This window comes from Bos mutus, chromosome 21 (assembly GCF_027580195.1).
Source record: "Bos mutus isolate GX-2022 chromosome 21, NWIPB_WYAK_1.1, whole genome shotgun sequence".
NCBI classification, from domain to species: Eukaryota; Metazoa; Chordata; class Mammalia; order Artiodactyla; family Bovidae; genus Bos; species Bos mutus.
The window spans coordinates 25196466-25268076 of record NC_091637.1 but is presented as its reverse complement, the minus strand read 5'-3'; the positions used below and the strand labels follow the sequence as shown (position 1 = coordinate 25268076).

The following is a 71611-nucleotide window of genomic DNA, read 5'->3' as shown; positions in this document are numbered from 1 at the left end:
GCAGCACGCCAGGGTTTCTTGTCTTTCACTATCTCCTGGAGTTTGCTCAAACTCATGTCCATTGAGTCAGTGATGCTATCTAACCATCTCATCCTCTGTCATCACCTTCTCCTCCTGCCTTCAATCTTTCCCAGCATCAGGGTCTTTTCAAATGAGTCAACTCTTCGCATCAGGTGCCCAAAGTACTGGAGCTTCAGCTTCAGGATCAGTCCTTCCAATGAATATTCAGGGTTGATTTCCTTTAGGATTAACTGGTTTAACTCCTGCATTGGCAAGCAGATTCTTTACCATCTGAGTCACCAGGGAACCCCTTCTCTGGATATTCAGTTCAGTTCAGTTCAGTCGCTCAATCGTGTCCGACTCTTTGAGACCCCATGAATTGCAGCATGCCAGGCCTCCCTGTCCATTACCAACTCCCGGAGTTCACTCAGACTCAGGTCCATCAAGTCAGTGATGCCATCCAGCCATCTCATCCTCTGTCATCCCCTTCTCCTCCTGCCCCCAATCCCTCCCAGCATCAGAGTCTTTTCCAATGAGTCAACTCTTTGCATGAGGTGGCCAAAGTACTGGAGTTTCAGCTTTAGCATCATTCCTTCCAAAGAAATCCCAGGGCTGATCTCCTTCAGAATGGACTGGTTGGATTTCCTTGCAGTCCAAGGGACTCTCAAGAGTCTTCTCCAACACCACAGTTCAAAAGCATCTATTCTTCGGTGCTCAGCCTTCTTCACAGTCCAACTCTCACATCCATACATGACCACAGGAAAAACCATAGCCTTGACTAGACGGACCTTTGTTGGCAAAGTAATGTCTCTGCTTTTGAATATGCTATCTAGGTTGGTCATAACTTTCCTTCCACGGAGTAAGCGTCTTTTAATTTCATGGCTGCAATCACCATCTGCAGTGATTTTGGAGCCCAAAAAATAAAGTCTGACACTGTTTACACTGTTTCCCCATCTATTTGCCATGAAGTGATGAGACCAGATGGCATGATCTTCATTTTCTGAATGTTGAGCTTTAAGCCAACTTTTTCACTCTCCACTTTCACTTTCATCAAGAGGCTTTTTAGTTCCTCTTCACTTTCTGCCATAAGGGTGGTGTCATCTGCATATCTGAGGTTATTGATATTTCTCCCAGCAGTCTTGATTCCAGCTTGTGCTTCTTCCAGTCCAGTGTTTCTCATGATGTACTCTGCATAGAAGTTAAATAAGCAGGGTGACAATATATAGCCTTGATGTACTCCTTTTCCTATTTGGAACCAGTCTGTTGTTCCATGTCCAGTTCTAATGGTTGCTTCCTGACCTGCATACAGATTTCTCAGGAGGCAGGTCAGGTGGTCTGGTATTCCCATCTCTTTCAGAATTTTCCACAGTTTATTGTGATCCACACAGTCAAAGGCTTTGGCACAGTCAAAACCTAGGCAAAGGCTTCTGTTCCTCGACTGCAGTCCCACTTGGAAACACGAGGTGGCGATCTACGGAGGCCAGTGGAGGTAGGTCTGGACTAGGAGCTTGCCTAATCCAGCAACAAAGGAGCCCTGATGATCCGGAACAAAACTGACACTTCATGTGTTTGTCATGATGAATAGAGCTAACAAATGTTTACATATCTTCATTTATGTGTGTATGTGAATGTAAGAAAAACTTACAGGCAGCATTTTATCTATGTATTTTGGATTCAGACCATGCCGGTGTCACTCCTTGCTCTGATGCTTCTAGCTGTGTGACCTGTCAGGTTCTAGCGGTCAGATTCCGTCCCAGTGGAATAGAGTTGATACTTCTATGAGCTTTGAATGAAATGAGGTTTTCAAGGTTTCTGGCATCCTTTCTGGCACATGCTGGGTGTTCAAAAAATATTCGTTTTCCTTTTAAGCATTTTTGTATCACCATCTATGCCTCCTTGACACTCACCGCTTTCTATTTTCTTTTCTTTTCTTTTTTTTAGTTCTACCAGTTTATTGCTACCAACCTATTTCCCTCCACCCTCATGCACACATGCTCAGTTATGTAATCCTGTAAACTACAGCCCTCCAGGCTCCTCTGTCCATGGACTTTTCCAAGCAAGAATACTGGAGTGGGTTGCCATTTCCTTCTCCATCTATTTTCTTTTTTAATAGCTTCTATATCTGTCTTGGGCTCCCCAGGTGGCTCATTGGTAAAGAATCCGCCTGCTAAACAGGAGACAGTGGGTTCAATCCCTGGGCCAGAAAGATCCCCAGGAGAAGGAAATGGCAACACACTCCAGTATTCTTGCCTGGGAAATCCCATGGACAGAGGAGCCTGGTGGGCTACAGTCCACAGGGTCATAAAGAGTCATATACATCTTAGCCACTCAACAAGAACATCATCTGTCTTGTTGCTACTTATTCTAATATGGGAACTCCTTGAGGGCAGGGCTTGTCTGATCTTTCTCTAACTTCAGTACGCAGCTCAGAACCAGGTACATAGTGGATATTTGGTAAATATTCCATGAAATGATATTAAGTAAACACAGCACTCTTTTCCCCTCCCTCTCCTCATAATCCTCCTCTGGCACCAGTGTCCTCTTCCTGGGCCAGAAAAAAACCTATGTTATTCAGGTCTAGGTTCATGGCTATTTTTTTGCATTAAACACACATAGGGGAAAATCTGGTAAAATCTGAACTGATACTTATGCTGCCAGCAACCCTGGAGGCTTGTTTGGCTGCAGGCACCATCTGCAGCCTGCCTGCAATCCCGTGATTGGAAAGACCGCCCTCCTGGGCTGTGCAGAGGTGCACAACTCCTCAAGGTAGATGCAAACTCACCTGTTGTGGGCAGGAGCCAGTAGGTGGCCCTTACAACCCTGGCTTGCTTGCTGGGCAGGGAGCGCACAGAGCCAGAGAGGGCGGGTGGGCTGGGGTTGCCCTCCTTCTGTTTAGGGTTCTGTTTTTTTTCTTTTTTAAATATTTATTTGACTGTATCAGGTCTTAGTTGTAGCCCATGGGATCAAGTCCTGGGGTTCTGTTTTAGTTTCAGTAATCCTGCCAGCAGGTGGCTCAGTGGTAAAGAACCCGCCTGCCAATATGGAGGAGACTCAGATTCAATCCCTGGGTCGGGAAGATCCCCAAGAGGAGGAAATGACAACCCACTCCAGTATTCTTGCCTGGGAAATAGCAGGGACAGAAGAGCCCAGTGGGCTACAGTCCAAGGGGTTGCAAAGAGTTGGACATGACTTAGTGACTAGTAACAGCAATCCTGAAAACCCTTTTTTCCCCCTAGGGAAGAGGTTCAGGCATCTCCCTGGGAGCCCTTTCCTGGGCTGGGGAGAGCAGCACGTGCCCTTGGGTTTGCCAGTCCAGCCAGGTTTGCAATGGGGAGTGACCTCAAGTCCTCTCAGGCTGAGGGAAGAGCTGAGCAGCTCACCCCAAACTGCAACCAGTTCACCAGTGAGCAGCTCCCCTGGGAGACTTCCTTAAATCCTCTAACTTGGCTGACCCTGGATTTGAGTTTTCCCCGGTTTGTGACTTTTTTCTTTAGAAATGTGATAGTTCATCTCTTGAGAAATGGGAAGTGGGAATTGAAGATTCTGGAAAGTCCCCAGGCTTTTCTAACGCTGGAGCAGCATAGCAGCTGAAGTTGTCTGTCTCAGGGATGGAGATGCGGATGCCAAGGGTGACAGAGAGAGGGGCTTTCCTTTGGAAGGTACCTGTTATTAGGGTGGTTACTTCTCGAGGGTGCCAGAAAATAAAGGTCATAGAGACACTTGAATTCAATGGAACTTTTATTAAAAAAAAAAAAACAGACAAAAAAACATTTTTTAGCATAGAAATTTTAAAACTTTGTATTTATTTTTGTGCTGGGTCTTCATTGCTGCATGCGAGCTTTGTCTGGTTTGAGTGAGAGGGGCCACTCTCTGGAGGTGATACACAGGTTTCTTGTCTTGGTGACTTTTCTTGTTGCAGAGCACGGGCACTAGGCGCACAGGCTTCCGTAGTTGCAGCACATGAGCTCAGTAGTTTCAGCTCCCAGGCTCTAGAGGACAGGCTCAATATTTGTGGTGCATGGGTTTAGTTCCTCCAAGGCATGGGGGATCTGCCTGGATCAGGGACTGAACCCATGTCTCCTGCACTGGTAGGCAGATTCTTCACCACTGAGCCACACGAGAAACCCTAGCATAGAAAAATGGTGTTAATAACATACACAAGGTAAAGAGAATAGAGAACTCCCAAGTGCTCCTTAACCAGCTTCACATATTTCCAGCCTTTTGCCTAGCTTGTTTCATCTCTCTCCCGACTTCTCCCTGCCCCCACCTTTTTGTTAGAGTAGCCACTACTTGACTTATTTTAGGAGGCTAATAAGGCCTTATAAGGATTTAAGATAAGGATTGAAGAATTTGTGGAGGTAGAAGGAAATCTGAAAACGTTCTGGTCCAACATTCTTACGTTGTTGTTTAGTTGTTCAGTTGTGTCCTACTCTTTGCGACCCCATGGACTATAGCCCACTAGCCTCCTCTGTCCATGGGGATTCTCCAGGCAAGAATACTGGAGTAGGTTGCCATTCCTTCTCCAGGGGATCTTCCTGACCCAGGGATCGAATCCATGTCTCCTGCCTTAGCAGGTGGTTCTTTACCACTGAGCCACCAGGGAAGCCTTCTTAGGTTTCAGGTGCAAAAACTGAGGCCCAATAAGGAAAATGGGCCAAGAAACCAGGCCTGGGCACTCCCAGTGCATGGATTCTTCTGGTTCCAGGCAATGAAAGGCCACTGAGCCCTGCAGCAAAATCTACTGTGAAGGAGGGAAAATGTTAGGAGCACTCAAATCCCAGAGTCCTGAGAGCACAAAGAAGCAGCTTACACTGACATGGAGCTGCTGGTTATGGAATGTGGTTATAGAGTTTGATCCCCACAACATCTATAACGGTAGGTGTTATCATTCTAGGGGCTTCCCAGGTGGCACTAGTGGTAAAGAATCCACCTGCCAATGCAGGAGACTCAGGAGACTTGGGTTTGACTCCTGAGTCAAGAAGATCCCTTGCAGAAGGGAATGGCTACCCACTCCAGTATTCTTGCCTAGAGAATCCCATGGTCAGAGGGGTTCACGGGGTCACAGTTAATGGGGTTATAAAGAGTCGGACACGACTGAGCACACAGTGTGTATATATGTCAGTGCTAATCTCCCAATTCATCCTGCCCTCCCCTTCCTCCCCTGTGTCCACTAAGCCATAGAAGCTTCTGGAAGGTAAAGGGGTTTAAGTGAGTGGCAGAGCCAGGACTAGCACCCAGATCTGAGAACATCTTTTCCGGCCCCAGGGCCATTCTCTCATCTGGGCTGTGTCCCTGCTGGAAGGTGGGGGTGGGGCTTTACTGCTGGATCCCTGCTCTCTGAACTCTAAGAGCCTTGGGCCTCCAAGGACTAATTATAGCCTTTCCTTGAAGAAGAAAACCCACAGAGTCAGTGGCTTTGTCAGGGGAGGGAATCTGTTCTCCTTTGAGAGATCTGCTCATGGCTGATGCCACAGTGACTTCTGACTAAGGCCAGGGTGCAGGGGGTTCCCCCTCAAGCAAGAGAGCATCTTCCTGCTTCCTGGTGCAGCGGAGCAAAAGAACATCCCAGAAACCTTTGGTATGAAGGAACACAGCCTTTTTCTGGAGTGAGTCTTCTCCCTCACTGCCCACTGGGAGGTATCCTTAAAGGCAGGGGAGGGGCTAAGGCCCTGTGCTCCCAATGCAGGGGGCCTGGATTCCATCCCTGGTCAGGGCAATCCAGATCCCGCATGCCACAACTAAAGACTGACCGCATGCTGCTGCAATAAGGATAGATGATCCTGCATGCAGCAATCAAGACCCGGTGCAACCAAAAAAAAAAAAAAAAAATAATGGAGGTCATGAGACCACCGTTCCACACTGGAAAGGGAGAAACACTGGACCTGACACTCACAAATGCATCTAGCTCATGGCAGCCACTGTTCACCTCCCTCGATGATGAACTGTGTTTCTTAGGACACTTTAATCTGGACCATTTTTTCAGGAAACTTCTTAACAGAGACAAAGCCTACTCTTCTGCTGGCACTGTGTTGGGGAAATACATTTGTTTGAAGCCCTTCCATGAAACAACTCTAACTTTGACAAGAAAAAGAATTTATTGGGCTTCCCTGGTGGTCCAATGGTAAAGAATCCACCTTGCAACACAGAGGACACCAGGTTAATCCCTGGTCCAGGAACATCCCACATGCCTTGGGGCTAAGCCTGTGAGCCACAATTACTGAGCCCATGTACCTCAACCACTAAGCCTGCATGTTCTAAAGCCTGTGCTCCGCAACAAGAGAAGCCACCGCATTGAGAAGCCCACATACCCCACCCAACTAGAGAGTAGCCCCCTCTCGCTGCTACTAGGGAAAGCCTGCATGTAGCAACAAAGACCCAGAGCAGCCAACAATAATTTTTTTTAAAAAAAGAATTTATAGGAAGCACCCTGAGATGTCTCAGATACCTGAACAGGGACGGAACAAATGACACAGAGGATTGGAAGGCCACGGGGACCCTCTCACCATCTGTCAGCCCCCCTCCTTTCTGCACATGGACTTCATTCATTTTTACCAACTTCCTTCCCAAAGCAGGAAGTATGGCCACATCCAAGCCTTCTCTGGGAAGTCCTTACTTTCTCCTTCAGGCTGAACTTTCACGTCTCAGAGTCTCAAGGCACTTATTCTGCATTTGAATTTTTCAGTGGTTTTATGTGAGATCCCTTTACACCTGTGTTAATGAAACAAACTCCTTGCATACCCATCCCCAGCTCCAGGGCAGGGCCAGTGCATGGTGGGCGCTTTGTAAAATTTGTTGAGCAATTAGCCTAGTGAGTGGCTATGGGCTGTTTGTCCTTTGCTCTTTGGGGGAATCTGAGTTCTGGCCTTTCCAACAGAGACTTGCCCTTAAGGGGCCCAGTTTCACTTGCTCTCACCAAGCACACTTCCTGCATTTGCTTTTTGTCTTACGGCCATTCCATTTAGGGAGTGGAAAGTCCGAGGCCCTCTACCCAGATCACTTGAAGGTCCTATTCAAATAGGCTTCTGTCTTGTACTTCCCCTGAAATGACATTTGGGGAAAGAAAAGATAATTTTACTTTTGCTTTGCCAAGTAAAACTTCACAGACATAGTAATACAGCTTCAGCCCCTCGTGGCTCAGATGGTAAAGATTCTGCCTGCCATGCAGGAGACCTGGGTTCTATCTCTGGATCAGGAAGATCCCCTGGAGAAGGGAATGGCAATCATTCCAGTATTCTTGCCTGGAGAATCTCATGGACAGAGGAGCCTGGTGGGCTAGAGTCCATGTTGTCGCAGAGTTGGCACAACTGATCAACTGATTTTTCTAAAAAAAGAAAGTCCAAGTCCTTCTGCCTACATCACTTGAAGGTCTTATTCAAATAGGCTTTTCTCTTATACTTCTCCCAAGGTGACATTTGAGGAAAGAAAAGATAATTTTACTTTCAGTTTGCCAAGTAAAACTTCACAGACATAGTAACAAAGCTTCAGCCCCAGGATCACTCTGATTGTGAAGCGGGCAATTGGTCGAATATTCGGTGTTACTGGCAATGATGATAGTAGAATCCAGTCCATGTGTGTCTTGCATGTCAAAGATAAATAGCTCTCTTCCTTGGGGAGCCACCAGCCAAGGGCACCAGCCAGCAGCACGGCTTCAGTATAAGATGTACCAGGAGATGTGCACGGGCACAGGGTCCCATGGGAACACATGCTGAGATTTCTCCTGGCTCAGGTGAGTGGGAAAGGCTTATTTTCACTGGATGTGGAAGATGGAGGAGGTTTGAAGACACGTGCATGAAAGAAAAAAGCCACTGCCACTGGAGACAGCTGGAAGAACAAGTTCCTAGAGACAAGAGAACACATCACAGAGTCAGGTCAGGGGGCAGAACTGGGGTGAGAGGAGGTCAAATCAGAGCACCAAGACCCTTCCAGGATTTGGGCTCCTCTTCATAGTCAACACGAAGCCCTTCATTTGGTGAGCAGAATGAGCAATGGGTGTTCCAGTGAGATTCAGAGAGGGTAAGGGAAAATGGGTCTGGGCACGCACCTGTGCACACAGGTGTGCAAAAGGGATGTATCACAAATCAACACATCAGGACATGTTGCACTCAGACATTCTACCTTATGTGCAACCATCTATAATTTTAACCTCTGCTGGGACTTTCCTGGTGGTCCAATAGTTAAGATTCTGCACTTTCACTGCACAGGACATGTGGACTGTTTGATCCCTGGTTGTTGTTCAGTTGCTGAGTCCTGTCCAATTCTTTGTGACCCCATGGAATGCAGCACATCAAGCTCCCCTTTCCTTCAACTATGTCCCAGAGTTTGCTCAAACTCACCTCCATTGAGTCGGTGATGCCATCCAACCATCTCATCCTCTGTTGTTCCCTTCTTCTCCCACCCTCAATCTTACCCAGCATCAGGGTCTTTTTCAATGAGTCGACTCTTTGCATCAGGTGGCCAAAGTATAGGGGCTTCAGCTTCAGCATCAGTCCTTCCAATGAATATTCAGTGTGGAGGAACTAAGATCCCACATGCCATGCTGCTGCTGCTGCTGCTGCTGCTAAGTCGCTTCAGTCGTGTCTGACTCTGTGTGACCCCATAGACGGCAGCCCACCAAAATAGACCAAAAAAAAAAAAAAAAATCAACCTCTCTTTGGCTTTTCCCTCTCCTCTTTTCACCTCTATCTCCTTTGTAGCCTCTACAATGTTAGTCAAAAACCCACCCCCACAAGCCGCATTTATGACACCTGCTGTCTTCCCTCTCTGCCTCTCAGCTTCCTTGGTTCACAATGGTTGTTCTCTTCAGGGCCCACTTTCAGCCTTGTCTCCAAATTCAACAGGGGAACTGGGGGAAGTCCCACCTGCTTATTTTGCTCATAGCATTTCCTGGATATTGATCTCCCGGCTAGGAACCAAGCTTCCGCTGGGAGCCCTGTCATACTGAGCAACTCGTTTTTCCTGACACAGAGTGCGGACAAGCTTCCATTGTGCTTTCTGATGATCAAGGCTTGGCCCCACCAGACCCAGGGAGATGATGCGGGGGTGGGGGGCACGCAGGTGACTTCTATTCCCCCCTCCCTTTTGTGTTACGACAGCATTCCCACTGAAGACCATTGTTCTCTGCTTGGTGTGAAAAAAGGAAGAGGCGTGGAAAAAGGAAGTTGTCATGATAAGCTCAGAGGACCTGAAGAGCGAGCCAGGCTGGGAGTTTCCCCGGGCCACCTCCTTTGAAGCAGCTGAAAGCGCAGCAAGTTTCCTCCCAACGTCTGCATTTGGAGAAAAGAGAGTGTGACCTCAGCAGCCCCTCCCTGAAGTCACGCACATGGGCCCCCCGTCCCGGAGTTTGGGTTCCTCTGGCCACTCGTCAGCCAGGGTGGCTTCAGGGTTCTCCCCTCAGATTCCCCATCAAAACTCCACCACTGTCAGTCATTGCTCTCTCCTTCTGGGTCATAGCAGGAGGTAGGCTCATGACCTAATAAGATCTCTGAGGTCAGGAGGGAGATGAAATGAAATGAAATATTCAGGCAGTTGTGCTTCAGGCCACTTAGAACACCTCTGTCTTCGGAGGGTCTACTTTTCAGAGGATTCTCAGACCTCTAGTAACTTGATGGTTATAGAGGTGAGCAAGGTGACTTTGAAGGACCTCCTGGATCACTCAAAGATTTGAACTGCCTCCCTGCTTTCCCAGTCCAAAGGATGGCAGGAGGGTATTGTTGTTGTTCAGTCACTAAGTCGTGTAGGAGAGTGACATTGGTTAAATTGTACGTGATTGTGCCTATAAGTGACCTTGCATGTGAGTTGCATGCTGTGGCAATTTTAAAACATGGCTACCGATTCTTGACACTCTTCTTATCAATAAAAATATCTATGTTTCCTTTCCTTGAATTTGAGCAGTCATGTAATAACTTGTACAACTAGATTAGTATAGAAATGATACTGTGTGAGTTCTTTTCGGGGTTTTTTTTTTTTTTTGGCTGTACAGCATGTAGGATCTTAGTTTTCTGACCAGGGATTTGAACCTGTGCCTCTTGCAGTGGAAGCAAGGATTCTTTTTTTTTTTTTAATGATACAGATTTATTATCTCATTGTTTCCGTGGGTCATGTCTGGGCACTGACTAGTCGGGTCCTCAGTTCAGGATTTGATCAGGTGGAAATCAAGGTGTCAGTCGGTGGGGCTACCAATGGACCCATCTGAGGCTTGGGTGTCCTCTGCCAAACTCCCTGGTTGTTACCAGCATTCAGCTTCTTACGGCTGTAGACTGAGTCCTCAACTCCTGGAGGCTACCCACTGTTCCCTGCCCTGCGGTCCTCTCCATAACAGTTTGTTTGAGACCAACCCTAGGGAACTCCCTGACGGTGTAATGGTTAGGATTCCACACTTTTTTCACTGCCATGGGCCTGAGTTCAGTCTCTGGTTGGGGAACTAAGATCCTGTGAGTTGAGAAGTATGGCCAAGATATAAAAAACCAATCCAGGAGTGTTTCTGATCCTTCGATCTCTTCTTCAGACTCTTTTAAAGGGCTCACCTGATTGAGTCAGACCCACTCAGGATGATTTCTCTTGATTAACTTAAGTCAACTGGTGACACAAGAAGCTCACCTCTGTGATGATCGAGATGGATGGGATGGGGGCAGGTGGGAGGGAGATCCAAGAGGAGGGAATATAGGTACATGTAAAGCTGATTCACTTCACTGTACAGCAGAAACTAAGGCAACATTGTAAAGCAATTACATGCCAATTAAAAAAATCTAAAAAATAAATAAAGTTAACTGGTTAGGGGCTTTATTATATCTGCAGAATCTCTCTGCCTTTGTCCTTTGTGTACCCTGATCCAAGAGAGTCACAGTCCATCATGCTCACAGGTGTAGACCATTTTCAAGGGCAAAGGAGGCCATTAAACAGAGCATGTGTATAATGGGGACAAGAATCATGGGGACCACCTGAGAATTTTGCCTACCATACACGGTGTGCTGTCTTTTGCACAGCTGTTGAGTTGCCAACATTTTGATGTTGGGCATTTCATAAAAACTTCAGTTTCTGGCTTCTTTGGGAAAACTGGCAGATCTGCCTACCTGAGGTCCAGGTAGGGCGAGTTTGGCTGGGTTAGGGCCACTGCAGTCTCCACCCAGCTCACATCACTTCTCTCATCCATTTTTTTTTTTTTTTAGTTTTATTTATTTTCTTGGCTGTATCTTACATCATGCAGGATCTTAGTTCCCCGTGTGTGCATGTTAAGTCGCTTCAGTTGTATCTGACTCTATGCGACCCCATGGATTGTAGTCCACCTGGTTCTTATGTCCATGGGATTCTCCAGGCAAGAATATTGAAGCAGGTTGCCATTTCCTTCTCCAGGAGATCTTCCTGACCCAGGGATTGAACCTGCATCTCTTACGTCTCCTGTGTTGGCAGCCGGGTTCTTTACCACTAGCGCCACCTGGGAAGCCCCCTTAGTTCCCCAACCAGGAATCAAACCTGTGCCCCCTGCAGTGGAAGCATGGAGTCTTAATCACTGAACTGCCGAGGAAGTCCCTCCCTCACCCTTTGGGTTGAGAGCACTTACAGGCCAAGGCAGCTGGGTTTGAAACCCAGCTATGTGCATTCTTGAGCAGTTGCCTCCTGTGCTGGAGAGTCATTGAGGCGATTAGCTCAAATAAGCTGCCTCACTCCTCATCCTCCCCAGGTGCTGAAGACGCGGCTGACCCTGCGGCGGACCGGCCAGTACAAGGGGCTGCCGGACTGCGCCAGGCAGATCCTGGAGCAGGAGGGCACCCGCGCCCTTTACCGTGGGTACCTCCCCAACATGCTTGGCATCATCCCGTATGCCTGCACCGACCTGGCTATGAGGTGGGGGTCTCACAGAGGGGTTGGCAGGGGCGGTGTGAACCCAGGCCCGTGGAGAGCTTCCTCCTGGCCTTCTTCTCTCCTAGATGCTCAAGTGTCTCTGGCTGAAATCAGGCAGGGACATGAAGGACCCTAGTGGCTTGGTCAGTCTGTCGTCTGTGACACTGTCCACCACCCTGGGCAGAAATGGAGGGGAAGATCCAGTGTCTCCTGGCCCCAAAGGGCCTTCCAGGCTCGGGACCAAGGGCAGACTTGTCAAGAGAAGCAGACTGGTTGCCTGGGTCAGAAGATTCCTGGTGCCTCCTCCCCAGTGGAGTCTGGACTCCAGTTTGGTTTGCTGCGACTTGTCCTTGGGCCTCTTAGTCTTGAACAGGAATTGGAAGCCTGGAAGATGCCTGGGTCCAGAAGATAAACTGAGGGCCTAGATCAGAGCTTAGAGCTCAGATCCAGGGACCTTATGTGAAGCTGGTGTAGGGTGTCGAGTTAAGAGTCTAGGATCCCTTGGTCCTGGGAGGAAATCTAGACCCTTGAGTTGGTAGGAGAGCTGGTTCCATTTCTGGAAGAGAAGTAAGGACTCTAGATCCCCGGCCGGCCTCCGGGGACTCTAACCCAGACGTCAGGCTTGAATTCCTGCAGCCGGTGGCCAATGCCCATGTCGGCTGCCATTCAATCTGGTTCCGGCTAATCCCCTCCAAAGCAAGGATTCTTAACCACTGGACCACCAGAGAAGTTCTGATACTCTGTGAATTCTAACCTGGGTTATAAAAAGCTATTCAACTCCTATGTTGGTCACTGGAATGCTTGCTCTTGGCACCTTTAGCCACCACATGAGAAGTATGACCAATCTGAGATTGCCATGCTGGACAGACCACACAGAAAAATTCTGTGACTACGTGAAGAGAGATGCCCAGCCAACCCCAGCTGTTCCAGCTGCCACTGTTTGAAACACTCCAGCTAAACCCCAGACAACATGGAGGAGAGACCAGTCATCCATCTGAGCCCTGCCCAAGGTTCATTTCATGAGCAAAATGCATGATTATTGTTTGAAGCCACTGAATTTGGGGAACTCCCTAGAAAGCAATAGATAACATATGTATACAGATGTGGCAATTTATATAAACACCACAGATAGACACGGAGGTGTAGTTCCTGTGTGTGTGTGTGTGTGTGTTTAGTTGCTCAGTCGTGTCTGACTCTTTGTGACCCTATGGACTGTAGCCCACCAGGCTCCTCTGTCCATGGGATTTTCCAGGTAAGAATACTGATGTGGTTGCCATTCCCTCCTCCAGGGGATCTTCCCGAGCCAGGGATGCAACTACTTCTCCTGCATTGCAGGCAGATAATTCACTGTCTGGGACACCAGGGAAGCCCTGGAGCCTGGTGAATGCAAACCCAGGTCATAGTGGCATTAACAAAGGATACGTCCTTCTGTCTCTATACCTGCTTCATGATCAGCTACTTGTCTCTGTCCCACATGGCCCTCCATCCCAACACACCTGAGAAATGGGACATTTCCTGCCCTATCAGTAAATAAGAATTTCACAGTCATCAGCAGGTGCCACCTTCCAGAGTCAGGGAGCCTGAAGGAGCTTAAGAAGGAAAGAACACCTGCTATCTAGCAGCCATGCCCTCCGGTAAGCCCTGAGGAAACTCAGGATGAGAGAACACAGGACACTGGTCCCAGATACCTGGGGTGCATATCAAAGGAATGATTTCAGTGAGCCCAGACTCTTGCATCTTCCTATACAAAGAAAAGCACTATCTTGAGATGTCTGGTTTTCCTTTAACAAACAACAATCTTTTGACCTTCCCTTTGTTGCAAAACTTCTAAAAACTGGCTCCCACCTCACCTCCTTGGAGCAGTTCTCTCAGGGTTACTTAAGATGCTACTTCCTGGCCTGAAGTCCTAATAATTCCCACCGAATAAAACAACTCAACTTTTAGGTTGTGATTGTTTTTTAAACCTACACACCCCATTCCAGTCTTTTCATACTTTATATACAAATAATTCTTTCTGGAAAAGACTTTGTCTTTCCTCTACCTATCCTGGAAAAGTGATTATTTGGAAATACTGCAAAATAAACTAAAGCAGACTACAATATTTAAGACTTTTTACAACAATTTCTTTTCAATTCCAGATAAGGAACCCAGAGCCCTAAATGTAGTTGGCTCCAGGTGTGACATTGGTCATGTTTATTTATTCAACAGAGATCTGTCCCTGGCTTCCCTAGGTCCAGGCTTGAACACTGGCAAGACAGGGCAAAAAAGGTAGACCCTGACCTTATGAGACTGAATTGCAACTCTTTAAAGTCAGACTTTTTTTTAAAGTCTTTATTGAACTTGTTATAACACTGTTTCTATTTTATGTCTTGGGTTTTTGGCCCAGAGGCTTGTGGAATCTTAACTCCCAGACCAGGGTTCGAACCTGCACTCCCTTCATTGAAAGGCAAAATCTTAACCACTGGACCACCAGGGAAGTCCCCTGTACAGTAACTCCTAAACCACCTGCTCATACTATTTTTCCAGAAATGCTCATCACCACAGGAATGTAATTGGGCAGGGGTGGGGGGTGGCAGGTTATAATAAATTTTCCCATCATTGCCATGGTTCTTATGGTGCTCAAGGATGATTTGAGGAGAAAAAGCTGGCTGTACTTGGCTTCCTGCTCCTGTGGGCCAAGAGGCATTGTCCCAGGTGGTGGGAGGAGGGGAGGAAGAACCTCCCCAGGGGAAATCCCAGAGAAGTGACTTGACCACAGGTCTGTGTGCTCCTTTGTTCTATAACTCTAGGCGGAAAATGCCAAGAGAGGGTTAGATGTGCGAGAGATTTAGTGGGGGGAATGCCTGTGAGGGAGAACTGGGAGGGAGCTGTCAGACCACAGTGTGGGCTGGCCTGGGCTGAAGAAGAACCAGGAGGAAGGAGGACCCAGGAGGAAGAGTCTCAATTGGAGCAAAGTCTCAGCCATTCTTCACAAAGCTGATGAGGAGTCATCGAGCCACCTTTCAAAGGAGGCTGACCTACAGGGATGGCTCTTCCTACTCGTGCCTTGACCAGTCATTGATAGGGACAGCCTGCAGGCAGCACAACCTCTGTGCAAAGTCATGGGGGCGATAGATTAAGGACCAGCCGTGGGGCCCTTGGTCAGTTACAGCAATTACGCCACTGTGGCACAAGGTTTACAGTGCATTGTTGTTTTCTTTCTTCTTTTTATTTTTTAATTTTAGTAATTAATTTATTTTTAAACTTTTGGCCACACCCTGTGGCATATAGGGTCTTAGTTCCCCGACCAGGGATCTGACCTGCACCCTCTGCATTCGGAGGCTGAGCCTTAACCACTGGACCACCAAGGAAGCCCCAGGGGTGCATTTTCACAGCCACCACAAGTCCCTCTCAGCCAGCACCCTAAGCAGCAGCTCTCCCATCCTCCTTAACCCTTTGGAGATAATTCAGAAATACAAGGTATGTGGGATTTTTTTTTTTTTTTCCTGTTTGCCACTCTTCAGAAACACTGAGGCGAAGAATTAAAGTTACTCCATATGTGGATAGAACAACAACAACAAAAATAGTGAATCCCATCTCTCTAGGGACCCTGCACTGTTTACTCTTTTTCCCACTCTCTACTCCTGCCTATTAGCAACCCTGGCTTCTCGGTCGACAGAAAGATGCTGCCAGCAGACAGGGATACAGTGCCCTGACTGCCTTCATTGCCATATAATCTGTTCCCCAGGGCTCTTCTTAGCCAACACTTTCACCGTTTCCACCAACTGTTTCCCAGAACTGGTGCCAAAGCTAAATGAATGACAGATTTGCAATTCACTTGAACCTAAGCGTTTAGGAAGTTATGCTCTTATTGGGAAGCCGAATTTCTCATTAGTCTGTAAAGATTGATGGAGAATTAGGGCTGGTGAAGCCCCCACATTGTGCCAGCTGTGGTCACAGGTGCTACACGGGTCATCAGTTGCATACCTCACCCCTGGGAGTTCATTGCGCATGGCTGCATTTTACAAACCCTGGGCACATACTGAGTAAGGGAACAGAGATTTGGGTGGGAATGAGGCTTGGGTCCTCTGACGCCAAGTTTAGTGTTCCTTCTGGCCCCTAAATTCTATCTGCACGTTGGACAATTTGGCTGACTTAAATAAGAGGAAATAGAGGTATTGGCTTATAGCAGGATTTTGTCTTTTTGTTTGTTTGTTTGTTTGTTTTAATTATTTGTTTATTTGGCTGTGCTGGGTCTTAGTTGTGGCATGTGGGATCTAGTTCCCTGTGTGTGTGCTCTGTCGCTCAGCCGTGTCCGACTCTTTGCGACCCCATGGACTGTAGTCCACCAGGCTCCTCTGTTCATGGCATTTTCCAGGCAAGAATACTGGAGTGGGTAGCCATTCCCTTCTCTCCAGGGCATCTTCCCAACCCAGGGATCGAACCCACATCTCCTGTGCATTGGCAGGTGGACTCCTTACCCACTGAGGCATCAACCCAGGCCCCCTACATTGGGAGCCCAGAGTCTTAGCTACTGGACCACCAGGGAAGTCCTAAACCCCTTTAGTTTTGTCTGGAAGTGTCTTGTGTTGCAGTCTTTAGAATTGTATGTGTTTAACACCTAACCCATTGCTTAATGCTCTTGGGAAACGTATTTTTCATTCTTGATTGTACTTCTAAAAAATGTGTGTTCATCTGTTATGCAACAAATATTTGCCTAAAAAACCAAAGTTCTAGGGTAAATGGGATGTGAGGAATGAAGCAGATATGTTTTTCTTCCCTCCCATGTCATCCTATCTGAGCACCAAAGTGTCAAGCGCCGTGTTGCCTCAGCAGTGCTTGAGAGGCCCTGTTTACTGGCCGTTTGCTAATCTGTATTCCAAATTTTCATTAATTCAGCTTAGCCACTGGGCTATATTGAACTTTTTTCCTTTGGAGGTTAAATTCACATAATGTAAAAATGATCCATTTTATTTTCTTCCCTTTATTTTTTATATTTATTTATTTCACTGTGCTGGGTTTTAGTTGTGGCATGTAAGATCTAGTTCCCTAACCAGGGATCAAACCTGGGCCCTCTGCATTGGGAGCTCGGAGTCTTACCCACTGGACCACCAGAGAAGTCCCCACATGACCCGTTTTAAAGTGTACAATTCAGTGACGTTTAGCATCTTCACAATGTTTCGCAGCCAGCCACCACCTCGATGTAGTTCCAAACCATTTTCATCACAAGACAGAAACCTGTACCTACTCAGCAGTTACTCCCTTCTCCCCTCAGCCCCCAGCAATCACCATTTGCTTTCTTTCTCTGTGGATTTACTTATTCTGGCTCTTTCACATAATGGGATGATACAGTAGGAGAGCTCTTACCTTTGGCTTCTTCCACTGGGTGTCCTGTTTTGGAGGTTTGTCCATGCGGTAAAGTGTATGGGGACTTCATTTCTTTCTGTGGCTTAAGAACGTTCCACAATTCATTTATCCCTTCGTCTGTGGATGAACATTTGGTTTGTCTCCACCTTTTGGCTATTGTAAATGATGCTGCTGTAGACATTCATGTGTCAGGAGTTGTGTGAGTCCCTATTTTCATTTCTTTTGGGCATATACTTATAACTGGAATTTCTGGGTCATATGGAAATTCTATATTTAACTTTTTTTCTTTGTTTTTGGCCACACTACTCGGCATGTAGAATCTTAGTTCCTCCACCAGGGATAAAACCTGTGCCCCCTGTGTTGGAAGTGGAAATTAAACACTGGCCCCCAGAAAAGTCTCTATATTTAAGTTTTTGAGGAACTGCCAAATATTTCACAGTAAAAGTTCGTGAAAACTGTTTTACAATCCTACCAGCAATGCAGGAGGGTTCTGATTCCTCCACTTCTTTGAAACTACATTAATCACTTACAGGGTGAGGAAGTGGCCTGTCTTTGAGATATTTTCCTCTTTCACATTTTATACTTTCTCTTTCACTTGCAGCCCACGCCTGAAAGCGACCAGGAGGAAGGATAGCTTTAGATGATGCAAACAGAAATTCCACTGGCCTCCAGATACTATCATGTGTCATGTTTCACCAGGCTCCACAAGCTTGAGCTTCAGACTGTCTCGGTCACTTGCAGGTGAGCAGGCTGAAGACTCTGTTCCCCAGCCAGGAGAAGATGACTGACACTGAGTTTGGCTACGTTCACGGGCTGGCTGAGGACTATCTGAAATATGTGTTGCAGATACAGCAACCTGGATCCAAGCCAAGCAAAATATCCAGGGTGTTACAAGATGTGGCTTCCTCTGTCCAGGACGAAGTGGAAAGGACTCTGAAGCAGTGCTTGGATAAGTTTGATGTGGTGTCCGTAGACACTGCCAGAACAATATTCAACCAAGTGATGGAAAAGGAATTTGAAGATGGCATTGTTAACTGGGGCAGGATTGTAACCATATTCGCCTTTGAAGGTATTCTTACCAAGAAACTTCTGGGCAAGTGTATTGCCTCAGACATGGACATGTGCAAGGACATTTCTTACTTTGTGGCGGAGTTCATCACCGAAAATACAGGAGAGTGGATAAAGCAAAATGGAGGCTGGGTATGTGTGATGGAAGTATTTTTCTTTGTTCTTTACTTTAAAATAGGAATTGAAATAGCAAGTCTCTTTGGTAATTTAAAAAAGAAATTTACCTAAAGGATTATATTTTCTTTGAGTAGTTTGTTTAAAATTTTTTTTTTAATTTTAAAATAAAGAGGAATTTCCCTGGTTGTCTAGTGGCTAACACTCTGCACTTCTAACTCAGGGGGCCTGAATCCCTGGTCAGGGAACTAGATCCCACATGGTGCGACTAAGACCCAGCACAGCCAAATAAATTAAAATAATAAAAAAAGACATTTCTAGCCGATTTCCAGTGAATCTTAAAACTTTATAGCTGAGAAACACTTGAGGTTTCAGTTTTTATACCTACAGTGTAAATTGAAGAAGTGAGTTTGGGGGATTAATAAAGCACCTCCCTAATGCTTCTTCAGAGTCTAGTCCACAGGACTGAGCTCTTGCCAGGGTTGTCATGACAATGTAGAATTAGTACAGAATGAGTTGATATTAGAATCTGTTATATTTAGGTATTTATTATGTTGCAAAAGACAGGTGTAAATTTTTACGAGTTTGTTGCTTCCTGCCCCCTCTCCCTGCCCTGCCCAGTTTTCTAATATACCAAATTCTGGCCATGAAAGCTTGGCGATTAAAAAAACATAATGTACTATATCACCAGCTAGAATCTATTCAAGATTTTCCAAATAAAAATTCACTTTATTATCAATGCCTCAAAAACTGAGACCATGCAGGGGTCCTAGATCACAACTCAAATTGTAGCATATCACGCATGCTTAGTCATGTCTAACTCTTTGCAGCCCCATGGACTATACAGCTTGCCAGGCTCCCCTGTCCATGGGATTCTCCAGGCAAGAATACTGGAATAGGTTGTCATGCTCTCCTCCAGGGGGCTCTTCCTGACCCAGGGATGGAACCCAGGTGTCTTGCGTTGCAGGCAGGTTCTTTACTGTCTGAGCCACCAGGGAAACCCCACACAACTCATTGATAAGGGGCCTGTCCCGGCTGAATGTACATACTTTTCTTGATATTCCAATAAACTCAATGCTCACTTTTCTTACATCACTGATTTCCCATAGATCCTCTCTTCAACCCACAATCCCTGGCCTCCCCTCTTCTCAAAGCTGTCCACTGTTATCAATTATTAAAGCATCCCTATTAATAAAAAAAAATGCTTGTTGGATATATCTATAGAAAATATACATAGCACTTCTTTGTAAAAAAATTATAAGTTGTTAAATAATATTTAACAATACTAATACTAATATTTGAAGTGAAAGTTGCTCAGTTGTGTCCAACTCTTTGCGACCCCATTGACTATACAGTCCATGGAATTCTCCAGGCCAAAATACTGGAATGGGTAGCCTTTCAGAAATTGTTTGTGTAAATAGTTCTTGACATGGGCTTGATCTGTGGGTCAGGAAGATCACCTGGAGGGGAGCATGGCAAACCCACTCCACTATTCTTGCCTGGAAAATCCCATGGACAGAGAAGCCTGGCGGGTTATAGTCCATGGGGTCCAAAAGAGTCAGACATGACTGAGCTCAGCACAAGGGCTTCCCCGGAGATCCAGTGGTTAAGATTCCTGCAGGGGGATGGGTTCCAGTCCCTGGTTGGGGAACTAAGATCCCGTCCTTCTCCAGGAGATCTTCCCGACCCAGGGATTGAACCCGGGTCTCCCACATTATTGGCAGACGCTTTATCGTCTGAGCCACCAGGGAAGTCCTAACATGGCCACACATACACACAAAAGAGTACTACATATATGCTGTTGTATGTGAATGCTGTTGAATGATCATTTCTAGCTGATGGATAGTTATTTATTTTGAGTTATTCCAGAGCTCTCATGAATGATACTTCATTGGATATCTTTAGTCGTGTCTTCCCTGTGCTTTTCTAGGGTGAATACTGGGATATAGAATGGCTAAGTCATGGTGTCAACACATTTTCAAACTTAGTAGATGCTTGTCCTCCTAAATGATTCTAACCTAGTTACCCTCCTATCGCAGCTTGATGGAATACACCACATTTCCTTTCATCCTGGCTGACTAATATTACGTTATGGTGGTCTGTCGTATTTTCCCTACTCTGTTGGCTTAAAAATACATACCTAATTATCTTTTTGTTGTTGTCCACACCCTGTGGCATATGGAATCCTAGTCCCATGCCCCCTGCAATAGAAGCGCAGAGTCTTAACCACTGGACTGCCAGGGAAGTCTTCTGTCTTGCTGTTTTAATTCTTTTTAAAATCAGTTTCCTTGATTACTAGTGTCTTTTCACATTGAGCATCTTTTCATATGTTTATTGACTATTTGTAATTCTTATTCAGGGAACTGCCTATTTCTCTCCTGTGTCCATTTTCCCATTTTTTGTCTTTTTCTCACTGATTTGTGGGAATTCTTGGAATATTCTGAACACAAATTATTTTATATATATGCTTTATATATGCTAAGTCACTTCAGTCGTGTCTGACTCTTTGCTACTGTATGGACTGTAGCCCACCAATTTCCTCCGTCCATGGGATTTGCCAGGCAAGAATATTGGAGTGGGTTGTCATTTTCTTCTTCAGGGAAATCTTCCCCAGGGATTGAATGTCTCTTACATCTCCTGCATTGACAGGCAGATTCTTTACCACTAATACCACCTGGGAAGCCCCTTGTATATGGTGGATATCTTCTAATATGTTGATTGCTTTTTAAAACTATAGATGTCTTTGGTGTTCATAAATGTTTTAAAAGTTGATGAAATCATACGTATTAATCTTTTACTTGATGTCTTTTGCACTTTGTTTGAGATCTTTCTGCATAATGAAAGGGCTTCCTTCAATCACTCTCCTTTCTCTATCACCTTTTTTTCTTGGAACTCAGCCTGACTTGGGGCTGGACAAAGCATGCAAGATATTTGGTCATGTTTTCTTCTGGGTGCTGTGGGGAGCTATAATGAAGGATGGGTGGGAATTGCAGCTATTACGCTATGTAGATTTCAAATGAATGCAGGAAGGTTTCTAGCACAGAGGTCTATGTGTAGAGAAATCCTAGTTGGCAAACTTCATATGAGTGGCTCAATGGTAAAGATTCTGCCTGCCATTGCAGGAGATGCAGGTTTGATCTCTGGGTCAGGAAGATCCCTTGAAGGAGGAAATGGCAACCCACTCTAGTATTCTTGCCTGGAAAATTCCATGCACAGAGGAGCCTATCTGGTTACAGTCCATGGGGTTGCAAAGAGTCAGACACTAGAGTACTAGGAATACTAGAGTGGGTTGCCATTTCCTCCTCCAGGGGACCTTCCCCACCCAGGGATCGAACACGAGTCTCACATGTCTCCTGCACTGGCAGGTGGGTTCTTTACCACCGGCATCACCTGGGGAAGCCCAACTTCCCTGAATAGATAGGTGTAATCTCCAGAAATTATATCACCAGCTATATAGTTAGATATTAGCCACCATCTAAAACAGATGCCCTAAAGGGAGTGGGGGGGAACCAGTGAGATTTATTCTTTTTTCATTTTTATCATCTTGAGCTGCTTTTCTTTCCTTCTTCCTTCCCTCCTTTCCCCCTCCCTTGTTTCTCCCTTCCTTTCTTTCTTTCTTTTCTTTGCTGCTTCTCATGTCACTTTTTATTCCTCTTCCACATTTACCATTACTTCCTCCTGTCTCTGCCAGCGTGACATACTAGAAATGAAAAGGCTCTCGTAGATCTGACAGGAGAGCCAGTGCTATTATTATTAGTTTTTTCTTAGCAGTCTTTGGCATTCATGAGGAAAGCCTGGTTCTTAAAAACCAGTAGAATGTGTCTGAGAAGACACTCATCTCACCTCCTGGGACTGCCTTTCCTTTGCAGCCAGGTGGCTTTCCTGCTTTTGCCCACTTCAGTAAAACACTCTCCTGCCCCTGTACTGGTCGAGTGGAAAGGATACTCTACCTCCAGCTTCACATGAGAGGAATCACCTCTACCTAATGCACACTGAATACATCATGCTTGGCCCAGGGCCTGTGGTATAGAACATAGCCAGCAAATATTTGTTAATGGGGTGATGGAATGAACTGGCATTGAAAGTGAGATCTAAATTCCGGTTTTCCCACTCACTAGAAGTGTGATCTTGGGTGAGATACTGAAGTCACTTGAGACCCAAATTCCTAATATAATATAAAATAATATTTTCCATAATATATGGGCTTCCCTGGTGGCTCAAACAGTGAAGAATTCCCCTGCAATGCAGGGGACATGGGTTCAATCCCAGGATGGGGAAGATCCCCTGGAGAAGGGAATGGCTGCCCACTCCAGTATGTTTGCCTGGAGAATCCCATGGACAGAGGAACCTGGGTGTCTACAGTCATGGGTTCACAAAGAGTCAGACACAACTGAGGGACTAACATTTTCACTTCACCTCACATAATGTATAATAAAGACAATAATATATACCGTTAAAAATTGAAAGAACTTTTCTGTAAGAGTGTTTTGTAAACTGTCAGATATAATACAACTGTGAAGGTTACATGGAAAATTCCAAAAAGTTTAAATATGCAAATTCTTAAAACTACTCTAATACCAAAAGAAAGCCCCCTTTGAAAGTAGGAATGTACAATCAGAACTGGTGCTTTCCATGTAACCAGCATGTTGAAGTCTGAGTCATAAGTGTTATGCAAAGTAGGTTTTATTTTCTTATGATCATCTTGCTCTCAATAATGGTCTAGTGAATTTGAGGGCAAATCAAAAGACCTACACAGGCGTGTAGATGATTAACCAAGTGTTCAGCCTGGCAAAGGCATTTCCAAAATGAGGTAATACAAGCTCAAAATTTTTTATATATCCTTTAATATATAAAATAGATTTGGGGGCCAGATTCTTCTTGTATATCTTTTTGAATTTTAACTTGAGATTTAAAAATCATTTAATGAAGAATAAGGTTAAATGTAGTTCAGGTCTCCCTGAGGGCTCCTTCAGGGAGTATCTGTGGAATATCCTTTCCACTTGACCAGCTCAGCTCTCTCCCCTTGGGAGTCCTCTATGACTCTTTCCGTGCATACCCTGCATTTGACGCATCAGCAAATTCTGATTCTGCACACCCAGCACACTGGAGCAACTGTCTTCTCTCACTTAACTGTGTCAATAGGCTCCTCCCAGCTTCCCTGCTTCCAAGCTTGCCGTGCGATGCTCTGTTCCCCACATAGCAGAGTGATCAGAGCCGTCAGAGGAATTTTTAAAATAACTCGCCTTACGTATTCCATGTTAACACTTCCAATGTTTATAGACTATCCCATCATTTTTATGCATCATAATTTACTTAAGCAATTTCCAACAGCTAGACATTTGGGTTGTTTTCTGTTTTTCCTTCTTAGAGATAATGCTTCAATACTAAACATGGAGATGGTTTTCCACCCCCACAGCATAAAAGAAGACTGCCTTTCACTGCCCCTCCCTCTCCATTCTGCCTTTTGACTTTAGTTCCTCATTGCTTCTCTCTCTGACACTAGAAAAGAACTTGGTATCCAGGGCCCAACGGATGGTTACTTTGAGACTAAAGTCTGCCATCTTCTCAGTCAGCTGGGTTTCCAAATAAAGTCTTATTCCTTGCCTCAAAAAAAAAAAAAAAAAAAAAAAAGGCTGCCTCATGATCACCTTCTCACAATAGAATGATTGGTTCATCTATAATAGAATGATTGGTTCATCTATAATCACACTACTCATACATTTTGGAATACACATTGCCTTCAAAAGTTTTGCTACCAATGGGACAAGCTCACAACTTGATCAGCATTAGGTGGAACCATTAAACATAATCTTGAGGGTTTAATAGACTTCTATTAACAAGGTCAAGTTAATAAGTCTAAAAAACAGTAAGATGCCATTACAATGTGAATTTAAGAGCTGATAATGTGGAGTTTTTTCCCCATATACTTGCTCATGATTGATATTTATCTTCTCAACAGCCTTTGCCTTTTAAATTATTGAGGGCTTGATGATTTCCTCTTATGTTTGAATGAACTCTTTCATGGCAAATGTGTAATAAATAGTATCCTGGTCTGTTGTTCTTATTTTAGTTTCTTATAGCTTAAAAAAAAAAGAATCTTCATATAGCTGAATTGTCAGTTTTTTTCCTTTGTTGTTGCTTTAGAACTTTAATAAATATAAGAGGGTGACATATTAACCATTAACTGCCTGATCATAATGGTGATCATTGTGGTAATAATAAAAATCATTGTAGAGTTGCCCCCACAGTACGGGGTTTATAGAAATTCTAGGAAGAGGAACACTGAAGTGGATCCCACACCTGGGACGGGTGGGAAATGCCCGAGTGTGTAAAGGCAGGAGAAAGAGGAAGAAAAGCAGGAGCAGCCTGTCCTCTCTGTGAACATGTGACAGCAAGCGTCTCCAGGCATGACGTCACACTTCACACGGAGGCGGAAGTTGGCTTTCTTATGCAATCTTTTCAATGGAAAACTCTTCTGAATGGTGTTAGTCTTTGCTGCCGGTGATGCTCCAAAAGACAGTTCCGTAGCATTACTGAGTTCTCAAAGAAATATGTTTGGTTTACACTATCGTGTTAGTCACACTAGACTATGAACTACGAACTACTTGAAGACGTTTGTAACCCCAGAAATGGAACTTTACTAGATGAACATCTAAAAAAATTGTTTTAAACAATTTTCTAATCTCCTTGGGAGTGGTTTGAAAATTTATGGATTGAAAAGAGCAGTGCTTTCATTTCAGTACAGGTCCAGGTACTAAGAAATCAGGTAACCTTACTTACATAACATTTTTTTCTGGATCTCTGTTTCCTCATTTGTCAAAATAAGAGAGGACATTAGGCTGGATAAGCTCAGCGGTGCTTTTCAGTGAGGGTGCTCTATAATAAATCAAAAGTTAATTAAATACAGTGTCCAGTTTATGTGTACATGCATTCTCAGTTGCTCAGTTGTGTCCAACTCTTTGCAACCCCATGGACTTCTCTATTCATGGAATTTTCTGGGCAAGAATACCAGATTGAGTTGCCATTTTCTACTCCAGGAAGTCCAGTTTACATGCTTCTTAAAAAAAAAAAAAAAGTCTGATTAAAAAAGGAATGAATGTAATCTGACTTTACTGTTGCATCCTCATGACTCTCAGCACAAAGGAGTTTACAAATAAAGGCTTATTTCAGGGGCTTCCGTGGCTTAATGGTAAAGAATCCGCCTGCCAATGCAGGAGACATGGGTTCGATCCTTATCCATGAAGATCCCACATGCCTTGGAGCAACTAAGCCCATGTGCCACAACTATTGAGCCTGTGCTCTAGAGCTGGAGAGCCACGACTACTGAGCCCACATATTACAACTACTGAAGCCTAAGCACCTACAGCTCTTGCTCTGCAGCAAGAGAAGCCACTGCAACGAGAAGCCTGAGCACTGAAACTAGAGAGTTACCCCTCATTTGCCACAACTAGAGAAAGCCTGCATGCAGCAACAAAGACACAGCACAGCCAAAAACAAATCAATAAATAAAATTATTTAATAAATGCATATTTTAGTCCCAAACATTCAGAAGAAAAAGAAGGGTGGGGGGCAGCGGGGGAAAGATAGACTCTCTACCCTCTAGCGCTATGCCATCCAATACAGTAGCCACTTGTCACCGGTGACTGTTGAACAGTTTCAGTGTGGCTGGTCTGAATTGAGATATGCTGTAAGTTCAAACACACTGGATAGTAAAGATATAGTACCAATAAAGTAAAATATCTTATTTCCATCGTGCTTGCATATTGAAATCACAATTTATTTGTTTCCTTATCTATGTATTTATTTATTTTTGGCCATGCACAGCAAGGCATGTGGGATCCTAGTTTTCCACCAGCGATCAAACCCACACCCCCCACATTGGAAGCACAAAGTCTTAGTCACTGAACCACCAGGGAAGTCCCAAAATCATAATATTTTTAGATAAATTGATTATATTTTTAAAATTAATTTTGCCTCTTTTTACTTTTAAATATGTGGCTACTGGGAATTTCCTGGTGGTCCAGTTGTTAGGACTCTACGGTTGCAATTCCAGGGGAGAAGATTCAATCCCTGCTTGGGGAAATAAGAAAGATCCAGCAAAAAAAAATAAAAACAAAAACCTGTGGCTAAAAAGATTACGTATATAGCTTGCACTATATTTCTGTTGGACAGTACTGCTCTAGGGTGGTCTGGAATTGAAGATAGAGAATGGTAATGAGGCTGAATAGAATAAAACCAGTGAAAATATAGAGAAGACTACCTACATTAATTAAATGAAAGTTTATTTGCTTTTCATTCCAACAAATTTAGTCTCCACTGATTTTTAAAATGTTAACTTTGTTCTCTTGTAGGAAAATGGGTTTGTAAAGAAGTTTGAAACCAAATCTGGCTGGCTGACTTTTCTGGAAGTTACAGGAAAGATCTGTGAAACATTATGTCGCCTGAAGCAATACTATTGACTGAAAAGGACACTCCACATTGTGAAATTTGTCCAATTTTTTAAACTCATACAAGAAGTACTGTCAACACTTACTTCTACTTCTACACAGAGAACTTTGATGATGTAACTTGACATTCTGAAGTTATGGGAATTTTCTCCCCATTTTAGTGAATAAACTGTACATATATGTGATGTGTACTCTCTGGGAGTCTAACAACAAAATGATAAAGCTCAATAAAGGGAACAGGGGCTGAATTAAGAGAAGGATGACCCGGAAAGTGACGTCTTTGGCAGATTTTCTTAAGGGTGTGTCCACTACCCCCAAATCATTTCCAGTGTCAGTAGTCTAGATTGATGGACTTCCCAGGTGCTGTGCTCACTCAGTCGTATCTGACTGTTTGCAACCCCATGGATTGTAGCCCGCCAGACTCCTCTGTCCATGGGAATTCTCCAGGCAAAAATACTGGAGTGGGTTGCCATGCCCTCCTCCAGGGGATCTTCCCGACCCAGGGGTCAAATTACAGCCAGATTCTTTACCATCTGAGCCAGCAGGGAAGCCCCTTCCCAGGCGGCTCAGTCAGTAAAGAATCCGCTGCCAAGAAGGAGATGCAGGAAGCCCGGGTTCGATCCCTGGGTCAGGGAGATTCCCCGGAGGAGGAAATGGCAATCCACTCCAGTATTCTTGCCTGGAAAATTCCATAGGCCGAGGAACCTGGCAGGCTATAGTCCTTGGGGTCACAAAGAGTCAGACATAACTTACCGACTAAACCACTACACCACAGTCTAGACTGATAGTGGGTGAGGTCTGCTGCCCACATGCCTCTGGAATTCAAGTTTTCTGAAGACCCCAGGGCCCCTGAATGGTTACGTGTGGTTTTCCACTGATGCCCTCTCAGCTCACTTCAGAGGTGTCCTTTAAAGCTTATGAATATGGCAGCGAGATATGGAGGATGCCTTGGGAGAATCTGAACAAGGATAGTCAGGTAAATGACTCAACGTTGAGCCACTGTTAAACTCTCCATTTAAGAAATTTCACAAAATAGGGACTCCCTTGTGGTCCAGTAGAAGGTCCATTGGAAGGTCTGCCTTCCAATATGGGGGACATGGGTTCAATCTTTGGTTGGTGAACTAAGATCCCACATGCCACAGGGAAACTAAGCCCACAATCTACAGCTACTGAGCCTGTGCGCTGCTACAACCTAACCCTAAGATCGGATGCAGCCAAAAACAAATACAAAAAAATTTTCACAAAGTGGAAAATGATGTCATTTATTAGCCCCTGTGTTCTGATTTTTACATCAGCACATCAGATTGCAATATGGGAGCACTGTACCTTGTTCAGGGGAGCCTCGTGGGCTGCCGCCTATGGGGTCGCACAGAGTCGGACACGACTGAAGCGACTTAGCAGCAGCAGCAGCAGTACCTTGTTCTAGACTTTGTCCTTCTTCCTCTCCTCCCACAATACAATCTCTACCCACCCTGGGGCTGTTTTACCCTTCCTCTGAAGTTGTCCAGGGATCCAGTAAAGAAACCAGAGCCTCCTTTCCCCATTGCCCTTCAGGGGATTTTAGTTAATTTATGTTTACCTCTCATGGTGATTCTTTTCCTTTTTTTCGGTTCTGCCATGCAGCATGTGGGATCCTAGCTCCCTGTTGTTGTTCAGTTGCTGTCGAGCCTGTCTCTGCAATCCCATGGACTGAAGCATGCCAGGCTTCCCTGTCCTTCACTTTTTAGCTCTCTGACCAGGGATCCAATCTGTGCCCGCTGTACAAGAGTTGGATACAATTTAGCGACTTAATAGCAACAACTGCATTGGAAACTTGGAGTGTTAAGCACTCAGTCAGTCAGTCAGTTCAGTTGTTCAGTCGTGTCCGACTCTTTGCGACCCCATGAATCGCAGCACGCCAGGCCTCCCTGTCTATCACCAACTCCCAGAGTCCACTCAGACTCAGGTCCATCGAGTCAGTGATGCCATCCAGCCATCTCATCCTCTGTCGTCCCCTTCTCCTCCTGCCCACAATCCCTCCCAGCATCAGAGTCTTTTCCAATGAGTCAACTCTTTGCATGAGGTGGCCAAAGTACTGGAGTTTCAGCTCTAGCATCATTCCTTCCAAAGAAATCCCAGGGCTGATCTCCTTCAGAATGGACTGGTTGGATCTCCTTGCAGTCCAAGGGACTCTCAAGAGTCTTCTCCAACATCACAGTTCAAAAGCATCAATTCTTTGGCGCTCAGCCTTCTTCACAGTCCAATTCTCACATCCATACATGACCACAGGAAAAACCATAGCCTTGACTAGACGAACCTGTGTTGGCAAAGTAATCTCTCTGCTTTTGAATACGCTATCTAGGTTGGTCATAACTTTCCTTCCAAGGAGTAAGCGTCTTTTAATTTCATGGCTGCAGTCACCATCTGCTGTGATTTTGGAGCCCAGAAAAATAAAGTCTGACACTGTTTCCACTGTTTCCCCATCTATTTCCCATGAAATGGTGGGACCGGATGCCATGATCTTCGTTTTCTGAATGTTGAGCTTTAAGCCAACTTTTTCACTCTCCACTTTCACTTTCATCAAGAGGCTTTTTAGTTCCTCTTCACTTTCTGCCATAAAGGTGGTGTCATCTGCATATCTGAGGTTACTGATATCTCTCCCAGCAATCTTGATTCCAGCTTATGTTTCTTCCAGTCCAGCATTTCTCATGATGTACTCTGTATAGAAGTTAAATAAGCAGGTTGACAATATACAGCCTTGACGTACTCCTTTTCCTATTTGGAACCAGTCTGTTGTTCCATGTCCAGTTCTAACTGTTGCTTTCTGACCTGCATACGGATTTCTCAAGAGGCAGGTCAGGTGGTCTGGTATTCCCATCTCTTTCAGAATTTTCCACAGTTTATTGTGATCCACACAGTCAAAGGCTTTGGCATAGTCAATAAAGCAGAAATAGATGTTTTTCTGGAACTCTCTTGCTTTTTCCATGATCCAGCGGATGTTGGCAATTTGATCTCTGGTTCCTCTGCCTTTTCTAAAACCAGCTTGAACATCAGGAAGTTCGTGGTTCACGTATTGCTGAAGCCTGGCTTGGAGAATTTTGAGCATTACTTTACTAGCGTGTGAGATGAGTGCAATTGTGTGGTAGTTTGAGCATTCTTTGGCATTGCCTTTCTTTGGGATTGGAATGAAAACTGACCTTTTCCAGTCCTGTGGCCACTGCTGAGTTTTCCAAATTTGCTGGCATATTGAGTGCAGCACTTTCACAGCATCATCTTTCAGGATTTGAAATAGCTCAACTGGAATTCCATCACCTCCACTAGCTTTGTTCGTAGTACTGCTTTCTAAGGCCCACTTGACTTCACATTCCAGGATGTCTGGCTCTAGGTCAGTGATCACACCATTGTGATTATCTGGGTCATGAAGATCTTTTTTGTACAATTCTTCTGTGTAGTTTTGCCATCTCTTCTTAATATCTTCTGCTTCTGTTAGGTCCGTACCATTTCTGTCTTTTATTGAGCCCATCTTTGCATGAAATGTTCCCTTGGTGTCTCTAATTTTCTTGAAGAGATCTCTAGTCTTTCCCATTCTGTTGCTTTCCACTATTTCTTTGCATTGATCGCTGAAGAAGGCTTTCTTATCTCTTCTTGCTATACTTTGGAACTCTGCATTCAGATGCTTATACCTTTCCTTTTCTCCTTTGCTTTTCACTTCTCTTCTTTTCACAGCTATTTGTAAGGCCTCCCCAGACAGCCATTTTGCTTTTTTGCATTTTTTTTCCATGGGGATGGTCTTGATCCCTGTCTCCTGTACAATGTCACCAACCTCATTCCATAGTTCATCAGGCACTCTATCTATCAGATCTAGGCCCTTAAATCTATTTCTCACTTCCACTGTATAATCATAAGGGATTTGACGTAGGTCATACCTGAATGGTCTAGTGGTTTTCCCACTGGACCACACTTAAGCACTGGTGATTCTTAACGGTGGGGATTAGGACACTGGGGTGAGTTAGCAGGGAAATACTCCCAATGAAAGTAGCTCTGGCTACTGAACAAATCCTAGGTCACCTGGGCAGTGTCTGCAGCAGGCAAAGAGCATTTTCCTTTTCCTCCTTCACCTCCCCTCCCCCTACCAAACTGTGTTCAGTATTAATCACTTTTTGCATTAATCAGCACTAAGGTGGGAATGAATAGTCATGAATGGACGTCAACAGGAAGTGTGTGTCAGAGCAGTGCTACCTGGAATAGGTTTGCACAGGAAACCACAAACCCTGGCTTTTATATTCTGTGATAATCTATTTAACAAAGTGACGGTGAGATATCACTGACCGTTTCTGGCTTGGCTGGTGACCTGGTCTTTCAAACTACAGCTTGCTGCGTGCTTTGTTTAGCACCTTACTTAAAATAAAAAAGCTTTGAGGAACCTCAACTTCTAACTGATGCCATAAACAAAAATGAAAGTGAAACAGATCACAAACATATATGTTAAGTTGAAACTATAAAGCTCCTGGAGGAACACACAGGAGAAAACCTTCACAAGCTTGGAATAGGTAGATTTCTTAGTGACAACACAAAAACCTGAACTGGAAAAGAAAAGATTGGTAATTTAGAAATCACCAAACTTTTAAAAATTATTTTTAAAAGACACAGTTGAGAAGTCAGAGAGGGTATGTGAATTATATCTCAATAAAGCTGTTTAAAAAATAACTCAAAGCAAGTCACAGAATGGGAGATAATATGTCACATTACTATCTGACAAAGGACTTGTCTCCAGAAAAAATATAATACTCTTACAATTTGATAAAAACATGACCATTGATCTAATTTAAAATTTGGCAAAAAATTTGACCACACACTTTGCAAATGTAGATGGTCAACAGACATGAAAAAGATTCTGGACACCATTAATCATGAGGGAAATGCAAATTAAAACCACAATGAGAGGACTTCCCTGAAGGTCCAGTGGTTAAGAATCCACCTGCCAATGCAGGAGACATGGGTTCTATCCCTGGTCTGGGAAGCTTCTACATGCTCTGGAGCAACTAAGGCTGTGTGACACAACCAACGGAGCCCATGCACTGCAATCGAAAGTCCACATGCTGCAGCTAGGGAGAAGCCCCTGCAGTGCAGCCAAAATATAAAAAGTCTTAAAACAAAAATAAAAACCCACAGTGAGACCATTGCACACCCTCAAGGATGGCTAAAATGAAGAAGATTGATTATACCATCCTTGGGGAAGATATGGAATAACTGGAAGTCTTGTCCACTTCTGGTGGTAATGGAAAACCACAAGTGCTTTGGAAAACAGCTTGGCAATTTCTCATAAAGTAAAAGTATACTTACTGTAAGACCCAGACTTTCTACCCCTAGGTATTTACTCAAAAGAAATAAAAACATATGTCTGTACTATTCATCACAACTCTATTCACAATGGCCAAAAGAAAAAAAACCCAAACCCTGGAAACAACCCAAATGTTTATTTGACAGGTGAGTTGTTCAGCAAAGTGTAGCATATCCACATGATGGAATATCACACAGGAAAAAAATGAATGAAGAACTGATACATAAATGGAATGGATAAACCTCAAAAGCATGTTGAGCAGAAGCAGCTGGTCACAAAAGCAGTGTATATCATACTGTATCATCTAAGTGAGATTCTAGAAAAGACAAATCTAATACATGGTGACAGAGAGCAGCTGAGTAGTGGCCTGGGACTGGTGTGTGGGTGAAAGGAGTGAAGAAAACACTCTATGTCTTGCTTGAGCTGGTAGAAATTTGCCAAAATTCACAGAGGTTCCCACTTAAAATAGGTGCCTTTTATTGTAGATAATATCTCAATGAAGTTGACTTAGAAAAAAAGTTCTTGTGTGAGGGGAAAAAATGATGAACACTCATTACAAATGACGTAAACAATAAGGAAAAATACACAAGGAGAGAAATAAATACCACTCTCAATACTAATTTGACGTGAAATGCTATTCACACTCAGATAAACATGTAGCACTTGATTTTCACCTTCTTGTCATGCAAAAGGACTTGGCCAGATAGTAAAGACTTGCTGATGCCCTACTAGGCACTGTGTGTGTCTGGCCCTCCCTTCATTCATCCCTCTTGTTTTCCAATGCTTCCTCCCAGTGGCTTGTCTTTTCTGCAGCTTCGCTGGTCTGTTTTCATAACCCTTGAGACCACAGTCTTTTCATCTGTTGTTCCCTCTGCTCAGGACACATCTTTGACCCCTGCACCTGGTCATGTTTACTTGCCCTTTGGATTTCAGTTTAAAGGTAATTTGCTTAGGGATGCCTCCCCTGACTAGGTTAGACTCTCCTATTATAGTCTCTGGAAACACTACAATCTCAATTACAGTTTCGTACTTGTGTGAGTTTGGAATTTATAGACCTGTTTCCTCAACAGGAGGGCAGGATCCATGGCTGTCTGTACTCACCATTCTCTCTCAGAGTCCTGTTCAGAGCCAAACGAAAGTTCAATAAATATGTGTTTCAAAAATAAATGAGTGAGGACTTCCCTGGCAGTCCAGTGGTTAAGACTCCGCCTTCCAATGCAGGGGGTACAAGTCCCATCCCTGGTCAGGAAGCTAAGATCCTACATGCCCTGCGGCCAAAAGAAAAAAAAATGTAAAACAGAAGCAATATTGTAACAAGCTCAATAAAGACTTTTAAAATGGTCCACATTTTTAAAAAATCTTAAAAAAAAATAAATGAATGGACGTCAACTGGTTTGGGGACGGGTCACACACAAGGCTGCGGTGGGGCTGAGTGTTGTGTGTAGAAGGGAGTGATGGCTGTTATTGGTTGTCTTCCACGTGCTAGGAGCTTCAGATATTCAATCTCTTTCTATTTTCATGGCAGTTCCCTGAAGTAGGTCAAACAAGTCAATCCTAAAAGAAACCAATCCTGAATATTCATTGGCAGGACAGATGCTGAAGCTGAAGCTCCAATACTTTGGCCACGTGATGCAGAGAGCCAACTCATTGGAAAAGACCCTGATGTTGGGAAAGACTGAAGGGCAGGAGGTGAAAGGGATAAAAGAGAAAGAGATGATTGGTGGATGGCATCATTGATTCAATGGACCTGAGTTTGAGCAAAACTCCAGGAGATGGTGAAGGACAGGGGAAGCCTGGAATGCTGCAGTCCACGGGATTGCAAAGAGTCAGATAGGACCAGAGACTCAACAACAATACCTAGAACAAGGTATTACCCCCATTTTGTATGCATGTGTCATGTCATGTCATGTCATGCATGTATGCATTAGTCACTTGGTCATGTCCGACTCTTTGTGATCCCATGGACTGTAGCCCGCCAAGCTCCTTTGTCCATGGAATTTTCCAGGCAAGAATACTGGAGTGGCTAGCCATTTCCTTTTCCGGGGGATCTTCCCAACCCAAGGATCAAACTGGGATCTCCTGCATTGAAGGCAGATTCTTTACCATCTGAGCCACCAGAACAGCCTACTCCCATTTTACTAACTGGAGAAACAGGCATAAAGGCAGTGAGAAACTCACCCCAGGTCCTGGAGTTGCATGGGTGTGTCACACTGGCCCCTGTGCCCCAGACTGGGGCTCACTGCCCTGGGGTTCCTCTCTCTGCTGCACTTCCTCCTCATCTCCTGGGGCCACCCAGACCCTCTACTTCCTTCTCTAGCCCTTTCACAAGCTGGAGTTGTGTGTGAAGGCCAGCTGGCTCCCAGCTGACTGAGCATGTCTTTAGCAACCTCGTGGGTGTCCTTGGCCTCTCCCCTCATCATCTTCACTCCACTATGCATGTCCTTCTTGGAGCATCAGCCCAATTCAAATTGGCTATTATGATTCTGGATCTGGAAACTTAAAAAAAAAAAATTAATTAATTAATGACTGCACTGGGTCTTTATTGCTGTGTGTGCTTTCTCTAGTTGTAGCGAGTTGGGGCTCCTCTCTGCTGGTTGCTTCGGCTTCTCATCTCGCTGGTTTCTCTTGTTGCAGAGCGTATGTTCCAGGAGAGAGGGCTTCAGTAGTTGTGGTGCACGGGCTCGGTTGTTCCCCAACATGTGGGATCTTCCTAGACCAGGGCTGGAACTTGTGTTTCCTGCACTGGCAGGCCAATTCTTTACCACTGAGTCTCCAGGAAAGTCCTACATCTTGAAACTGTTTTCGGAGGCTGCAAACCTGCTGACAGGAAAATGTTGCTTTGTATTAATATAATTCCACGGAACATAAAGATAAAACAGACTGTTTCCTTATAATCGGTTGCTCTGTGTGGCCATTTCTGCTGGAATATGCAGTTAGGGATTGGGTATTGGGGTTAAATCATTTCCCCATGGTGCTGGTGGGTTTCTCTGATTCATCTGCCTCATGACCAAAGGTGGGACTTCAAGACAGCTGAATGACCCTATGGCTATGATTTATCAACTCACATGAGAGTCAAACCCATTACCAACATTCTCTGAAACTACATTCAAATTAAAGGTTGATGATTGTGACATGAGGACGTCTATACGAGAAGCATTTTTTTAGAAACACTTGCAACATGATTATTTTGACACAATTTGATTCCTATTGACTCAACTTTTTGTTTCACTGAGAATTTCCACATATCTGCCCCCCCCATATCAAGTTAACTCAGTATGGGTTAATATCCAAGTTTTTAAAAAACTTTTCTTTTGTATTGGCATATAGCTGATTAACAATGTTGTGACAGTTTCACGTGAATAGCGAAGGAACTCATCCATACAGATACATGCATCCATTCTCCTCCAAACTCCCCTCCCATCCAGGCTGTCACCTAACACTGAGCAGAGTTCCCTGTGCTGTATACAGTAGGACCTTGTTAGTTATCCATTTTAAATATAGCAGTGTGGACATGTCCATTCCAAATTTCCAAACTTCCAAACTATCCTTTCCCCCATCCTTCCCTCACCCCCGGCAACCAAAAATTCATTCTCTAAGTCAAGGAGAATCTTTCTGTTTTGTAAGTAACTTCATTTGTATCATTTCTTTTTAGATTGCATATATAAGGGATGTCATACAATATTTCTCCTTCTCTGACTTCACTCAGTATGACACTCTCTAGGTCCACTCATGTTGCTGCAAATCACATTATTTCATTCTTTTTAATGAGTAGCCAATTCTTATAGCCTCAAGTCAAAGAACATTTCTGCTGGAACGTTGGTGTTAGGTGATTTGTTAGGGTGCCATGAGGAGACTACTGAGATGGGCGTTTTTGCCTAATCTGGGGCCAGGAAGCCTGCTGGTGATGATCGGGAGGCTTTTGGCAATGGTTACAAAGGGGCTCCATCAGTTGCAGAGGTGACCTTGGTTCTGGGCTCCACGTCTGTGGCCTTGGTGCAAGGCCTCCCATTTGTGGCCTTGGGGCAGGACTCCACACTTCTCTTCCCTCAAACGCAGTGGAAACTAGCTTCATGAGCTCCACGATCTCTCCCTTTCTTTTTTCTTTTTTTTTGTCCAATTTGAGTCACTACCTTCCTTCTCTTCCTTTGTGGAGCAACATAAAGTCATCTTATGCACAGCAGTTTAGGGACCATCTTTTCAGTACTCTGGTTTTCACTCTCTAACCCCAGTGAATGAAGCTTTCTCTATATCAGCACATCGTGACAGCTGTGACATCAGCCATGCACAGAGGTCTATAGGAGCACTGCACGCTGTGGGCCACGTGGTGAGTTATGGAGCTGTTCAGTTCATCTGGGTCCAGGCTGAGAGGAGCCTTGTGTCCCAGGATGCGAGGCTGGTTTTGAAAATAACTTTTAAAAGAGACAGTGATATGGACAGAATGTTTTCTTTGTAAGGAAGCTGGGTTTGGTGGTGGTGGTGTGCCCTGACTGCAGGAGAGCTTACTGGCTGGGAGATGCATGAGGAGCCTGCTGGAATAGATGGTTAGTGAATACTTGTTCATTTACACCTCGATCAACTAAAATTTCACAGTAGGAGCTTTTCCATTCCATGCTTTCACTAGTTTATTTTTCAAATTTTATTGTGAATTGGTATTTCCCTGGTGGTCCAGGGATAAGACTCCGAGTTCCCAGTGCAGGGGGCCTGGGTTAGATCCCTGGTTGGGGAACTAGATCCTGAATGCCACAACTAAAGATCCTGCATGTCTCAACAAAGATCAACGAGCCCGAGTGACAATGCAGCCAAATAACCGCCCCTTCCCACTATATTTAAAACCATGGGTCATACTGACACTTCTATTTGTGTGTGTTAGTTTAAATACTGACACTTCTATTCTTTTTTTTGGCCATATCGCCCAGCACGTGGGCTCTTAATACCCCCACCAGGTATTGAACCTGTGCTCCTTGCAAGTGCAGAGCTTTAACCACTAGACTGCCAGGGAAGTCCTGGTACTGAGACTTCTAATTACAATCCTTTATTTTTTTGGACTCCAAAATCACTGCAGATGGTGACTGAAGCCATGAAATTAAAAGACTCTTGCTCCTTGGAAGAGAAGTTATGACAAACCTAGACAGTGTATTAAAAAGCAGACATCACTTTGCTGACAAAGGTCCGTATAGTCAAAGCTATGGTTTTTCCAGTAGTCACACACGGATATGAGAGTTGGACCATAAAGAAGGCTGAGCACCGAAGAATGGATGCTTTCAAATTGTGGTACTGGAGAAGACTCTTGAGAGTCCCTTCGGCAGCAAGGAGATCAAACCAGTCAATCCTAAAGGAAATCAATCCTGAATATTAATTGGTAGGACTGATACTGAAGCTCCAATACTTTGGCCACCTGATGGGAAGAACTGACTCATTAGAAAAGACCCTGATGCTGGGAAAGATTGAAGGCAGAAGGAGAAGGGGATGATAGAGGACGAGATGGTTGGATGGCATCCCCAACTCAATGGACATGAATTTGAGCAAGCTCCTGGAGGTGGTGAAGGACAGGGAAGCCTGGCATACTGCAGTCCATAAGGTCATGAAGAGTTGAACACGACTGAGTGACTGAGTAACAGAAAAACAGTTACAACCCAGCACTAGAGGGTTCATTCCCCAATTCTCTCTTTATTTGTAACTTGTGTTTCCAACAGGAAGAAACCTGGCTCTCACTATCCAGAATATCTTTCATTATTGTTCAATTCTAGAATAAAGTCATTTCACAATTGTTAATACTCACCCCTGTGAAAAACAAATGTACTGACTAGAGTGCAATATTTTTATAAAGTTATTTTTGTCTTCGGCCTTATGGTATACAGTCAAAATACTCTTTTCCAAAGTTACTTAACTTAGTTCTTTTCTTCTCTACCCACTTCGTTGTGGTTATGTTAATCATTTACATTACAATTCAGTTTGTTTGTCCCTGCGTGTATTCTAATATTTTGACATCTCTCCACACTTGGCTTGCATGTATATACATGTAGAACATTATAACAGTTTCAATTTCTCCGAACTCTTGTCAACATTTGTCTCCTGTTTTTTTGACTGTTGACACTCTAGTGCGAAGTGGTATCTCTCTGTGGTTTTGATTTGAATTTCTCTAATGACTAATTATGATCTTTTTAAGTGCTTATTGGTTATTTGATGTGGAGAAATGTCTATTCAAGTCTTTTGCTCATTTTTAAATAGGATTATCTTTTTTTCTTAAATTGCTGAGTTTTATGAGTTTTTGTATATTTTAGATACAGGTCCCTTTTAGATATATGACTTGTGAATAGTCTCTCCCATTCTGTAGGCTGTTTTTTTCATTTTCTTGATGGTGTCCTTTGATGCACAAATGTTTTTAATTTTGATGAAGTCCAATGTACTTTTCTTGCTTGTGGTTTTGGTGTTATAACTAAGAAACCATTGCCTATTCCAAGGTGATGAAAATTTGTGCCTATGTTTTCTTCCAAAAGTTTCATTTGAGCTCTTATATTTATGCTTTTTAAAATCTATTTTGAGTTAACTTTTGTATGTAGACATTCAGTTGTCCCAGCATCATTTGTTAGAAAAGACTATACTTTCCCTATAGAATTATCGTGGTATTCTTGTTTTTAAAAAAAAAAAAATGACTATAAATGTAAAGGCTTATTTCTGGATTCTCAATTCTGTGACATTTTCCTATCTCCCTTTAATCAAACACTGTACTGTCTTGATCATTGCAGCCTTGAAATAACTTTTAAAGTTTGAAAGAGTGAGTTTTCCAACTTTGTTCTTCAAGATTGCTTTGGTTATTCTGGGCTCCCTGCATTTACATATGAATTTTAGGACTGGCTTATTGGTTTCTGCAAAAAGGCCAAGTTTGATAGGTATTGCATTGATTCTATAATTTGTGGAGTATTACTATCTTAAAAATACTAAGTCGTCCAGTCTACAAACATGGGCTGTCCTTTTCCTTATACAGGTCTTTCTTTCAACAATGCATCTGGCTTTCAGAAGTTTAACACCCTCTTTGTTAAATTTATTACTAAGTATCTTGTTTTTTTTAATGCTGTAGTGGTGGTGGTTTAGTTGCTAAGTCATGTCCAACTATTGTGACCCCATGGACTGTAGCCTGCCAGGTTCTTTTATCCCTGGGATTCTCCAGGCAAGAATACTGGAGTGGGTTGCCATTTCCTTCTCCAGGGGATCTTCCCAACCCAGGAATCATAGGTCTCCTGCATTGCAGGCAGATTCTTTACCAACTGAGCTACGAGGGAAACCCCTTTTGATGCTATAGTAAATGGAACTGTTTTTTTAAATGTCATATTGCTCATTGCTAGCATATAGAAATTTATATTAATCAGCTTTCTTCAGAGAAGCTGATCCTATAGAATATAAATACATATGCCTTCAGTTCAGTTCAGTTCAGGCACTCAGTCATGTCCAACTCTTTGAAACCCCATGAACTGCAGCATGCCAGGCCTTATATTTTATTATATATACTTAATAATGTATCTATTATCTTTTGATATGTGTGTATATATATAAATATGTATATATATGTGTGTGTGTATATATATATATATATATATATATATATATACACTATGGTTTTTTCAGTAGTCACATACAGATGTGAGAGTTGGACCATAAAGAAGGCTAAGCACCAAAGAACTGATGCTTTCGAATTGTGGTGCTGGAGAAGCCTCTTCAGAGTCTCTTGGACAGCAAGGTCAAACCAGTCAATCGTAAAAGAAATCAATACTAAATACTCATTGGAAGGACTGACGCTGAAACTAGAGCTCCAAAACTTTGACCAACTGATGCAAAGACCTGACTCACTGGAAAAGACCCTGATGTTGGGAAAGATTGAAAACAAAAGGACAAGGGGGAGGCAGAAGATGAGACAGTTAGGAGCATCTCTGACTCAATGGACATGAGTTTGAGCAAACTCTGGGAGAAAATGAAGGACAGGGAAGCCTGGTGTGCTGCAATCCATGGGGTTGCAGAATCCGTACGACTTAGCCACTGAGCACACCCAACAGATTCTGCTGAGTCAATGATGCCATCCAACCACCTCATCCTTCCAGCTTCTGGAAAAGAAAAAGAGGAAGGCACTGAAACAGTAGGGAAAGGAAGCAGGGCACAATCTTGAACAGAATGACACAGCCCAAAGACATAACATAAACTGATGAGATTAGAACCAAATAGATCCAAGATGGCATATCTCAAGAGATTTTGAGCCTCAGTATAGGCTCATTACAACACATCAGAAAGTAGATAACACACCCACCAACACCAAGACAGTTCCAAGGCTGACCACAAAGGTCAAAAAGTGGGCAGTGGCCCACTTTCTGGAAATCTCCACCCCTTTCCCAAAATAGCTGGAATAGGCCTCCTACTCATTAGTCTTACCCACCCCTATAAACAGTGACAACCTGGTAACCCCCGAACCCTGAGGCTGCTCTTGCTCCCTGAGCGGGCTCACACTCTGTGGACTGTGTCTGTCTCCAGATAAACCCACTTCTTACCTTTCACTTCATCTCTCTCTTAATTCTTTCCACAATGAGACATCAAGAACCTGAACTTCTTTAAGATCAGAGGCTAGGTTTAAGATCTCAGTTAACAGATCATGGTTTCCGGTCCTGATCTGAGTTACACAGTTTCAGAGTTATTACAAACAAAAAGGGTCGTTTTCCCTTTAGCTAGTAGGACTGCCATGTCATGTGAATTTCTCAATTCCACCGGCCTCTACTTTTTCAGGCCCCAGTACTGCAGGAGCCATGGCACCCAGGGATTCGAGAGCATTTGTGTGTGTGTGTGTGTGTGTACAGGGGGGCCCTATAGTACTCCTTCCAGCAGTACCCCAGGCCGAGAGATCAGGCGTGTAGAGCTGTCACCGCTGCAGAGCCGGAGAACAGCAGGGAAGCCCTTGCCCTTCATCTGCTAGGGGTGGGGCGCGCATCGATCGCGAAAGCTGCAGGATGTCGGGTCAGAAGGGCGGAAGGCGTGGTGCGCCCGGGGCCGGAAGCGGAGGGGGTGGGGGCGCCCCCGGACCCTCCCTTGGGCCGGCGGACTTCGCGGAGTGAGGACGGGGGCTGGATCGCACCAGGAGATGGCGGCAGCGGTGGCCGTGAGCGGCGCCAAGCGGAGCCTGCGGGCCGAGCTGAAGCAGCGTCTGCGGGCGCTGAGCGCTGAGGAGCGGCTGCGCCAGTCCCACCTCTTGGCCCAGAAGGTGAGAGACCGCGACGACAGCCACAGCAGCGCCAGACCTGCGGATCTGCGCAGGCGCGGCCCTTTGGGCGCGCGCACGTCCGCCCGCCGCGCGCATGTCCGCTGAGCGCGCGCATGCCGTGTCCCCGTGAGCCCGTGTGAGTCCCACAATGGGTGTAGGGTACTGTTGGGCACAGTGTGGAGGGAATCAGCGCCACGTGGAGAATTATGGGCCTTGTGAGGGAGGGGATGGAGGTGGGTGACAGGGTGCTGAGGCAAGAGCAGCATGAGAACAGATCTGGAGGGCGGGACCACCTGGGTCTAAAATGCCTTCAGTTCCGTTCCGTTCAGTTCAGTTCAGTCGCTCAGTCGTGTACGACTCTTTTTGACCCCATGAATCACAGCACGCCAGGCCTCCCTGTCCATCACCAACTCCCGGAGTTCACTTAAACTCATGTCCATCGAGTCGGTGATGCCATCCAGCCATCTCATCCTCTGTCGTCCCCTTCTCCTGCCCCCAATCCCTCCCAGCGTCAGTCTTTTCCAATGAGTCAGCTCTTCGCATCAGGTGGCCAAAGTACTGGAGTTTCAGCTTCAGCATCAGTCCTTCCAATGAATACCCAGGACTGATCTCCTTTAGGATGGACTGGTTGGATCTCCTTGCAGTCCAAGGGACTCTCAAGAGTCTTCTCCAACACCACAGTTCAAAAGCATCAATTCTTCGGCGCTCAGCTTTCTTCACAGTCCAAGTCTCACATCCATACATGACCACTGGAAAAACCATAGCCTTGACTAGACGGACCTTTGTTGGCAAAGTAATATCTCTGCTTTTCAATATGCTGTTTAGGTTGGTCATAACTTTTCTTCCAAGGAGTAAGCGTCTTTTAATTTCATGGCTGCAATCACCATATGCAGTGATTTTGGAGCCCCCCAAAATAAAGTCAGCCACTGTTTCCACTGTTTCCCCATCTATCTGCGGTGCCTTCAGTGACTCTTAAAGAATACAGGGACTTCGGATGGTTCGGACTGCAGCCTCCCAATGCAGGGGCCGCGGGTTTGGTCTTGAACTAAGATCCCTCACGCTTCCTGATGTGGCCGGGGAAAAAAAAGTTATGAAAAAGAGTCCATAGCGGTAAAATGACCAGAGAACGATACGATTACTTCAGAGGAGCGAGTGCAAAATAGGGTGCAGAGATGCTCAAGGATGGAAGCCCGTCGGAGCCTGTGGAGGGCTGGGCCCTGCCTCTGTGGCCTCGGGCCTATCCTGTCACGCAGTAGGTGAACGTTAAGTACATTTTTGAATTAATGACAACTGATTCTCATACTCAGCCTGCTCAAGAAGATAGGAAGCAGGAGAGATTAGGGAACTGAGTCCGGTTTCCTGTCTCTTGGTTATGATACCTCCAGTTTGTTACTTTCACAGACTAACTTGCTATATATTAATACTTTGTTCATGTAATGATACCAGTGTCTCTTATCAGTAAAACAGTCCACAGATCCTGTCCCAGAGGCATGTGCCAAAGGTCTGTGAGACTGGTTTTTGTTGGACACCAGAGGGGGAAAAATGAGTGTCCTGTGAATAACTAAATATTAGTGATTCTGTGTCAAACTAGTGACCCGTCTTCCTCAACATCCAGATGTTATATTTGGATGTTATCAGGATGTTATATACCAATGTTATATTTGGAAATTAGCTTCTTTTCCTTGATGTGTCTTGAAATTAGATGTGCCATAAGAATTTCTTAATTACCCTTCATTATTCTACCATCCATTAGTTTCTCAAATTCAAAGTTCCTATGAGTTAAAACAGTAAAGCAAGTACAAGCATTTCATTCCACTCTTTGTGTATATAGGTGTGCATGAAGGGGGTTCTACGCAGATGGTGTCTATGCAGATATTAGTTTATTCAAACTTAGTATTTTTTAGCGATTATGAAGAAGGCATTGGTTGCTTTAGTGAATGTAGAGATGCATACCATCTTATCCTTACTCTCTAGGTGCTTAAAATTTAGTTAATTAATTCACATATACTAAACCCTTTGTTTGGAGAAGGCAATGGCACCCCACTCCAGTAGTCTTGCCTGGAAAATCCCATGGACGGAGGAGCCTGATAGGCTGCAATCCATGGGGTCGCGAAGGGTTGGACACGGCTGAGCAACTTCACTTTCACTTTTCACTTTCATGCATTGGAGAAGGAAATGGCAACCCACTCCAGTGTTCTTGCCTGGAGAATCCCAGGGATGGTGGAGCCTGGTGGGCTGCCGTCTATGGGGTCGCACAGAGTCGGACACGACTGAAGCGACTTAGCAGCAGCAAACCCTTTGTTGTTTAGTCACTAAGGGATGTCTGACTCTTGTGATCCCATGGACTATAGCATGCCGGGCTCCTCTGTCCATGGAATTTTTCTGGCAGAAATACTGGTGTGGGTTGCTATTTCCTTCTCCAGGGGATCTCCCTGGACCAAGGATTGAACCGATGTCTCCTGCACTGAAGGAGCCATCAGTCTTTACCTCTGAGCCACCAGGGAAGCCCATATTGAACCCTACTGTGGCCCATACTTTGCCATGTACTTAGTTATAGGATGAAAAAGATAGGATTGTTGCTCTAAAGGAACAGAGTCTGGAAGAAGAAACAGACTTGTGAATACAGAATTCCAGTGCTTTCAGATAATCTGGTAAACATCAATTGTAGAAATATAACTTAGGGGAGGGGGACTCAGAAGGCTTTCCTTCTATAGGGAGATGTTTGAGATGTTTTTTGTAGTACAAGATGAATTTTGTCAGGTGAAGGGAAAGTAGGATCGGTGAACATGTACAGGAATATTTTGTCAAGAGAAGGAAGGGCACAGTTGAACATGTATTTTGGAGTTCTGCAGATCTGGATTTAATCTGGCTACACTGCATTTTAGCTGCCTAGTGAAAGTGAAATCGCTCAGTTGTATCTGACTCTTTGTGACCCCATGGACTGTAACCTACCAGGTTCCTCTGTTCATGGGATTTTCCAGGCAAGAATACTGGAGTGGGTTACCATTTCCTTCTCCAGGAGATCTTCCTGATCCAGGGATTGAACGCGGGTCTTCCACATTGTAGGCAGACGCTTTACCGTCTGAGCCACCAGGGAAGTCCATAAGCTGTCCATTAGCTGCCTAGGGCCTTGGACAAATCCCTTAATCATTCTGAGCCTCTGGTTCCTTATCTGTAAGAGGGATAATGCCCATCCTTGCAAGACCTATCGTGAGGATTAAAGAAGTGGCTAAGGGATGTATTGATAAGTCCTGTAGGAAGAGAATATTGGCAGCACTTTTGGAAAATAGGTTGGGGATGGAAGAATGAGGAAAAAATATATAGAGGGCATTAAGGGGCTGTTGTGATAGTTTGGATAAGAGATAATAAAGGGCGTGGATGGTGAAGCTGAGGGGGAAAAGGCAGGTGAATGGGAGACTATGCAGTGAGACCCAGCAGGATTGGGCAATTAACTGGATGACATTAGAAAGTACTGGGAAAGGGGAGTCACTTATGATTTCAGAATTTAGAGCTGGAGGTAAAGGTTTGCTTATTTATTTTTTAATATTTATTTGGCTGTATTGGGTCTTAGTTGAGGTACATGGGCTTAGTTGCTCCCCAGCATGTGGGATCTTAGCTCCCCAATCAGGGATTGAACCTGCTTTCTCTGGATTGCAAGGTGGATTTATAAATACTGGACCACCAGGGAAGTCCTGATAAAGGGTTTTTAACATTACTAGGTGCAAGGAATGTAGGTGTTGGAGTGGATTTTGGAGGGGCATGGGGTAAATAAAGATGAGTTCAGTTTGGTTTCTTTGTCTTATGGTACATTAGAAACAAAACACTCCAGGTGGGAATAGGAGCCATATAGAGACAGGACCACTGGTAGTACACTGACAGCTGAGCACTGGCATCTGAGGAGAGACCCACAACTCTCAGTAATACATATACTTGAGCACATATACCCAGATGTACTCATATGAGACATCTGTTTCATAACCAAAGATTTCATAGCTCTTACTGTATATGATGAACTCTAATATTTTCTATTTCATTTGCTGATTATAACTCACTGTTGTTTCATGACCAACCATGGATCAAGGCCCAAAATATCAACGTACTGGTACTAGAACAGTGATTTGCCATAATGTGTGTTCAATACGATAAAAGTATTAAATGATAAGTAGGCGTATTCTTATTGACACAGAAATTTTTAAAAAATAATTTAGAATTTTACCAGAAAATGACATATAGTAAAGAAATTAAACTTTATGCTGTAGTTTGACTCCTCAGCAAATAAGATGAGGAAATTAGTACCCAGTATTCATTTTATCTTATATCCTATGTGCCAGTTTCTTTCTTTTTTAAAAAGTATTTATTTGACTGTGCTGGGACTGCTTCCCTGGTGGCTCAGATGGTAAAGAATCTGCCTGCAATGCGGGAGACCTGGGTTCGATCCCTGGGTTGGGAAGATCCCCTGGAGGAGGGCGTTGCAACCCACTCCAATATTCTTGACTGGAGAATCCTCATGGACAGAGGAGCCTGGCAGGCTGCAGTCCATGGGGTCGCAAAGAGTTGGACACAAATGAGTGACTAAGTACACAGGAGGGACTTAGTTACAGCAGGTGGGATCTAGTTCCCTGACCAGGGATGGAACCCAGGACCCTTGCATTGGGAACACAGAGTCTTAGCCACTGGACCAGCATGGAAGTCCCACTTCTGAATTGTTTTACTTTTGGTAATCTTAATTTTAATTTCCAAGTGTTTAAAAAAATTCTCTGCTTTCTTTCCAAAGCAGCCTTTTTTTGCCCTATAGATGCATCTATCTTCTTGAACTTGTCTGAGAAGACTAATTAGAATTAAAAAAAAAGAAAATTCATGTTCTCTGAATTATAATTTTCTGTTTCCTGCTGGATCACTCCCCTCACCTCCCCTTTTAAAAAATCCTTCTAATTAGTGTTTGGCTTTCTAAAATGTTTGAAAGTGAAAGTGAAGTCACTCAGTTGTGTCCAACTCTTTGTGACCCCATGGACTGTAGCCTACCAGGCTCTTCTGTCCATAGGATTTTTCAGGCAAGAGTACCAGAGTGGGTTGCCACTTCCTTCTCGATGAACCTTTATTGTCTGTACATATTTATGAATGAAGGTGTGATCACTAAAATGGGGATTTCCTTTGCTTTTAGTAGTCACTTTGGAATTCTGTGGTAAGAACGGACTCTTGTCTGACTTAATCCTTGTTCTCCCAGTGTTGCAATCTGTTGCTCTTATCTGTAAATATTGTCCTATCCAGGGCTTTTCTGGTGGCTCAGTGGTAAACCCACCTGACAATGCAGAAGATGCAAGTTCCATCCTTGGGTCGGAAAGATCCTCTGGAGAAGGAAATGGCAACCCACTCCAGTATTCTTATCTGGGAAATCCCATGAACAGAGGAGCCTGCCGGGCTATAGTCCATGGGGTTGCAAAAGAATCGGAAAGGACCGAGCACTTACGTGTGCATGCGCGCGCGCGCGCGCGCACACACACACACACACACACACACACACACACACACTGTCCCATTCATTCTGTCTTGCAGAAACTAGTTAAATACCTATTCTCTTGTTATTGGTGTTATCATGCTTTTCTTTTTTACTTTGTTCTTACTGTCATGTAAATGAGATTTGAGGAAGAAAGGTAAGTGTGTATACACAGTCTTGTTGCAGGAAAGGAGACCCCTTCCAGGGCCCGAAACTGGGCTCTTGTCTAACACTTGAAAATGAATTGTCCGAGGAGACACATCTGCTGACAAAGCAAGAGATTTTATTGGCAAAGGGCACCCGGGTGGAGAGCAGTAGGGTAAGGGAACCCAGGAGAACAGTTCTGCCGCGTGGCTTGCAGTCTCGGGTTTTATGGTGACTGGATTAGTTTCCGGGTGGTCTTTGGTCAATCATTCTAATTCAGTCTTGCCTGGTGGCGCACACATCTCTCAGCCAAGATGGATACTAGCGAGAGGGATTCTGGGAAGTGGACCGACACCCAGTGTCTCCTTTCGACCTTTCCTGAACTCTTCCGGTTGGTGGTGGCTTAATAGTTCCATATTCTTTATCAGGATCTCCTGTCATAAAGCAACTCATGCAAATGGTTACTGTGGTGCCTGGCCAGGGTGGGCGGTTTCAATCAGTGTGCTTCCCTTAACAGTCTCACACTGAACTTTAACTGATGTTTGTTTCTGCTTGTTCAAGTTTTGATTTTCTATGTTCTGCTTTAAAGAGCCCAAGATAGACACTTAACTTTCCCAGAAAGTACTTGGGTGTTAAAAGCCTCAGGTCTGCCCAGTGTCCAGGTCTCACAGTTCCACTTGCTTTGCCCACTTCGGGCCTGATAACAGTTTTGTAACTGCTCAGAAAGATGGAGTTAGCTTCCTTCCTTGGCACTGTTTTGGTGTGCTTTGTCTGCTTAACTCTGTGTTAAGTTATTCCTTTTTATTAGGAATAACTGGACATTCTGTGCCTGTATCTTTCTGGCACTCATATTTATAAGCCACCTTTGCAGTCACTTTTCCTTCTTAGCTCGGAGAACAGGGAAGAACAGAAAAGGAAGAAAAAGGGAGCTGAGGGCTAACTTCAGAGACTAGGGATGTTTTGGGATTATTAACATTTCTATAGTGAGCAAAGCTCAGCCCATTGCTCCTGCTTCTTGTTAAACTGAGTACAAAAGAATGCTTTCACCCAGGTTCTCCTTCTTATTAACACAACATGGCACTCATTTAGAGGGCCTTTGCTTCTCCAGGATCCCCCACCTTCCATCTATGTGAACACTTTTATTTTTTATATTATTAAAAAAATTATTTTTGGTGGACCTACTAACCCTAAATATTCATGGGAAGGAATAATGCCCAAGCTGATGCTCCGATACTTTGGCCACCTGATGTGAAGAGCCGACCCATTGGAAAAGACCCTGATGCTGGGAAAGATTGAGGAGGACAGGAGGAGAAAGGGGACAACAGAGGATGAGATGGTTGGATGGCATCACTGACTCAATGGACCTAAGTTTGAGCAAACTCTGGGAGATGGTGAAGGACAGGGAAGCCTCGTGTGCTGCAGTCCACGGGGTTGCAAAGAGTGGGACACAACTGAGCGACTGAACAGCAAGAACTGTGGCATGTGGGATCTTAGTTGCCTGACCAGGGATCAACCTTTGCCCTCTGTGGTGGAAGTCTTAACCACTGGACCACCAGAGAAGTCCTTGTCTTTGTTAACATTTTAACACTCATTTGAATAGAAGAGCTTTAGCAATTGGGAGGGGGGTGGGTAGTGCCAACAGAATTGTGTGGCATGTCTGCCCTGGGGAGTTTATAGACTGGCTAGGATGCTGTGTTTAGGATACACAAAACAATAATTGACTTATGATAGCACATAGCTGTTAGGTTGTATAGTGACTCTACACATAGTGAGGGTTCTGCAGAAGTCAGGAAAAGTTAGGACTTGAATTGGGCTTAAGTGGTGGAATTTGAGATGAGAGAAGGCTAACAATCTAGGGAGTAAAGAAACTTGTACTAGTTGGGGTTTGGGGGTGGCTTCCCTGGTGGTCCAGTGCCTAAGACTATGCGCTTCCAACACAGGAGGCTGGGTTCCATCACTGGTCAGGGAAATAGATCCCACATGCTACAACTAAATGTCCCACATGTCGCAACTAAGATCTGGTGCAGTCAAATAAATAAATATTAAAACAATGACAACAACAGCCACAGAGGAAAAAAAAACAAGCTTGTGGGAGCCAAGGTTCAAAGTTAAAGCAGAGACTCTCAGGGAAAGACACGGAAGTCTGCTAGAATGGGCACTACCCATTGTACCCGTTGGCACTACCCACCTCCCTCCCAGTGGTGGGGGTCAAGTTTGGAATTTTCCGTATTTTAGACAGCAGGGTCCCACCGTGACCTTTTAATGAGATTTTGCATCTGCTAGGAAAAGATCTGGGAAGATTGAAGGCAAAAGGAGAATAGGCCAGCAGAGGATGAGATGGTTATATAGCATCGCCGACTCAGTGGACATGAATCTGAGCAAACTCTGGGAGACAGTGGAGGGCAGGGGAGTCTGGCGTGTGGCAGTCCATGGGGTCCCTGAGTCAGACACGACTTAAGAGACTGAGCAACAACAACGACAAAGAGCAGATGTGCCAGAGAGGCATTAAGGGATCAGAGAAGTAATTGTTGGGTCCAGAAGTAAAAGTCAGGCTTCAGGATGCAATATTATTTGACATATTGTATCACTCCACTTTTTGTGTGTTTGTTTTTGGTTAAAAAGTTTGGAGAAGGCTGAGAGAAAAGGGAGGAAGTGTTAAAACTGTTCAGGGGAGCCACTTGTTTTAAAAAGTATCATCTGGGAAAATTTAACTGCCATCACTTCTCCCTTAGGTGTTTACCCATAATGAATATCAAAAGTCCAAAAGAGTGTCCATCTTTCTGAGCATGCCAGATGAAATTGAGACAGAGGAGATCATCAAGGACATTTTCCGACAAGGCAAAACCTGCTTTATCCCGCGGTACCAGTTGCAGAGCAATCACATGGATATGGTGAAGTTAGCATCGCCAGAGGAAATCGCTTCGCTGCCCAGAACTTCCTGGAACATTCAGCAGCCCGGTGAGGATGAAGTTCTGGAGGAGGCCTTGTCAACAGGTGAGCATTACAGTATTAGAACTGCCATCTTAGGATGCTGTCCTGCTGCGTTGGCTTGTTAGACCTCTGATCGGCTTGTCGTGGTCGAGTTGGGAGGGTTACTTTTCTACAGGGATGAATGTGTATTTCACTTAAGTTCCAAGCCACCCACCTAACTTGACTTAGGATGAGATGCCCTCTGTAAGCTGTGGCATGTCAACTGTAATAGTAAAGTATCAAGGTATTGTTCGGGGCTTCCCTGGTAGCTCAGTTGGCAAAGAATCCATCTACAATGCAAGGAGACCTGGGTTCACTCCCTGGGTCAGGAAGATCCCCTGGGAAAAGAAATGGCAACCCACTCCACCTTTCTTGCCTGGAGAATCCCATGGACAGAGGAGCCTGGCAGACTCTAGTCCATGGGGTCACAAAGAGTCAGACATGACTGAGTGACTAAGCGGGACAAAGGTATTGTTCTTTTCCACAGACTCTTGCCCTGAACTTCTGGTTTGGATAATACATTTTTCCTAAATAATACTCTGTTTCCCAGAACTTCCTGGAGGTCCAGTGTTTAAGAACCCGCCTTCCAATGCAGGGGATGCGGGTTCAATCACTGGTTGGGAAACAGATCCCACATGGCTTGGGGCAACTAAACCCTCCAGTCAGAGGAAGAACCCTTGTGCTGCAGCAAAAACCCAGCACGGCCAAATTAAAAAAAAAACTCTGCATTTTCTGTGGTTTCAGTTGCAGTCTGTCTGGTAATGAGTGAGTGAGCGAAGTCGCCCAGTTGTGTCTGACTCTCTGCGACCCCATGGACTGCAGGCTCCTCCATCCATGGGATTTTCCAGGCAAGAATACTGAAGTGGGTTGCCATTTCCTTCTCCAGGAGATCTTCCCGACCCGGGGATTGAACCCAGGTCTCCCACACTGTAGGCAGATGCTTTACCGTCTGAGCCACCAGGGAAGTCTGGTAATGAGTACATTATTATTAATGCAATAAGCGTTTATGTCTCCAGCACAGACTTGTCAACTACTTGGGCATTCCATGGTCATATCACATACAACATGTTCCAAAGTGAATTGTGCTCCCTCATGCCTCCTGTCTTGTGTTTCTCTTAGGGTTTAGTACCATCACTCACCCACTTGACCATGTCAGAAGTCTCAAGATCACCCTTGACTCTTCTCTTTCTTGCCTGTTCCATGAGCAGCCCATTGTCAGCTCCTGGTGATTTTACTTGTTGTTCAGTTGCTAAGTTGTGTCCAACTCTTCGTGACCCCATGGACTGCAGCCTGACATTCTTCTCTGTTCATGAGATTTCCCAGACAAGAATACTGGAGTGGGTTCCCATTTCCTTTTCCTGGGGATCTTCCTGATCCAGGGATTTAACCCAGGTCTCCTGCATGGGCAGATAGGTTCTTTACTACTGTGCCACCAGGGAAACCCCTGCGGATTAATGCTTACTGAATCTGTCCCTTCTCTCTTATCCCACTGCAGTCCAAGCCACCATCCCCCCTTGTCTGGGGTATTATAATAGCCTCCCAACTCTGCTTCCTCTCCACGCCTTGTATTCTGTCCTCCCTCTCAGTCATATTATTTATATAGTCATTGCAACAAGATTTCTGAAATGCAAAGTTGACTTTTTCTCTCCCCAGTTTAAAGTCTTTCAGTGACTTTCTGCTGCCCTTCCTTTGAAGTAAACATTCCTTAACAAGGTTCTTCCTGGACTCCCTGAAGGTCCAGTGGTTTAAGTGCCACCTTCCAGTGTAAGAGGTGCAGGTTAGATCCCTGGTGAGGGAACTAAGGTCCCACATGCTGCAAGGTGTGACCAAAAAAATAAAAACGAAACAAAACATCCAAGACTCTTCCTGATTGAGCCTTGCTATTCTTTCCTTTTGCACATCTTTCTACTCCCTTACTTTATCATCTGAATTCCAGCCACTCTGAATCTCTTTGTTTCCCAACCCTATTTTAAAAAAAATTGAAATATAGTTGATTTACAGTATTGTGTTAGTTTTAGGTGTGTAGCAAAGTGATTCAGTCATACTTACATTACATATATGTATTTTTTCCATTGTTGTCCATTAAAAGTTATTTTAAGATATTGAACATAGTTTCCTGTGCTATATAGTAAATCCTTGTTGCTTATCTATTTTATGCATAGTAATTTGTGTCTGTTAGTCCTATACTCCTAATTTATCCAAACCTCTTTCCCCCTTTGGTAAACATAAGTTTGTTTTCTGCATCTGTGAGTCTGTTTCTATTTTGTATGTAGAGTCATTGCATTATTTTTTTAGGTCCCACATACAAGTGAGATCATATAATATTTGATATTATATCCATCCATGATGGGCTTTGCTGGTGGCTTGGTAAAGAACCTGCTTGCAATGCAGGAGCCACAGGAGACATGGGTTGGATCCCTGGGTCGGTCAAGAAGATCCTTTGGAGGAGGAAATGACAACCCATTGCGGTATTCTTGCCTGGAGAATCCCATGGACAGAGGAGCCTGGCGGGCTACCGTCCATGGAGCCACAAAAGAGCTGAACATGAGCGACTGAACGACTAAATAACAACAATAGCATATCTTGTACCCTGCAGCTGCAACTCCTCTGCATCCCCCTCTAAGGTGCTCTTGTCCTGTATCCTCTGTCCGTTTGACTGAGGTCACCTGTGCCTTTCAGCAGCAGGAGCAGTGTATGCTGTGGAGTCCACCTGGACTGCAAGCCCTCAGCTTCATTTCTTATGAGCTGAATGCCGTGAAGGAGCAGTTAGACCTCTCTGAGCACAGTGTATGTTTCTTTCTTCAGGGGATGGTAGTAATACTTGCCCTCCTGCCTCACCAGGTAGATGAACTGATCAGCTTATGTGATTCATCCTTCTGTCCCTGGGGTATAGAATGGTGCCTGCCACATTGTAGACACTTCACAAATGTTAGCTTCTGTGCTTCTTTTCCTCTTCTAGAAGCTGGACTTTGGATAAGAGTCAGATGTTGCATAGGATGATCTGAACAGGTAGCTACTTAAATATAGTCAGGAAACTTAGATAAATATGATCAAGAGGTGTCTTATTTTATCTTTTACTCTCATTCTTCCCTTTATAATAAATAGAACAGAGATGAGCATCTTTCTGGGGAACCACAAAAACTGTTCCCAGAGGTAGGGGAAAGGATTCCACCTGCTTAGTGGACCATGGGCACCATGCAGTGTAGGATACGAGCTGGTCATACCAGACTGCGTGGGCAGGGATGGATGGATGGACATTTCACTGAGGTCCGTGAGGACTGTTATAATTAGACAAATTGATGAAAAGTTTAGACATGTGCACACTGCTATATTTAAAATGGATAACCAACAAGGACCTACTGTACAGCACAGGGAACTCTGCTGAATGTTATGTGGTAGCCTGGATGGGAGGGGAGTTTGGGGGAGAATGGATACATGTATATGTATGGCTGAGTCCCTTCTCTGTTCACCTGAAACTATCACAACATTGTTAATCGACTATACCCCAAAACAAAATAAAAAGTTAAAAAAAAAAAAGATTATTTACAGACATGGAAAATAGCATCCTAAGAGCAAAAGCAGGAAGTCGTGGGGCAGGCATGTGGGACAAGGAATCTATCCATTTATCTAGGATCGCCTAAGTATAATGGGAGATGCTATGGGTGAGGTGATTGGGGTGAGAGGGTCGTGGCTGTGCACCCAGTTAAGGATGTGGATGTTACCTTTAGGAGATTGTTATTGACGGAGAGTTTGGGGGCATGGGGAGTCATGGTGAAGGATGGATTGGGACCAGCAGGGCCTGGAGGTGGGATGACAGTTGGAATTCCAGGAGAAATGGCATCTTCAAAAAGCTGACATGAGGTTTCTGGCAGTATGCAGAGCGGGCATGGAGAAGTTTATCAAGTTCCTGCAGAGGACTTTGAGGGAGATGTGGCCATGACACTGAACTTAGCAAGAAGAGCAAGGAGAAAGAGAGAGAAGGTTATGCATAGGATGTGTTGAAAGGAGTGTTAGAAAGCTCCGTTTAACTGCCGGCCTCTCACACTTACTGTTTTCAGCTTTCTCTTTAGTATTAAAGGGAGTCCTCTGGCCAAGCTGATTATATTGTCCTGCAAAACCCAGGATATGGGGAGGGAGGAGGGAGGAGGGTTCAGGATGGGGAACACATGTATACCTGTGGAGGATTCATTTTGATATTTGGCAAAACTAATACAATTTGTAAAGTTTAAAAATAAAATAAAATTAAAAAACAAAACAAAAAAACCCAGGATGGACAGTCTGAGTTCAGAGCATCCTAAGAGGTGTCCGTGGCCCAGCTGCCACCTCCTTGGCCAGAGGTAAAAAGGATGTTTTGTGAAGGTTAACTGAATTCTCAGTGCCTAGTATGTACTTTCAGTTTCAAGAATAAATCAAGGCCTTTAGAGAATCTTCTTTCCTCATTTTCTTTCAGGGCCTAGTTCCTAGGCTTTTATTTTTTTGCCAGGGGGCGGGGGGTGTCGATGAATATTCTACAGCTCAGTGTCTGCCCCATCTCCCAAAGTTAGCCTTACCCTGCCAATTCCCTTGTTACTGACTCTGATGATACTGTCCTGTCTGCACCTTACTCTCCTTTTTGCCAGCTCCTGACATCGTTTCCACTTCCTTCTACGGGAAACTCTTTCCTTATGTTCTGTGATGTGGGTCAGCAAAGGAACGGAGGAAAAGATGTGTGCGGGTGTGTTCTGGACATAATGACAGAGCTGAACTCTAAGCTCAGGAGGAGGACTTGGAGGGGGCGGAGACTGAGCCAGAAGTCACTGTGATTCCTGAGAGAGAGAGATGAGCAGAGCAGGGATAGGGAGGGAAGGTGACAGTCAGTGGCCAGAGCCCTATAGCAAGTTGGGATTAGAGTAGATGAGCAGGTTTCCTCAAGAAGGTCATGCCTGTCATTGGAGGTGTGCTCGGCCAGGTTTTGCAGGCAGGGGTTGGCAGGTGTGCTGGGCGCCCAGGAGAAGCTGAGTTCATCTCGCAGTTCTGCACGAAGTCAGAACAGCTGCTGATAGTGGGGGGCCAGTCTGGCTGGCAGTCTGAACACCTCTACCCTGAGCAGCCCATTCCAAAGAATTCATGGCTCCCAGCCCTCGCTGGTACATCTTTGCCAGCAACGCTGCAGGTGTGGTCAGTCCCTGCTAAGCTGGAGGTCACTCGGACCCCCCAGGACAGCCCTCAGAAGGCTGAAGCTCAGTACAGGATGGCCACCAGGTAGATGGCTGGGTGGGGTGTGTGCTGCTGCTTGTGAGCAGCGCTGGTGTGTCCGGCTCCCCGCCAGGGGCTGGAGGGTCACTCCCTGAACCTCACAGAGTCCACGGAGCTCCTCACGACCTTTGTGGCCTTCTGCACACCTCTAACTGTGGGCAGCTTTTTGTAACTTTGAAGACCCTGCCTTCCTCTCTGAGGCCTGTGCTGACAAGGCTGTGGCCAGTTCTGGTCCTTGTGTCCCTGGGAGAGTTCCAGCCCGAGGACCAACCAAGGGACCCCATCTGGTACCTTCGGAATGTTCCTGAATAGGTCAAAGGTCGCACTCATGTGAATACAGGAAAGCAGGACAATTTGGCCTCCCTGCTTCTGTAAGAGGGGAGATGAAAAGGGTCAGCTTAGGCCTCCTAACAGCTCACCCTACTGCTTCTCATCGACTTTGACAAGAGCTCTGTCCTTCCTGATTTCCCTCTGACCCTCTCCCGCTCTGCCAGTTGTCAGCGCCCTGGGACATTGGCTCCCAAACTTGGCAGGAGTGTGTGTAGGGTCATATGTATGCTTAGAGAAAGAAATTAAGAGAAAAAGGACTTCTTAGGTCCTATCCCTGGAGATTCTGTTTATCTTCTTTAACATTTATTTTTATTTTATTTATTTGGCTGTGCCAGGTCTTAGTTGTGGCATGTGGGATCTTTAGTTGAGCCATGTGAACTCTTAATTGTGGTTCGTAGAATCTAGTTCCCTGACCAGAGATAGAATCCTGGGCACCTGTATAGGGATAGCAGCCTCTCAGCCACTGGATCACCAGGGAAGTCTTGAGATTCTCTTTAACTAGATGTGGATAGGGCCTGGGAATCTGCCATTTTTGTACATGTATACATGAAAAATGGAGACGGGCATGGCAACCCATGCCAGTATTCTTGCCTGGAGAATCCCATGGACAGAGGAGCCTGGCAGGCTACAGTCTGTGGGGTTGCAGAGTCAGACACGACTGAAGCAACGTAGCATGCATACTTGAAAGAACTGCCAGAGGATGGATGATGGGCTTACTAGTTGCTGAGTAATTTTTATTTCTTTCTTTGTCTTTTTAGTTTTTTCAGATTTTCTACAGTGATCGTGTATTTCATTAAAAATCATAGAAAAAATAGACATCATTTATCAGTCGTTATATACACTACCATGTGTAAATAGAGAGCTAGTGGGAAGCTGCTGTATAGCACAGGGAGCTCAGCTTGGTGCTCTGTGATGACCTAGATGGGCGAGGGTGGGAGATCCAAGTGGGAGCAGACATATGTAAACATATAGCTGACTCACTTTGCTGTACAGCAGAAACTAACACAGCACTGTAAAGCAACTGTACTCCAAAAAAAAAAAAAAAGGGCATCATTGCAAAACAAAAACCAGATCAGGAAGTGATCGGTTTTTTCTTGCCCACATTGGACATTGTGCCATGGTAGGGCCTGAGGAGAAAGGTGGGTGGGTTGCTACTGACGTCTTGCATCTCGATAATGAACTCTGATGGGGGCCCCGGGGGTCAGTCGGCGGTCTGATCCACAGCTTGGGCCAGTAGCACGTACTGTGCCTTCCCCTCCTGGCCCAGGCTTTTGGTGACATGGATACTGCCTGTGGCCTCATCAATCACAAATACAGTAGCTGCCCCCTCTCCAGTCAGTGGGTACCTGGTGTGGCCCTGGTCCCTGTCCATATTAACCTTCCTTATAAATTTGCTCCTCTTTTCCACAGGGGGACTTGACCTCATCTTTGTGCCGGGTCTCGGGTTCGACAAACAGAGCAACCGTTTGGGACGGGGCAAGGGCTACTATGACGCCTACCTGAAGCGTTGTCTGCAGTCCCAGGACGTGAAACCCTACACCCTGGCCTTGGCTTTCAAAGAGCAGATCTGCCTCCAGGTCCCGGTGAATGAGAATGATGTGAAGGTAGACGAAGTGCTTTACGAAGACTCCTGAGCACCTTTGGCTCTGACGACCTCAGCTGAATAATCAAGGTTTTGTGCCAGAAAAAAGTCGAATATGTGTATTTTCTCTTTGTCAGAGATTAGTGGAAATTGCACACTAATGTGAATATGGGCTATATTGTTTGTAACATAAGATACACCTAACATGAAACCAGTTTTAAAAATCAATAGCCGTGTGTGTAATAGAACATTGATTAAAATGGAGGCTATCACTGTATGCTTTTCAATTTAACTTTCTGGCCTTAATGTCCCAGGTTGGTCTGTCTGCTCTGTGGTGGTGGTGGTTTAATTGCTCAGTCGAGCCTGACTCTTGGCGACCCCATGAACTATAGCCTGCCAGGCTCCTCTGTCTATGGGATTCTCCAGGCAAGAATACTGGGGTAGATTGCTGTTACCTCCTCTTGACCCAGGGATCGAACCCAGGTCTCTCACTTTGCAGGCAGATTTTTTTACCACTTGAGCCGATAGGGGATCCCTGGTTCTGCTTTGAAGTGTAAGTTGAACATTCATGAGACGCTGTGCTCCAACTCAGAGTGTGAGGGGAAAGGAAACTTATGGGGAATGGACACTGTCATGAAGTCCTGTCAGGGGTCTGAGTCAGTCTGGCAGGCACACAGAGACCCAGCAATTACTAAATGACTTGGAGTTTGCTTTGCATTAAAAGTTCCCCAAGAATATTCTCCCCTTTTATCATGGCTTCACTTACTCAACCGGAAATTATGTCTGGCACTTCCTAACATTTGATGGACAACAGACTGAAACCTTTTATGATTTAAATATTTAAATCTGGCTAATGTGTTTCCATCTCTGCTGTTCGGGTGTCAGTCACCAAGGAGTTTAAGATCTGGTGTCTTAAAAGGATGCATTTGAATCAGTTCTAATGAGATGGATGAAATAAAGCCTATTATACAGAGTGAAGTAAGTCAGAAAGAAAAACACCAATAGAGTATATATGCGAGACAGCAAAAGAGACACAGATATAAAGAACAGACTTTTGGACTCTGTGGGAGAAGGTGAGGGTGGAATGATCTGAGAGAATACCATTGAAACATGTCTATTATGATATGTGAAATAGATGACCAGTCCAAGTTCGATGCATGAAACAGGGCACTCAAAGTCAGTGCACTGGAACAACACTGAGGGATGGGATGGGGAGGGAGGTGGGAGAGGGGTTCAGGATGGGGGACACATGTACACCCATGGCTGATTCATGTCAATGTATGGCAAAAACCGCCACAATATTATAAAGTAATTAGCCTCCAATTAAATAAGTAAATTTAAAAAAGATCTGGTGTCCTGCAAGTTAGACATTATTTCTGTTGATTGTGGTATCTGCTCAGGAGATGAGATTTGAGCTGACGGTTGATAGATGGCATCACAGCCAGGGAACAGGAGTCTCATGGGGGAAGTCTTGTTATAGCCAGAGACCCAGGAGGCTTCCAAGGTGCTGCTCTTTCACTCACATCCCACACTGTACCTGTCCCCAGGTCCCATTGATTCTGCCTCTGAGCATGCATATGAGCTCAGTCTCTTCAGTCGTGTCCGATTATCTCTTTGAAACACTATGGACTGTAGCCCACCAGGCTCCTCTGTTTATGGGATTCTCCAGGCAAGAATACTAGAGTGGGTTGCTATGCCTTTCTCCAGGGGATCTTCCTAACCCCAGGATCAAACTCATGTCTCCTGGATTGCAGGTGGATTCCTTACCCACTAAGCCACCTGGGAAGTCTCTCTTAACCTATTCCCTCCTCTCCTCATCCTGTTGTCCCTTTTGTCCAGACTGAGTGTCTAAGCTAAACTGGGCAAGAGCCCCATCCTTGGCTCCTGCCTTCAGTCTGCTTCTCTTCACTTTATTTCTCAGATCACAGTCAAGGTGATCTTATCAGACATGAAGCTGACCATGAAGTACCCCTACTCATCTCCTTCCAGGCTCAGCTCTCCCTGTACTCTTCCCTGTCCCAGTTGTGTGGATGACCACACAGCTCCTCAAACACCACCAGTTTCTTCCACCCTTCCTGCCTCTTGGGCTGCTTTTTCTCTGACGGCAGTGCTGCTTCCTCTTTTGTTCATCAGGGAGACTCCTGTTTATCCTTCAAGACTTAGCTCCATTGCCTCCTCTTCTGTGAAGTCTTCCCCTGTCCCTTCACTTGCATAAGTGGCCCTGGACATTGTTCTCCTCATCACATCATCCTACATGTCAAATTAGTTGTCATGGGACCTCCCATGCCGATCCTGTGGTTAAGAATCTGTCTTCCAATGCAGGGGATGTGGGTTTGATCCCTGGGTCAGGAAGGTTCTCTGAAGAAGGAAATGACAACTCACTCTAGTATTCTTTTTTTCAAATTTATTTTTATTCTTTAACACCAAAAACATTTTGTATTTGGGTATAGCCAATTAACAATGTTGTGATAGTTTCAAGTGAACAGTGGAGGAACTCAGCCATACATATACATGTATCCATTCTCCCCCAAACCCCCCTTGCATTCAGGCTGGCACATAACATTGAGCAGAATTCCATGTGTTATACAATAGTTTTTTGTTACCCATTTTAAATATAGCAGTGTGTACATGTCCCAGCAAGATGGTAGGAGGAACAAAAAGCACATTTAAAATCAAACCCCATACCCACCCGAGACACTCAGAGGGCTCAAACAAACCTTTTGCGCACCAGGAGACTCCACAGAGACTGAGCCAGACCTGCCTTTGAGTGTTTGAGGGTCTCCTGTGGAGGTATGGGTCAGCAGTGGCCTGCCACAGGGACAGGGGCTCTGAGTGCAGCGGAACTGGGTATGGCATAAGCCCTCTTGGAGGAGGTTGCCCTTAACCCCATAGTGCTGCCAGAAGTTACACAGGATGGGGGAAACAGACTCCTGGAGAGCACAAACAAAACCTTGTGTGCACCAGGACCCAGGAGCAGTGACCCCACAAGAGACTGACCCAGACTTGTCTGTGAGTAACCAGGAGTCTGGCAGAGGCATGGTTGGCTGTGGCCTGTGCAGGGTCGGGGGCACTGAGTGTGGCAGTGCCTGCATGGGACCTTTTGAAGGAAGTCGCCATTATCTTCATTACCTCCACCATAGTTTGCCCTCAGGTCAAACAATAGGAAACACAGTCCCACCCATCAATAGAAGATTGGATTAAAGATTTACTGAGCATGGCCCCACCCATCAGAAAAAGACCTCAGTCAGTCTCTCCCATCAGGAAACTTCCATTTGCCTCTTATCCTTATCCATCAGAGCACTGGACAGAATGAAAACCACAATCACAGAAAACTAATGAAACTGATCACATGGACCACAGCCTTGTTTAATTCAATGAAATCATGAGCCATTCCGTGTAGGGCCATCCAAGACAGATGGGTCATGGTGGAGAGTTCTGACAAAATGCAGTCCACTGGAGAAGGGAATGGCAAACCACTTCAGTATTCTTGTCTTGAGAACCCCATGAACGTATGAAAAGGCAGAAAGACAGGACACTGAAAGATGAACTCCCCAGGTTGGTAGGTGCCCAATATGCTACTGGAGATCAGTGGAGAAATAACTTCAGAAAGAATGAAAAGACAGAGCACAAACAAAAACACCCAGTTGTGGATGTGACTGGTGATAGAAGTCTGATGCTGTAAAGAACAATATTGCATAGGAACCTGGAATGTTAGGTCCATGAATCAAGGTAAATTCGAAGTGGTCAAACAGGAGATGGCAAGTGTGAACATCAACATTTTAGGAATCAGTGAACTAAAATGGACTGGAATGGGTGAATTTCACTCAGATGACCATTATAACTACAACCGTGAGCAAGAATCCCTTAGAAGAAATGGAGTAGCCCTCGTAGTTAACAGAAGAGTCCGAAATGCAGTACTTGGGTGCAATCTCAAAAATGACAGAATGATCTCTGTTCATTTCCAAGCAAACCATTCAATATCACAGTAATTCAAAACTATGTCCTGACCAGTAATGCTGAAGAAGCTGAATTTGAACTGGTCTCTGAAAACCTACAAGACCTCCTAGAACTAACACCCCAAAAAGATGTCCTTTTCATTTTAGGGGACTGGAATGCAAAAGTGGGAAATTAAGAGATACCTGGAGTAACAGACAAATTTGGCCTTGGAGTACAGAATGAAGCAGGGCAAAGGCTAACAGAGTTTTGCCAAGAGAATGCACTGGTCATAGCAAACATTCTCTTCCAATAACAAAAGAGAAGACTCTACACATGGACATCACCAGATGGCCAATACTGAAATCAGATTGCTTATATTCTTTGCAGCCAAAGATGGAGAATCTCTATATAGTCAACAAAAATAAGACCGGGAGCTGACTGTGGCTCATATTATGAACTCCTTATTGCCAAATTCGGACTTAAATTGAAGAAGGTAGGGAAGACCACTAGGACCATTCAGGTATAACTTAAATCAAATCCCTTATGATTATACAGTGGAAGCTACAAATACATTCAAGGGATTAGATCTGATAGACAGAGTGCCTGAAGAAGTATGGATAGAGGTTCATGACATTGTACAGGAGGCAGTGATCAAGACCATACCCAAGGAAAAGAAATGAAAAAAGGCAAAATGGTTGTCTGAGGAGGCCTTAAAAATAGCTGAGGGAAGAAGAGAAGCTAAAGGCAAAAGAGAAAAAGAAAGATATACTCATTTGAATGAAGAATTTCAAAAAATAGCAAGGAGAGATAAGAAAGCCTTCCTCAGTGATCAATGCAAAGAAATAGAGGAAAACAATAGAATGGGAAAGACTAGAGATTTCTTCAAGAAAATTAGAGATACCAAGGGAACATTTCATGTTAAGATCAGTTCAGTCGCTCAGTCGTGTTTGACTCTTTGTGACCCTATGAATTGCAGCACGCCAAGCCTCCCTGTCCATCACCAACTCCCAGAGTTCACTCAAACTCACATCCATCGAGTCGGTGATGCCATCCAACCATCTTATCCTCTGTCGTCCCCTTCTCCTCCTGCCCCCAATCCCTCCCAGCATCAGAGTCTTTTCCAATGAGTCAACTCTTCACATGACGTGGCCAAAGTACTGGAGTTTCAGCTTTAGCATCAGTCCTTCCAAAGAACACTCAGGACTGATCTCCTTCACAATGGACTGGTTGGATCTCCTTGCAGTCCAAGGGACTCTCAAGAGTCTTCTCCAGCACCACAGTTCAAAAGCATCAATTCTTCGGTGCTCAGCTTTCTTCACAGTCCAATTCTCACATCCATACATGACCACAGGAAAAGCCATAGCCTTGACTAGACGGACCTTTGTTGGCAAAGTAATGTCTCTGCTTTTGAATATGCTATCTAGGTTGGTCATAACTTTCCTTCCAAGGAGTAAGCGTCTTTTAATTTCATGGCTGCAGTCACCATCTGCAGTGATTTTGGAGCCCAAAAAATAAAGTCTGACACTGTTTCCACTGTTTCCCCATCTATTTGCCATGAAGTGATGGGACTGGATGCCATGATCTTCGCTTTCTGAATGTTGAGCTTTAAGCCAACTTTTTCACTCTCCTCTCACTTTCATCAAGAGGCTTTTTAGTTCCTCTTCACTTTCTGCCATAAGGGTGGTATCATCTGTATATCTGAGGTTATTGATATATCTCCCAGCAATCTTGATTCCAGCTTGAGCTTCATCCAGCCCAGTGTTTCTCATGACGTACTCTGCATAGAAATTAAATAAGCAGGGTGACAATATACAGCCTTGATGTACTCCTTCTCCTATTTGGAACCAGTCAGTTGTTCCATGTCCAGTTCTAACTGTTGCTTCCTGACCTGCATATAGGTTTCTCAAGAGGCAGGTCAGGTGGTCTGGTATTCCCATCTCTTTCAGAATTTTTCACAGTTTATTGTGATCCACATAGTCAAAGGCTTTGGCATAGTCAATAAAGCAGAAATAGATGTTTTTCTGGTACTCTCTTGCTTTTTTGATGATCCAGCGGATGTTGGCAATTTGATCTCTGGTCCCTCCGCCTTTTCTAAAACCAGCTTGAACATCTGGAAGTTCATAGTTCACATATTGCTGAAGCCTGGCTTAGAGAATTTTGAGCATTACTTTATTAGCATGTGAAATGAATGCAATTGTGCAGTAGTTTGAACATTCTTTGGCATTGCCTTTCTTTGGGATTGGAATGAAAACTGACCTTTTCCAGTCCTATGGCCACTGCTGAGTTTTCCAAATTTGCTGGCATACTGAGTGTAGCCCTTTCACAGCATCATCTCATGCAAAGATAGGCACAATAAAGGACAGAAATGATATGGACCTAACAGAAGCAGAAGATATTAAGAAGAGGTGGAAAGAATACACAGAAGCACTGTACAAAAAAAATCTTCGTGACCCAGATAACCATGAGGGTGTGATCACTCACTTAGAGCCAGACATCCTGGAATGTGAAGTCAAATGGAACTTAGGAAGCATCACTATGAACAAAGCTAGTGGAGGTGACGGAATTCCAGTTGAGCTATTTCAAATCCTGAAAGATGATGCTGTGAAAGTGCTGCACTCAATGTCAGCAAATTTGGAAAACTCAGCAGAGGCCACAGGACTTGAAAAGGTCAGTTTTCATTCCAATCCCAAAGAAAGGCAATGCTAAAGAATGTTCAAACTACCACACAGTTGCACTCATCTCACAGGCTATTGAAGTAATGCTCAAAATTCTCCAAGCCAAGCTTCAACAGTACATGAACCATGAACTTGCAGATGTTCAAGCTGGATTTAGAAAAGGCAGAGGGACCAGAGATCAAATTGCCAACATCTGTTGGATCATAGCAAAAGCAAGAGAGTTCCAGAAATACATCTATTTCTGCTTTATTGACTATGCCAAAGCCTTTTTTATTGATTTATTATTTTTGGCTGTGCTGGGTCTTCATTGCTGCTTGCAGGCTTTCTCTAGTTGCAACGAGTTGGGGCTACTCTCTAGATGCAGTGCACAGGCTTCTCATTGCAGTGGCTTCTCTTCTTGTGTAGCATGGGCTCTAGAGCACAGGCTCAGTAGTTGTGGTGAATGGGCTTAGTTTCTCCACAGCATGTAGGACCTTCCCCTAGTCCAGGGATTGAACCTGTGTCCCTTTCCATAGCAGGTGGATTCTTAACCACTGGACTAACAGAAAAGTCCCTCTCCTTGCCTCTTATTGACCACATGTATCTGGCCTCCCGTGACCCCTTCATCTCTCTGGTCTCCTTGTCTTCCGAGTGCTCTGCTGGGCTATTCTCTTGCCTATCGAGTTCGAGTACTAGGAGAAATCATTTCTCTAAGTTATTCCTTGAAAAACAGCATGGCCTAAAGAACGCTGTTGCCTAGAAAACAGCAGATTCCTATCTCTTGGTTCTTTCCCTCTCAGAGACCCTGGCTGACCAATCTCCACCCTTTGGGTGCATCAGAGGACTTCTGAGCCCAGATAAAAGATGAGGAACACTTTTTAAGTCCTTTACTTCCTTGCATGTCATCCCTCAGTCCACCCCCAGTTGCAGCTATTTTTCATTTTCATGTTTGTGACAACAGACCACATGAATACTAATGGGAAAGTTATCTAAAGGAAAGTCCATTGTTTTGATTATGTGTGTTCTGTGGATATCCTCCTTATATTTTAGCCTTAAAATGTGTAGAAAGTACACTTTATTTTTTAAATGTATATTTACTTTATTTTTACTTGAGTATAATTGGTTTGTAATGTTGTGTTAGTTTCTGCTGTACAACGAAGTGTAAAAAAGTATACTTTACACCTATGGCTAATTCACTTTGATGTATGCCAGAAATGAAACCAATATTGTATAGCAATTATCGTTCAATTCAAAATAAATAAAATTTTAAAAAAGTATACTTTAGAAGCAAACAGTTGTTGCAGGGGTGAATCGGATCCCAAATAGTTCACTACTAGAAATGATGGACATCTGGTTTATCACTGAGAAATTATCTCTTAGGGATTAAAATACAAAAATCATCTGTTATTTTTTCTCAAGAAAAGAGAGTACTACATTATTCTGAAGATCTGGGTTGAGATACTTGTGGACATGGGTTCTGGAGGATAGATAGGTTTTGTAAGTCCTAAATATTTGCCGTTCCTCAAATCTAGCAATAAGATTAGATAGTAAATGCTTCTCCCTGTAATTATACTTCATATAAGACCCAATGGACAATGGAGATTCCTGTGTGACCAGCCATCTCCTCTACCCCATCCTCCTAAGTCAGGAGCCTTATTGTCAGAAAACAACCCTACTTATGTTATCTGCCTGCTTAACATCTTTGATGGTTGTCTGTTGCCAAAACCCTTGGCTAGCAAATAGGACCCATTCTAACTTGACTACACCATCTCTTCATCTTTCTCTTTCCCTCTTTATATTAACACGCACACACATCCTCTTATTTCTTCTAAACAAATAATGCTAGTTACATCAGAATCCAGTATTCTGGGTAAAAATTGGGTTAGACTGTTAATACAGTTGGATATTAGAATTTGTCTATAACAAGAGAGTGGTGTTAACAGATGGCAGGTAGCTCAGAAACGGGGCATCTCAGTCAGGCACCAAAATGTTCTTGAAAGTGAGTGTCAGCCTTCACTGACTTATGGTTTGCCTGGGGATCTTGTTCGTTTTAAAATTTTTATTTATTATTATTATTTTTTGGCATGTGAGATCTTAGTTCCCTGACCAGGGATCAAACCCACTCCTTGCTGCAGTGGAAGCTTGGAGTCTTAGCCACTGAATCTCCAGGGAGCTCCTGCCTGGGCATCTTGTTAGACTGCAGATCCTGATTCAGTAGGTCTAGAATGGGACCTGAAATTCTGTATTTTTAACAACCCCCCAGGAGCTGCTATTGGTTTGCTGTGCACTCTGGGCATCAAGGTCCTAAGCTGTGCTGTTCAAGATGGTGACCCTCATCACATGCAGCTATTTAAATTGAAATTGATTAAAACTGAATGGCTACCCACTCCAGTATTCTTGCCTGGAGAATTTCATGGACAGAGGAGCCTGCTGGGCTCCTTCGTGTCCATGGGGTGGCGAAGAGTCAAAAACGACTGAGCGATTACACTTTCACTTTTCAGAACTGAAGAAAACTTAAAATTCACTTCCTTGGTCACAGTAGTAGTATAGTATTAGGTGCCTACTATACTGAATAGTGTTGAAAGAAAACATGGCCATCACTGCAGAAAGTTCTATTAGACAGCACTGTTCTCTAAAATGCTGTTTTTCAAACGGTTTTTTACAGGCCATCTACTAAATCAGAATCTCCAGGGGTAGCGGCCTAGAAATTCGCATTGTAAGCAAGCACCCCTATGGGTTCTTATGCATGTTAAAGTCATGGGAAAGCTTTTATAGAGAACTAGAGTCTGATGCTTAGAGATAAATGTAATGTTTACTTGCTCAGTCATGTCTGGCTCTTCTTTTTCGATCCCATGGACTGTAGCCCACCAGGCTTCTCTGTTCATGGGATTTCCTAGGCAAGAAATCCCATGCCATTTCCTTCTCCAAATGCGGGGATAGGTAATGGAGCAGCTCAGCTTAAACTGGAATGCCCTTTTTGCCAGCCATGAAAAGTATATGCAGTTGTCTATAGGTATAGTAGGTTTCACCTGGTGGGGCTGACCTCTGGTGCCAAAGTCATGTAGGGTGGAAGAGGTGTGAACCCCTCAAGTCAGCAGTGTTCTGCCGGTGTGCCACCAATCCCAGTTATGTTCTGTGGTCCCCTGTGCATTCTGCACTTGCAACGCAGGGGGTCTGGGTTTGATTCCTGGTCAGGGAACTAGAACCCATATGTGGCAACTAAGACCTGGCATATGGACTTCCCTGGTGGCTCAGACGGTAAGGAAACCTGCTTGCAATGCAGGAGACCCAGGTTTGATCCTGGGTCAGGAAGATCCCCTGGAGAAGGGCATGGCATCCCACTCCAGTATTCTTGCCTGAGACATCCCATGGCAGAGGGGCCTGGAGGGCTACAGCCCAGGAGGGTCACAGAGAATCAGACATGACTGAGTGACTAACACACACACAAGACCCAGTGCAGCAAGAACAACAAAAACAAAATGTAGATACCTGTCTCCCATTTTCCCCGCCTTGGAGATTCCAGAAATTCCACACAAAGGAAAAACCCCGTGTAACAACCCTTTTCACACAGTAATTGGACCTGGAGGGTCAACAGGCAGGTACTTATGCCAAGGCAAAACTCTATGATGGTTAGCAGTCTGCAGAGTTTTCCTCCTGATAGAAGTTCACGTTCTTGTGCTCATTTTTAACTGGGGCCGTGCACAACGGACAGACAAAGCTGGAGTTAGTTGTTGAAGAGAGCTCTCCAAAGGCAGGAGGTAAATTTAAGTCTACTGTCCGAGATCTCTCTGTGTCTGAATAAATCAGCTGTGGTCCTTTACTTCAAGCAGAGATTGAACTTAAGTCTGAGAAGAAGATGATGCAAGGAGCAGCGGGTGCTGTGACAAGCTGCCCGATCCCTCCTTGAGGTCTAAACTATGCTTTCCTCCAGGTGCTGGTGGCCCAGAGCTGAGTCCCTTGCCTGGAATTGCTCCCGACTAAACAATTGTTCCTGATGCTGCAGCTCCAGTACTTTGGCCACCTGATGCAAAGAGCCTGATGCTGGGAAAGATTGAGGGCAGAAGGAGAAGGGGGCAAAAGAGGATGAGATGGTTGGATGGCATTACTGACTCAACGGACGTGAGTTTGAGCAAACTCTAGGGGATGGTGAAGGACAGGGAAGCCTGGTGTGCTGCAGTCCATGAGGTCGCAAAGAGTCAGACACGATTTAGTGACTGAACAACAACAACAAAACAAAGGCATCTCTCCCAAGGTTAGAGCCCCTTCTTGGTGACAGCCCACACTAGCATATGGTCACTGAAGAGGTGGGAAGGTCTGGCCCCTTTGCTTCAGGGCAGGCCACCGGTGAGGGGCCATCCCAGGGCAGCCGCCATGGGCCTGGCTGAGGCTGCGTGCCTGTGCATGCCTGCATTGCAGTTCCACTTCTCCCCCTGCCCGGTCCTTTTTAGTGGCAACCCACTCCAGTACTCTTGCCTGGAAAATCCCATGGATGGAGGAGCCTGGTAGGCTGCAGTCCATGGGGTCGCTAAGAGTCGGACACGACTGAGCGACTTCATTTTCACTTTTCTGCATTGGAGAGGGAAATGGCAACCCACTCCAGTATTCTTGCCTGGAGAATCCCAGGGACGGGGGAGCCTGGTGGGCTGCAGTCTATGGGGTCCCACAGAGTTGGACACGACTGAAGCGACTTAGCAGCAGTTAGCAGTAGCAGCATTAACTTTATTATTTTTTTTTTATTGGCTGTTCTGGAGATTCTGCACTCCGGCTTTCTCTAGTTGCAGACAGTGGGGGCTACTCTAGTTGCAGTGCGCCGGCTTCTCATTGTGGTGGCTTCTCTTGTTGCAGGGCACAGGATCTAAGGCTCATGGGCTTCAGTAGCTGTGACACATGGCTCAGTAGTTGCAGCTCCCGGGGCTTAGTTGCTCTGCGGCATGTGGGATCTTTCCAGATCAGGGATCAAACGTGTATCTTGGGCATTGGCAGGCAGATTCTTTACCACTAGTGCCACCTGGGAAGCTCCTTCTGCAGGCTACTTTCCTCAAATCTGGGTTTTCTTTTGATTTCCTTATCAGCCTTTCCGTCACCACCGAGTGATGAGGTTTTTTGCTTTTCAGTTTCTACATGTGGTCCAACCATCACACACGTGCATCCCTTCCCCTTCTCTTTCTTCTCCTTCTTTCTTCTTCCCCGACCCCTGCATTTCTTGGCCCCCTCTCTTTTGTTCTTTCTCTCCTTCTTCCTTTGTCGCCCTCCAAATCTGTCTCCCATCTCTGTGTCTCTCTCTTCCTCTCTTTTCTTCCCCAAGCCCCTCACTTTGAACTCTACAGGGACAGAGCTATCTGCAAAGGAGGGGTCTCGATCACATGAGTATGAGGCACCCCCCCAATGTTTTTTTTTAATTAAAAATTTTTTTAATCACAGTATCATTACTTTACACTGCTGTGTTAATTTCTGTTGTACAGCAACATGAATCAGCTATATGTATACATATATTGCTCCCTCTGGAGCCTCCCTCCCACCCCCAAACCCCACCCCTCTAGGTCATCACAGAGCACCAAGCTGAGCTCCCTGTGCTATACAGCAGCTTCCTGCTAGCTGTCTATTTTACACATGGTAGTGGGGGGCTTTCCAGGTGGTGCTAGTGGTAAAGAACCTGCCTGCCAGTGCAGGAGATGCAAGAGATTCAGGTTCGATCTCTGGGTTGGGAAGATCCCTGGAGAAGGAAATGGCAACCTGCTCCAGTATTCTTCCTTGGAGAATCTCATGGATAGAGGAGCCTGGCAGGCTACAGTCCATGGAATCACAAAGAGTTGGGCATGACTGAGCTCACACACACACACACACACACACACACACAGAGTGTATATATGTCAATGCTACTCTCTCAGTTTGTCCCTCCCCTTCCGCCTCTGTGTCCAAAAGTCAGTTTGAGACCTTCTCTTCCTTTATCTAATAGAAAGCAGTACCGTGGGAATGTTCTGCCCGGGGCTGAGGGTTCATGAAGGAGTCCTGAATATGATGGAAATTCTCTGGAAGGTGCTGGGCTTGGGGCAGCTGCTGTGGGAATGAAGGTGGGTATCTGCCCCTCCCACCCTCTGAGTGAGCAAGAACATGAAGGAAGGAGAGGGGAGGGGTTCCCCACCTCATTTTATCCTCTTGACAGTTTTGCCCAGTCCTGCCAGTGTTATTTTTGCCCGTAATTTTTGCCTGTAAATGCGATTTATTTCTACTGTCAAATCCATCTTTTTAAAAAAAAATTATTATTAAAATTTAGATAAAGTTTTTAAAAAAATCTCCTCAACATCTGGCACCAGAAGGGAGATTTCAGAGAATGAGATGTTCAGATTTGCCTCACCCCAGAGCTCCCTTTTTGAGCAGTGATAGGTATTTACAGGCATTTAATCTCCATCAGAATCCTGAGATACGTATCATTACCCCTGTTTGCTAGGTGAAGAAAACTGATGAGCACAGGAGGGAGGGACCACAGGGCTTCACTGGTGGGCCAGTGGTTAAGAATCAGCCTGCTAGTACACGGAACACAGGTTCGATCCCTGATACGGGCAGGTCCCGTGTGCCGAGGAGAAACTAAGCTCGTGTACTACAGCTACTGGGCCTGTGCTCTAGAGCCTGGGAGCTACAACCACTGAAGCGCATGCGCCCTAGAGCCTGTGCACCACAGCTACAGAAGCCACCATAGTGAGAAGCTCGCGCATCGCAACTAGAGAGTAGACCCTGCTCACTGCAACTAAAGACAAACTTGCTCGGCAGTGAAGACCCAGTGCAGCTTAAAACAAATAAATAAATAATTTTTTAAATTAATTAATTAATTAAAAAAATAAATACAGAATCACAGAATGGAGTGGCAGAACTAGGGCAGTAGCCCAGATTTTCCAAGTCCTAGTCACGTGCGCCCTTTGCTCTATCAGGCTACCTTACCACCAAAAGCACTCTAGAGGGAGATGTTAGGGGAACTATCTTTTGGCCTCAGGGCTAAATGTGCAAGAATTGATAGGTGAAAGGGGCATGGGAGTTCGGTAGAGGCTGTGGAATGTAGAGGTTACAAGTATAGATTCTAAAATCAAGCTCTGGGAGTGCAATTCCTAGGTTCCCCACTTAGGAACTGTGTGACCTTGTATAAGGTACTTAACGTCTCTTTGGGTTGGGAATATACAGCCTTGTCTCTTTGTAAAATGGGAAATGATAATAATATCTACCTTGTAGGTTTGTGGTAAAGGTTAAAAAAAATAAGGAGGAACTTCGCTGGTGGTCCAGTGGTTAAGACTTTGCACTCCCAGTGCAAAGGGGGTCCTCGATCCCTGGTCAGGAAACTAGATCCCATATGTTGCATGGCCTTATTTACTATTAAACCAAGCCTTTGACTGTGTGGATCACAATAAACTGTGGAAAATTCTGAAAGAGATGGGAATGCCAGACCACCTGACCTGCCTCTTGAGAAACCTATATGCAGGTCAGGAAGCAACAGTTAGAACTGGACATGGAACAACTGACTGGTTCCAAATAGGAAAAGGAGTGCATCAAGGCTGTATATTGTCACCCTGCTTATTTAACTTCTATGCAGAGTACATCATGAGAAACGCTGGGCTGGAGGAAGCACAAGCTGGAATCAAGATTGCCGGGAGAAATCTCAATAACCTCAGATATGCAGATAACACCACCCTTATGGCAGAAAGTGAAGAGGAACTAAAAAGCCTCTTGATGAAAGTGAACGAGGAGAGTGAAAAAGTTGGCTTAAAGCTCAACATTCAGAAAACGAAGATCATGGCATCTGGTCCCATCACTTCATGGCAAATAGATGGGGAAACAGTGGAAACAGTGTCAGACTTTATTTTTTGGGCTCCAAAATCACTGCAGATGGTGACTGCAGCCATGAAATT

The 71611-nt window shown here is 44.7% G+C and overlaps 2 protein-coding genes across 3 annotated transcripts; both read left to right on the top strand.

Annotated features, from left to right (window-relative positions):
* Positions 1-17785: 17785 nt before the first annotated feature.
* Positions 17786-27070, top strand: BCL2A1 (BCL2 related protein A1). The gene is made up of 2 exons (XM_005889756.3): positions 17786-18384; positions 26718-27070. The coding sequence occupies exons 1-2, from the start codon at positions 17965-17967 to the stop codon at positions 26823-26825; spliced, it is 528 nt and encodes a 175-aa protein (XP_005889818.1). The 5' UTR covers positions 17786-17964; the 3' UTR covers positions 26826-27070.
* Positions 27071-41100: 14030 nt separating this feature from the next.
* Positions 41101-58149, top strand: MTHFS (methenyltetrahydrofolate synthetase). Of its 2 annotated transcripts, none has more exons than XM_005889757.3 (3): positions 41101-41371; positions 49742-50003; positions 56955-58149. In XM_005889757.3, exons 1-3 carry the CDS (start codon positions 41252-41254, stop codon positions 57176-57178), a joined length of 606 nt encoding a protein of 201 aa, XP_005889819.1. In that variant the 5' UTR covers positions 41101-41251; the 3' UTR covers positions 57179-58149. The 2 variants fall into 2 exon arrangements, with proteins under 2 accessions (XP_005889819.1, XP_014331872.1); XM_014476386.2 differs by lacking the exon at positions 41101-41371 and adding an exon at positions 41372-41507.
* The last annotated feature ends 13462 nt before the right edge of the window (positions 58150-71611 follow it).

What these genes read in the sequence shown, in the direction of transcription:
- BCL2A1 (XM_005889756.3), top strand. Translation starts at nt 17,965, where the DNA reads ATGACTGACACTGAGTTTGGCTACGTTCACGGGCTGGCTGAGGACTAT. An exon ending in TAAAGCAAAATGGAGGCTGG is followed by an intron (nt 18,385 to 26,717) that starts GTATGTGTGATG and finishes GTTCTCTTGTAG; the next exon opens with GAAAATGGGTTTGTAAAGAA.
- MTHFS (XM_005889757.3), top strand. Translation starts at nt 41,252, where the DNA reads ATGGCGGCAGCGGTGGCCGTGAGCGGCGCCAAGCGGAGCCTGCGGGCC. An exon ending in CCCACCTCTTGGCCCAGAAG is followed by an intron (nt 41,372 to 49,741) that starts GTGAGAGACCGC and finishes CTTCTCCCTTAG; the next exon opens with GTGTTTACCCATAATGAATA. An exon ending in GGAGGAGGCCTTGTCAACAG is followed by an intron (nt 50,004 to 56,954) that starts GTGAGCATTACA and finishes TCTTTTCCACAG; the next exon opens with GGGGACTTGACCTCATCTTT.